Source organism: Acipenser ruthenus, chromosome 50, assembly GCF_902713425.1.
Source record: "Acipenser ruthenus chromosome 50, fAciRut3.2 maternal haplotype, whole genome shotgun sequence".
Classification (NCBI taxonomy): domain Eukaryota; kingdom Metazoa; phylum Chordata; class Actinopteri; order Acipenseriformes; family Acipenseridae; genus Acipenser; species Acipenser ruthenus.
In genome coordinates, this window is record NC_081238.1 from 2,125,844 (window position 1) to 2,197,932 (window position 72,089).

General features: G+C 40.4%; 2 protein-coding genes across 4 annotated transcripts; one reads left to right on the forward strand and one right to left on the reverse strand.

The window, feature by feature from the left end:
* Positions 1 to 7,950: 7,950 nt before the first annotated feature.
* On the forward strand, positions 7,951 to 39,347 carry LOC117404530 (prostaglandin D2 receptor 2-like). Of its 2 annotated transcripts, none has more exons than XM_034007393.3 (2): positions 7,951 to 8,105; positions 35,818 to 39,347. In XM_034007393.3, exons 1-2 carry the CDS (start codon positions 8,033 to 8,035, stop codon positions 36,972 to 36,974), a joined length of 1,230 nt encoding a protein of 409 aa, XP_033863284.2. In that variant the 5' UTR covers positions 7,951 to 8,032; the 3' UTR covers positions 36,975 to 39,347. The 2 variants fall into 2 exon arrangements, with proteins under 2 accessions (XP_033863284.2, XP_033863285.2); XM_034007394.3 differs by lacking the exon at positions 7,951 to 8,105 and adding an exon at positions 14,503 to 14,802.
* Positions 39,348 to 52,513: 13,166 nt separating this feature from the next.
* On the reverse strand, positions 52,514 to 58,809 carry LOC117404459 (ovarian cancer G-protein coupled receptor 1). Of its 2 annotated transcripts, XM_059015394.1 has the most exons (3): positions 57,778 to 58,809; positions 56,146 to 56,480; positions 52,514 to 53,696 (listed from the first exon to the last, which is right to left on the reverse strand). In XM_059015394.1, exons 1-3 carry the CDS (start codon positions 58,341 to 58,343, stop codon positions 53,683 to 53,685), a joined length of 915 nt encoding a protein of 304 aa, XP_058871377.1. In that variant the 5' UTR covers positions 58,344 to 58,809; the 3' UTR covers positions 52,514 to 53,682. The 2 variants fall into 2 exon arrangements, with proteins under 2 accessions (XP_058871377.1, XP_058871376.1); XM_059015393.1 differs by lacking the exon at positions 52,514 to 53,696 and having other exon boundaries at positions 56,123 to 56,480.
* Between the last annotated feature and the right edge of the window lie 13,280 nt (positions 58,810 to 72,089).

Consider the following 72,089-nt stretch of genomic DNA (forward strand, 5'->3'; position numbering starts at 1 on the left):
TCTCCCCTGGTAAAGGCACGGCCGTGTGGTGTGCAGAGGAAGTCAGACAGTCAAAGGAACGCAGGGGTCCCCGAGGGTTCCCCCTGGTAAAGGCATGGCTGCGTGGTGTGCAGTGGGAGTCACACAGTCAGGGGAGTGCAGGGGTCCCCGAGGGTCTCCCCTGGTAAAGGCACGGCCGTGCGGTGTGCAGGGGAAGTCAGACAGTCAAGGAAACGCAGGGGTCCCTGAGGGTCTCCCCTGGTAAAGGCATGGCCACGTGGTGTGCAGGGGCAGTCATGCAGTCAGGGGAGCGCAGGGGTCCCCGAGTGTCTCCCCTGGTAAAGGCACGGCCATGCGGTGTGCAGGGGAAGTCAGACAGTCAAGGAAACACAGGGGTCCCTGAGGGTCTCCCCTGGTAAAGGCATAGCCACGTGGTGCGCAGGGGCAGTCACACAGTCAGGGGAGCGCAGGGGTCCCCGAGGGTCTCCCCTGGTAGAGGCACGGCCGTGCGGTGTGCAGGGGGAGTCACACAGTCGGAGGAGCATAGGTTCCTGGCTTGCTGAGTCATCGTTCTTCGCTGGGGATTCCACAGAGTATATTGGTGCTGGTGCTGGGTTAGGGAGGTGAAATCATCAGGGACTGTTTCTCCTCATCTTGCTACATCGGCCCCTACTGGCCTTTGTCCACCAGCCGGTAACTCACATCTGCTGTGGAGCTCCGGGGTGTAAAGAGCTGATTGGATTGGGGATCGGAGGACACCCGCTGACCTGCAGTCTTTTACAGTGCCAGTTATTTTACTCCTAATTGTCTCCCTAATTTAGAATGCCCAATCACATTCCCTCACCGCAGCAACTTCCCACAATAGCTCAGGGAATGTGATTGGACATTCTAAATTAGGGAGACAATCAGGAATAAAGTAATTGGACACTGTACAAGATAAATAAATAAATAAATAAATAAATAAATATAAAATGACAGTTCTGGTCCTAAGTTAATATTCATATGGATCTGTATATAGATTCCCTGCTTGTTAGATCAATTGAACTAATGAAGTCCTAAAATTCTTAACCCAAACCCCAAGATGCTGTATTCTAGCTGTTTCAACACTTTCCTTGCTTGTCTGCACAGTGCAGGTGGCAGCTATTGAAACCTCTGCTGCAGAGACAGTTTTGAAAGACGAGACCACAGACCTGTTGTGAAAGAAAATGATGGAACAAGAACTGTTTGTTCTAGTACAACTTTTCCCATGAATAAATAAACATCTGTCTGGTCCACCCTATAACTCATTCTACAAGTTTGTTTTTCTTTAGTATGTGCTTAGAAAGTCAAATTTAGTTCCCTCGGGAACAGCAGGTCAGGGGGCATCCTCTGATCCTCAAGCCAAACGCCTCTTTACACCAGTCGCCCTTATCCAGGGCGACTTACAATTGTTACAAGATATAACATTATACATTATTTCACATTATACAGATATCACATTATTTTACATACAATTACCCATTTATACAGTTGTGTTTTTATTGGCGCAATCTAGGTAAAGTACCTTGCTCAAGGGTACAACAGCAGTGTCTCCCACTGGGGATTGAACCCACAACCCTCCGGTCAAGAGTCCAGAGCCCTAACCACTACTCCACACTGCTGCATTTTATGCATTATTACATGCATAAAATGAAAAATGACTAATTTCATACTTTGACAAAAGTATTTGGGCAATCAACATATTTTGTATGAAACCCATTTGTTAATTATTGACAGTTATCATGATTGAAAACCAACACCTGATGATAATTATAGAATAAATAAATAAATACATAATCAAGTGCTGAAAAACAAATCACAAATGTGTGATTCAAAAAAGAAACAAAAATGGTTAAAACTAAAGAGTACAGCAACAATCTCAAAATGGCAGTGATACAACTAAACGAAAAAGGAGAAACTACCAGAAAAACAGCAGAAAGACGGTTTACCGAAAAGCACTGTGTGGGCTGTTATTGACAAACACAGGAGAACAGGAAATACTGCAACTGATAAGTCAGCTGTAACATTTGTAAGTTACTTGAACTCTGCAACTGTTTAAGAGCTGAAAACAATTAAAAAGGTCTAATTAAGTAAATTATAATTTTAAATAAGGGTCTAGTAAGTAATTGTATGCCTAGTTGGAGTGGGAACCATTGATTTAGTGAGCCAACATTTCAGAAGATACAGGGCCTCATGAAATTATTATTTATTTCTTAGCAGACGCCCAGAGAGACAATTATTTCAAGATATCACATTATACAGATATCACATTATTTTTACATACAATTACCCATTTATACAGTTGGGTTTTTACTGGAGCAATCTAGGTAAAGTACCTTGCTCAAGGGTACAGCAGCAGTGTCCCCCACCTGGGATTGAACCCACAACCCTCCAGTCAAAAGTCCAGAGCCCGAACCACTACTCCACACTGCTGCCCTATAAAAATGCCTGCGATTCAACTGGTTCAGAGATACATAAGACTTTAAGCAATTCAAATTGTTCGGTGTTTGACTCAAGCTTCAGGTGTTCCAGTGGGAAATACATGAATTCTGCATTTGTCAATTTATTATGATGACATTATTACACTGAAATATACCTACAAACTGAACATCTATATAGTGTTTTTTTTGTGAAGCAATGATTCAAAGGGCTCAGTGATTCACGAGGCTTCACGTTTCCCACTAGCAATCTGTAATTCACCTCAAACTTAAGACTTGAATTTACCAACATTAGCTCTGCGCTACACAGGACGAGTCGTATACGATTAGTCACGTGACTCTTGTGGTTCACTGATGTTCACCTGGCGAGGCTTTGTCATGTTTGCTTCATATGAAGCATCAAACATTAACCATTTGAATCACCTGAAGCTCCAATCACACACTGAAGCATTTGAATTGACTGAAGCATTTCCTGAGGCACTGTATCTTCTGAAATGCTGGTTCATTAAACGGTAAGGCATCTTGAACCCTTTGTAGTGCTTCATAATAAATTGGTAGTAATTAAAAAATGTAAAATTAATATATAAAAGACATGCACACCCTCTTGGATTTGAACCAGAATGTAGCCCAATAATATTTGCACTGACGTGCAACAAGCAATCACTCGACCATAAAGAAGTCATGCTACCAGGATCCCAATACCCTGCATAGTTTTTTTTCCTTCGTGCATTTGCACATCAAACAGTTCATATAACATTGTACAGCCTTCAGAGGTTACTGTTTTGATTTGAAGTTAAATAGAACTTAGTAGAACTCCTGTTTGTATCCTGGGACACTATCACCCTTCATGTAAATGTGCTTTATTTTGCTCTTATCTGCCCCCTATTTTACTGCATTTAATCCTGTACTTCAGAATACTGTAATCTGCCAAGTGTTTAACCTGTAGTACTTTGTATTTAATCATATCCTGATGTAACTATCACTTTTTAATCATATCCTGATGTAACTATCACTATTATCTGCTGTATTATTGAATTGTGGTTTGTCACACTTGTACCTTGCTTGAACAAAAGTTATTGTATTTCTTGCTCTTATTGTATTACTTGTATTGTAACACTTGAAATGTATTTGCTTACGATTGTAAGTCGCCCTGGATAAGGGCGTCTGCTAAGAAATAAATAATAATAATAATAATAATAATAAATATTAGAATCAAGATATTTTTACTGTGAGAACTTATACAAATATTTGTCTGTGCCGGCAGGGAATTGAACCCTATTGGCACATTTAACAGCGCTGTCTCTAACGCGTGTTACAACTAACTGGGCAGATAGGCAATGCTTCCTTATAGGAGCACGCGTCAGGTTCATATTAATTGAGAGGGGACAATTTCAGACTGGAGATATCATTTTGTGTATAAAAATATTGCAGAAAACGGTTCTTTTCGGCTTGCCTGAAACATCGCACAGTGAGCACTGTGCTAGAAACTGGACAGTCGGTAAGATCATTACGTTTCGTTGCCATCAATGGCTGAAACATCAAAGGATTCCTGAAAGGAACACTTACTTAATGACCGCTTGCTTCATTTGGCTCAGCTGAAGCTTCATTCTCATCATTAGTCTCCCATTGAGGATGAAAAAGCCTTAACTAGTCTTGTAATGGTCTTAAATTCAAACCAAGCTCAAACTTTTAAATAAATGTCAAGTATGTGATCAAAAACAAAATAAACATTGGAAATCTAACCGAATGAATGATACGTAGGTGAGAGAATGATTTAATTTTGTTACTAAGTAACCTCACTCTTTATCCAGCCTGCCAGGAAATGATTGGAAATCGGTGTGGTTAACCCCACTGTAGAACTCAGTTCTGAGAAAAAATGGTACAGGAAATAACCCCACCTAGGACTGCCTAGTGCAATCAATACACTAAACCTAATCGCTGCACTCTTACATACTGAGATTAAATTCCAAAAGTCATTGCCATATTTAGCCCACACCTTCAACATTGAAGACATTGTTTCACTTGAAGTAGCTAACAATATAATTCCTTAAATCATAGGTCTCAAATGTGCAGTTTTGAAAGAAACACATGTTACAAGGTAGCAGTGTGGCATAGAGGTTAAGACTCTGGACTCTTGACCGGAGGGTTGTGGATTCAATCCCAGGTGGGGGATACTGCTGCTGTACCCTTGAGCAAGGTACTTTACCTAGATTGCTCCAGTAAAAACCCAACTGTATAAATGGGTAATTGTGTGTAAAAAATAATGTGATATCTTGTAACAATTGTAAGTTGCCTTGGATAAGGGCGTCTGCTAAGAAATAAATAATAATACCGCACACAGTAGGTTAAAAGAAGTTTAAATTTTATCTGTGCTTTTTTTTTTGTTTTACAGGAAATATGTTTCACTTCCTGGGTCATTTCACCTCAGCAGTGTCTTGAGGGTCATGCTACTGGCGGAACAGCGACAGTTATCAACGAAAATGCATGTGTAATAGGGTGTGATTATCCACTAAGAGAGACATCACATACAGGAGGGACATTGTGGCCCTGAAGAGACTCCAGAGAAGAACAACCAGACAATCCCAGGGCTTTGTACTTCAGTGTAATTATTTCATCATTGTGATCTGTATTCTAGAGTATCTGGGCTTCATTTCATTATACAATGGTATCACTGGTTGGTTCTGATATATAAATGTTTAAAATGAAAAAGGTAAACAGAAAGCTTGGGATTATAGCCATACATGTACAAATCTAAGGTGGATGAGGTTGTATAATGTTCTGGTGAGACCACAAGAAGATGAATACATTAGTTAAGATAACTTCCTAAACATTGAACATCCAGTTCTGGTCACTACACTACCAAAGTGACATTGTGGCCCTTGAGAGAGTTCAACAAAGAGCAACCGGACTAATCCCAGGGTTTAAAGGACTGAGCTATGAAGAGAGGCTGGAAGAACTGAATCTATTTAGCCTGGAACTAAGAAGAATTAGCAGGGCATGACTGAAGTCTTTAAAATCTTCAAAGGAGTTGACATAACCCTAACCAATACTTTAAGCACAGCACAGAAACCAGGACCAGAGAACACTGTTGGAAATCAATGGAGACAGACGTAGGACAGAGGGAAGGATACACTTCTTCACACAGAGTGGTGAGGGGATGGAATGGGCTACCTAGTCATGTTGTTGAGGCAGAATCACTTGGATCCTGCCGCCTTGGGGAGAGTCCTGCAAATTGCAATGCCATTCACATCAGCCTTCAGTCACAGCTGTGAATAGTATTGAAGCCAGGTCAATGTAACCCTCTTGACAGTCTGTGCTGTGCTTTGAGTTTTCCTCCTCCTCTCCAGCAGTCGCAGTACCAAGGAAGCAGTTGGCAGAAACAAGTGTCCCATTAGGTGAGGCCAAGCACCAAAACCAAACAAGTCAAAATCCTGAGATACAGCTGTCTTTATTCTCTAAAACAATGTTACTTTTTTGACTGTTCAATTTTAGAACATTGATAGCTCAAATTTTGTATTTACAGTCCTGGTGTCAAGAACTGTATTTCCTGAAATAGGCTCCGAGATAAAAAGAGACTATCTCGACAGGGTCAGTAGGCAATAAACACAGTAATGTGAACCGTGGAATCTGTAGCAGTAGTACTGTGTTTAGAAATATCTGAGTAGAACAGTATCACTTTTAACCTCAAGTATGTATTACGAGTAAGAATATTAATTTTTTTTCTGTCTAGGAATATATTAAAGGAATACTTGTTACCACCTGAATTTGCTTAACATTTTGCATCTTTTTAGTTTGTGTTCTTAATCTTCATGTATTTGTGTTTCTGCTCTTGAATAGTTAGCATGTTTAATAAAGTACTTACCTTTGGGGCACAGCGTTTGAGCCATTGCAATCTACACACTTCAAATAAAAAGGGAATGGATTTTATAACAAACAGGTAAACAAAGGAAAACATAATCGCAGATAAAATGTGAGTGGTTTTATAGCCAGCTCACATGCTATAGCTCATAATACTGCAAAGAACACAGATATTTAATGACCTGTTTCAACCATAAGGGGTCAAGATTCTTTCCCATAGGGCTCCGCTGTAATGAATTGGCATCACAACCCATCCAATTGAATGGAAAATGGACCCTACAGTTCAAAGACAAACATCTTGCCATTCAACTGAAGAGCAAGCTCTGAAGTGGAGAGGCAAGTCTTCTGCCGATGTCGGTCTTGTTAACTCATCAGCCGTTAGGAGGAGATCCGTTACAGGTTCTGAAGAGTGATTATATACTTTTATATTAGTAATTATTATTATTTGTTTCTTAGCAGACACCCTTATCCAGAGCAACTTACAATTGTTCCAAGATATCACATTATTTTCACATACAATTACCCATTTATACAGTTGGGTTTTTACTGGAGCAATCTAGGTAAAGTACCTTGCTCAAGGGTACAGCAGCAGTGTTCCCCCACCTGGGACTGAACCCACAACTCTCCGGGCAAGAGTCCAGATCCCTATCCACTACTCCACACTGCTGCCTCACTACCAGTTCCCACTGCCAGAAGACACTGTAATGTATAGATTGCAAATGAATCTGCAACATCATGTTTAACAAGACTTGTAAACAATGTCACTGCACTCTTATCGCTGGCTGTTTAGCAATATGCAGCTTATGGGATCTGTTCAAACAAGCACGTGCTCTGGAAAGAGCATCAAGTTTAGAATGGGTTCTTGAAGTCATGGTATTGATATGTTCCCCAAGTTTTAAACTGGAGTCAGCCCACAGCCTCAGCAAAGTCCCATCTTCAGTATGGTAACGGATCTCCTTCTAGCAGTGATGAGTTAATACGTACTTGCCTCTTGACTACCCAGGTTGTTCTGTATTTGAATGATAAGACATTGTTATTTAAACCGTGTGTTTTGTGGTTTGCGTCCAGACTTCACCTTTCCATTTAATTCATTCGACTGAAATACCAATTCATTTATAACTGGATGGAAAGGGACCACAGTGTACGAAAGGGCAGAAATGGAAGGAGACACATAGGCAAAATATAAAATGCTTTATTTGATTGGAAGGCTAAACCATTTTTTTAAATAAAATATTTGTCTAAAAAAGTATACTCTCTTGGACTATAGTTTTGTAGACCCACCCCCCCTTAATTAATTCTAGGCCAAATCTTCAAATCTTCAAAACACCTGGAAACATGCTACAAAATAATAACACACCTGTAGGCCGTCTATGAAGCCCTGGACTTGAGTTATATGCAGGCTTCAGTGGTGGAGAGAACCAATGGTATTTGTAGAAAATTCTAGCTTTAAAGGTTAAGCTTCTTTGTTTTCCTATCTAGGGAGATAAAGAAAATGAAAGCGTAATTCATTGTGATTCCTATTTAAAAAAAAAAAAAAAAAAAAACAGGCCTGTGGTAGCAGGAATGAATTTGCATATAAATTTGGTTATCTGATCCTCTCTGCCAGTGACATGTACTGCTGCACTCAAGGACAGAGGCTCACATGAGTCTGTTAACCCAAAAGAAGGGACAGCTTTCTGGCAGGGTTTGTAAGACGGAGTCCTGTCCACTTTGTATTACAATTGAGTCTATTTGGTGCCATGCAGGGAATTTCTCTTAGAAACCTACCATATGAAAACAAAGGGCGGATTGAGGAAATGGAAGGAATGCCAGGTATGTTGAAGTTTTCTGTCTCACGTGGTTTGATTGGATGAGGCAGGCTTTCCAGTCCTGGCAGTGGAATTCTTCAGACAAGCTCAAAGCAACTCCAAGCCAGATCAGAACTGGAGGAATGAAACCCAGGACCACTCCGAATTATTGCGTTTATTACATCCACTAGGAGCAGAGTATCACCGGGGGTTACACTGGTGCAGAAGATGCATTTAGGAATTAGACCTATCTGAGTGCTCTATTGATTAACCTCGACAGACAGCTCTATTGAGGCAGTCGGATGCTTTAGTCCATATAGCTAACAAATACAATTCCAGTAAATCTAATATGAATTACCATCACTTTGTAGCTCTCACATTATCCTGTATGAAAGATGCACGCGTTATGTTAAATGTGTGTTTAATTTTTCATGTTATTTTTCGTCTCTTGCACTCTTTTCATGCTGCACGCTGAATGGGAAAGAATGGAGAAAACACAGTCGGTTAATAATTGTATTAAAACACTTATGATTGCAAATACAGTCTCATAAAAGGTAAGGGGATAGATAAAGAAAAAGGAAAAAATGTTATTTGAAGCAATTAGCTTTTAAATATTCCTATTTATATTTGAACTGCACATTGTACACCTCGCTATTGTACCACTCCAATTGTTTTAACAGTATTTTCTGTTCTTGGTGTCACTTTCCTGCTTGTAATACACACGGTGCTCATGCTCAGCTCTGACGTCTGCTGCCCAGCGCCCGATTGCAGAGTTTACCGCCGTTACCACTTCTGCTTCTTGTTTCGTCATTTAAAAACGCATCTGAGCTAGTTTACAGACCTGATCAGTAAGTAATTTCTGCATTGGACAAAGCCTGCAGGGCATTTTATTGATTCAATTAAAGTCATTGTAGACAACAGAATCTTTCTATGCAGTTTTTGCATGCATTGTCAGTTTCAGAAACAGCTCCATCAAATGCAACTTGCTTAAACACCTGTATGTTTATATACAGGTATATTTAATGGTTATTTTATATATAGGGTCATTTGGGAATATTAATTATTTTAAAATAGTCAATATTAATTCCTCGCCTGCTTTAGGGTAATACAGATTAAAATGAACCCCAGACCCTATCTTCAAACTCACACTAGCCCTGATGCACCGTCCTGGCTTTAAGAACTACCTTCAATTTAGTATGTTGAAAAGATCAGGAGCCATGAGTTTGCTGTAAATACAGTACAACTTCGCATATCCGACCCCCTGTGGACGGGTATAGGTGGATCTGTGAAAAAGTTGGATTTGCGAACATCTACAGAAAAAGCATTTACACATCCATAAATAGATTAGTGAACAAAAACAACACGCAAACTGCTTTAAACATAGGGAAATGTTTTGCTTTAAAAGTAAGCATACGTAAACAAGATTAATTAGGCTACAAATACACAGTGTTGCTATGCGGTTTGCTATAAGCCATCTCCATGCAAAACGTCATTTATAAAGCTTGATTTGTTTAATTCAAATGCATTTAAAATATACAAGAACTCGCTGCCAATATCTATAAGCGTGCGTGCCATCATATAAACACATTGCACAAAAAAAAAGCTATCTCGACTGGTGTATTGAAACGTCACTGCTACATGCAGCTGACTGACACACGCACACAGCCTGCCTTTCTTAAAGGGGAACGCACTAAAAGGCTGATTGCTATAACGCTTTCTTTCTGAGCTGCATTTGCTGCCAATGCCATTACTCTCCTAGCCTACCTTTAATATTTATTTGCGGAGCCGGTTATGATCAGGGCGGTTATGTGACGGTCCGATATGCTTCGCTCCACTGTAAATGCAATTCCTGTTAGTAAACCTACAGACTCACAGATTAGATGTATTCATGCTGTAATGAGTATGGTCAGTTCTGAGCAGGTGCCTGATTGTAAAAGATCTGGCACCTGGTCATTTTAAATAATATACGTAACAAGGGGAGTTATGAATCCCACCTGTATGTGGGGCTAGTTCCTAGAAACTAGAGTTCCAAGTTTCAAAGCAGTTTCTGGAAAGTTGTTTATAACTGTTGCTAAATCTCTGCATATAAAGCCGGGTGTGCAGTATAACAGCTGGCATGCTTACAAGTCCCGGTAGAGGGTATAATTCACTGGGATTACTCTTCCTTGGAAACTAAAGAATGTCCCTTTGCCTTAATGGATTATTCTGCATGACCTGTGAGGCACTGCAGATGTTTAAATAACCTGTCCAGGTAGTCAAGCATGTTCTTGGGCTATAGATATATGGGTTCAGGGGGTCCCCGATGTCTTAGCTATTTATATTTGTAATCCCCAGTGCAGGGGGTACAGTGGAGGTGCTTGTACGCATGTCACACATTTCTCCACATATCTGGAGAACCAATTGTCATGGAACTTTGTATTATTGAGAGTTAGATTCTGGGGAATATATGGAGGGGTCTGCCTGTCCGTACGTTATGTCATCTGTATGTCACACTTACAACAGCATGACTAGGTAGCCCATTTCATCCCCTCCCCACTCTCTGTGTGAAGAAGTGTCTCCTTCCCTCTGTCCTAAGTCTATCTCCATTGATTTCCATTGAGGTCATGGTTTATGTGCTGTGCTTAAAGTATTGGTTTGGGTTAACTTTAAGATTTTGAACACTTCAGTCATGCTCCCCCTAATTCAGTTCTTCCAGCCTATCTTCACAACTCATTCCTTTAAACCTTGGGATTAGTCTGGTTGCTCTTTGTTGAACTCTCTCAAGGGCCACAATGTCACTTTGGTACTGTAATGACCAGAACTGGATGTTCAATGTTTAGGAAGTTATCTTAACTAATGTATTCATCTTCTTGTGGTCTCACCAGAACATTATACAACCTCATCCACCTTAGATTTGTACACGTATGGTTATAATCCCAAGCTTTCTGTTTGCCTTTTTCATTTTAAACATTTATATATCAGAACCAACCAGTGATACCATTTTATAATGAAATGAAGCCCAGATACTCTAGAATACAGATCACAATGATGAAATAATTACACTGAAGCATGAATCTGCAACATCACGTATAACAAGACTTGTAAACAATGTCACTGCACTCTTATCGCTGGCTGTTTAGCAATATGCAGCTTATTGGATCGGTTCAAACAAGCATGTGCGCTGGAAAGAGCATCAAGTTTAGAATGGGTTCTTGAAGTCATGCTATTGATATGTTCCCCAAGTTTTAAACTGGAGTCAGCCCACAGCCTCAGCAAAGTCCCATCTTCAGTATGTGTAACGGATCTCCTTTTAGCAGCTGATGAGTTAATAGTACTGCCGCCTACTTGCCTCTCATCTACACAGCTTTCTGTTTAGTTGAATGGTAAGACATTCTTCTTTAAACCTCCTGCAACAGTGCTGGTTCTCTGTTCCCACAACACGCCACTCATTTCAATCTCTGCACCAGCATTGTTGCAGGAGGGAGCATGAACTGGTGGCACTGCGATGTTCAGAAGAAAAAAAATCTCCTGGCGCATGTTCCAGTGTAAAAGGTGAATCCTATGATGTGTAACTAAATGTTAGAAACATATTTCTGCAATATGGACAACACAGGATACAGAACAGGCATGTGTTTGTTGGAAACACTGCAGAGGAGTGTGTTACACTTTAAACAAACAAATTAAGTGATCGATAAATTACACATCAAATGCAACACAAGAAACATGGGAAGAGAAGGGAGTAGCAGCTCCTGTAATAATAATAAGAAGCTATATTAAACTCTAATACAGTTTTTATACATTAAAGGTGCTCCACGTGGAGTGCAGGATGTGCCCTATAGTCTAGACGTCGTCGGTTCGAGTCCAGGCTATTCCTTTGCCGACAGAGGACAGGAGCTTCCAGGGGGGCAGTGATCAATTGGCCGAACGCCACCCGGGGGGAGGGAGGGTTAGGCCGGACCAGGGTGTCCTTGGCTCACCGCACACCAGCGACCCCTGTAGTCTGGCTGGGCGACTGCAGGCTTGCCTGTAAGCTGCCCGAGAGCTGCGTTGTCCTCAAACGCTTCGGAGGACAGCGTGTGTTCGTCTTCGCCCTCCCGAGTCAGCGCAGGGGTGGTTGCAGTGAGCTGAGCAAAATAAAATAATTGGACATTCCAAATTGGGAGAAAATAATAAAACAATTATTGGCAATGACTGAATTAAAAAAAAAAAAGAAACCTGTTAAGATTTAAAAACCTTCTCACATGCTGTGGTGTGCTCTCCAACTTAGACAACCATGTAGCCAAACCCTACAAGTCAGGGTTGGCACCTGCTACCAATAAACAATGCAGTGCTAATTCATGCCTTATTAAGCCATTATTTCACCTGGCTACAGGTACATACAGGTAAAGGCAGTGTAGTGCAGGGAGAGTCATGCGAGCAGGAGCTTGCTGGTTTGAATCCTGGTCACGCTGAGTTGCTGATCTCGAGCTGGTTTACCTCGCAGCACTACACTGACCCCTACGGGTCAGGGGTCAATATTGTTGGCAAACGTTTTGAAAATCCATAAACTCTTAACTAACAGTAAGCTGCAGACACGTCTATCGTTTTATCCCTCGTTTTTTTGTATTACTTTGCAATCGCATGCACTGAATGGCCTGTTTGTTATTTTATTGTTTCATTGCCAAAAGTTTATTTTTATTTTTAGTTTGCTTGTGTAAGGTCCTGTAGATTTGCAGAATGAAACTTGGTGTGTGACAGGGTAGCCGAGGGGTGAATTTCCCAGACCAGACAGCCAAGTACTCGGGTGAAAAAGCGCACTGCAGCGCCGTTTTTATCAAAACAAAAATAAAATAAATATTTCAACAAAAACAACGCTCACAGAGCAAGGAAAGCTGCAGGCTTTTATACCATGTCACAATAATTATAAACATTCAAACAATAATTCAGTAAACTGCTCCAGCCACATTCTCACATGCTATCTGGCAGAGGCGGTGCCGGCAGCGCGTCCTCTGCCAGACAGCTCAAAACAATACATTAAATCACCCTGTGACAGGAATGGCTGAGGGTCTGACGTCATGGCCGAAGAAGGCACAACAAAACAAAAAGGTATGGTGCAGTGGCGCGGCCGCCGTTTTATTTAAAGCAAACAAAAATAAATATTTAAACAAAAATAAACACTGTGCTCACCGAGCAAAACAAAAGAGTAAACAAAAACAAATCACGCACACAAAATCAACAATAAATAATAAATAAACCATACAGGTCAGACTGGGCAGTCGCTGTCACTGTCCCTGTATGTTACAAATTTAGTTTCGTTTTCACGCTTTCAATCTCCGTCTCGCTCTCTCCATCCAACACCCCACCCAGAGTGCCGAGAGCTGCAGGCTTTTATTAACAGGTGACCATCTCCCGATTAGCAACAAATTAAACCACTTAATTCATTCGGGAGATGGCCACCTTCTGCACGAGTTTTAATTAATTACTCCTGGCAGAGGACGAGCACCGATCTCGCCTCTGCCAGGACACGTTTTTAAAAATAAACAAAACAATAACACGGCGTTACGCCGTCATAAATATAACACAATAAAACTAAATAAATAATACAAAACACTCTGCACAGAGGCGGAGGGGGAGACCCCGATCTAAAAATAAATAAACAATGTACAGGGCTGCTCGCCCTGTTACACACCCGTTCTTAAACACCAAACAATACATTTCCTTTTTAAATAATAATACAGTACAGTATAGCTAAAAGTCACATTGCATAGGATTTGAATGGCATGAGGAAGGATGTCAGAAGTTTGTATCTCTAGCCTAAAGTCAAAGCAGCTCCAAGCCCAGTATGGCAGATTTAGAGGAAAACGGTCTCAAGTGTGGAGTTATGAAAGAAACACATGTTATACCACAGATGTATTTTAATTTGAAAGCATGATATCTGGGACTAGTTTAGGTTAAAGGAAGCTCTCCGTTTCTATGCCTTATTCTCTGGATATCTGTTACACTTTCTGGCTCATTTCATCTCAGCAGTGTCATCTGTTACTGGCTCAAAGCATGTCAGTCAACAGAGGATGTCGATGGTTGGTTAATGACAAGAAATAAGCCAATTGGTCAATATCACCCTCCAGGGGGCCAAGGAAGTGCAACACTATCGAAAAGCATGGCTTGCCAACAGAGATAACTTTGTGTAGTACCAAATATTATGTTGTGGCATGATACAAGGTCTATAACATGTGTTTCTTTCAAAACTGCACATTTGAGACTGATGTCATGAATAGAACTGCTCACCAGATTTAAGGAATTATTTTGTTAGCTACAGTCACTTGAACGGTAAAAAAAAGCCAGTATTTAAACTATTCAGAAATGCATTGGCAGTTAGACATAGTTTTGCCTTTTCAAGTACAAGCATATGCGTGCAATATTTAAACCACTGATCATATCAAACAGGCAAAACAAGCTATCACAGCCTTTATCTGGCACCGCAGCTATTTTTTCCTCATAATACCCATTTGCAAATCTCTTGAAGGTGCATTTGTACTCATCTTTTGAAAGAAGAAGAATTTTGCACAAATAAAATAGAATTGTCTGCAATGTTTGCTTCATCTTGTGAGGCCATCTACAGTGACTGACAAAGGTCCTGACCACAAAACCAGAAAGAAGTCACTTCTCTCTCTTCTGTTTCTCTCTTGTTCTCCCTCTCTCCACTCTCAGCTCTGTTTTGTTAAAGGCAGTCCAGTTTGAAGAAGTCATTTTCAGCTCTGCTACAGGTAACCTATACTTTTATATTATCACAAAGTCGATTTTTTTTAAATGTTGTATTATAAAGTTTCACTGCTTAGGGAAAATGTATTGTATTGCAAGTTGTGTATGGTTATCTTGAAATCGTTGCTACATTTTGCTGTGTTTAAATACCAAAGCAGTAAACTTCGAGAAGGGGCTGGCTCAGTATCGCCTCTGTGCTTTCCTACTCATTTTTAGAAGTGTTCTTTATATCTCTGCATACAGAAGAGAAGCTATGATCTGGAAGTGTGTAGTTCATTCTTACCCTCCAGGTAGCCAAGAAAGTGCAACACAATCTAAAAGCATGGATTGCAAACAGAGATGAACTTGTTTTATCATGTTTTAAAACAAAACTGTTCGCTATAACATGTGTTTCTTTCAAAACTGCACATTTGAGACCTATAGAAGGGATGTGCACCCCCCTGCTCGGTGTTTGACCAGTGTGTGTGTTTTACATGGGCTCTTCATATCAAATCAATATGTATACAATGGCTGCCCAAACAATAACTAATCCCTAACTAATATGTTGATGCTTATGGTTGAGACTTGGTTGAGGAGTCAACTAACCACCAACTAAAGATGAGCAGCACCTACTTAACCATTAATAACTGTCTGGCCAGGTTAGAGTTGAGAAATGAAACTGAAGTCGTATGTTACTTTTTCGCTTTCTTAATACTGGTACACAATGCTCAGTCTTATTATCTACTGCTAGTTCCCCACCTTAAAAAAACAAGCGTTCTCTTTATACAACCACGTCAAGATATTTCTGTAAGATATGGTGGGTAAGATACACATTTCTTTCTGCACTTAAATGGCCATTTTTTATCTTTAAATTCCATGTATTTCTATTATCACCTTTTATGATGTTTGTATTCTCGTTGGTTTTGCAACCATGCAAATCCTTCTTAAGTCTTGTTACAGTGCTTTGACCTGAGTTTAGGAACTGCTCTTCAGTTCTGCTAACCTTGTTCAGTTCCCAGATATTTATTATTGTGTGTGGGCGTTGTTTGGAAAGCCTGTTGAAATCTCTGGATGCGTGCAAGGAAATTTTTAATCTATGAATTGTTTCCAGTCTAATTTTAACCACAATATAGAAATTAAGTTTAATCAGTTTTATCTTACTTCTGTTTTTAAAACAAAGCAGCACAATGTTTCACAGTCCACTAAAGATGTGTAAACAAGGAAGTAAAAAACATTTTCTCCTGCTTTGTTTAGTTGTTAGATCCTTTGCTTGTACTTTGTACTGGTATATAAACATTTACATTTTTACATACACTGCTTAGACATGTTGCATTTTTCTATTCTGATGCATTATGAGCATCAACAATTTATTCAAAGCCTCCACTAGTGTTTTCTACTATTATAACAACCTTGACTTGCACAAAGAAGGAAAAACATTGAGTGAAATAGCTTGCATCACTCGATTTTCAAGGTGTGGTATCCGAAGCGTAATCAGCAAGTACAGAGATCTGTAATTGACAAACCCAGGACTGGAAGACCCAAAAAGCTGTCTAACAAGGATGAGCAATACTTGAAGATAATATCCTTAAGGAATAGAAAGAAGACAAGCACTGAATTGACAACAGAACTGTCAGAAGGCACAGGTGTCATTGGCCATCCATCAACAGTACGAAGGTCAGGACTTAAAGGATGTGTTACAGAAAGAATACCTCTGTTAAGAAAGGGGAACAAGACTGAAAGGCTAAAGTAGTATACACAAGAGCACAGAATTTGGACTGTGGAACAATGGTCAAAGGTGCTTTGGACTGTTGATGGATGGCCAATGACATCTGTGCCTTCTGCCAGTTCTGTTGTCAATTCATCGCTTGTATCCGCATGTATCCCATGAAGGAGAATACTGTGTGCTACCTCACCACGTGACCCAGTACAGGATAGCCGAGGCCTGACGATCACACCCAACAGGTGGATTGCTTAACCAGCTTGATCTTGCTGGTCACCCAGCACCATGGCCAGCATTCAGAACATACCAGCAGAGGTATGTGTTGGTTCTGGGATCCCACAGGGTACCTTCACACCTTGTGCAGTCCCTGTTTCACCCATCTGGTGAGGTGGAGGTGGAGAACTCCTTCTATAAGGCAGTGCAGCTGGCTACTGTACCATTGCAGCTCAGTGACCAAGACAATTGCCATTTAACAGCCTCTTTATCATAGACAGGAGACTTGTTTAAGAGGCCCACTCTAATACAAGTGGAAAATGTGAGAGACCACTCCTAGCCTATTGTCTACACACCCTTCAGCTCCTGGGTAACATTTGTTTGTAGGGTTTTTTTTCAGGAGTGTTCGCATTGCATTGCCCATCTCTGCCTTCTGTATGGCTGCTCCTGTGGCACAACTTATAGGTTGACGGTTAACAGAAGACAGTTTCTGATGCAGCATATCCTGACTTCTTAGAAATATAACGTTCTTTCTTGTAGCACTTCCTTTTTTTGAGGGTATGTCACAAATTGGCTTGGTGGGTGATGTCAGACCAGGGAGGAGACAGACACAGACAACACTGGGGTATGAATGTGCTGCTTGCATGTTTTAATAATAAATAAACAAGAAACTAGAAGAGACTGAGTCAAGCAGACCAGCGTTTGGGCTCTAGTGCTTTCATCAGTGTTATTGAAACTAGAAGAAACTGAGTCAGGCAGACAAACGTTTCAGCTAGTGCCTTTATCAGTGTGTGCAGGACAGACGCCCTTCTTTCTCAGCTGTGTTTGGTGCTGATGTCACAACAGATCAGGAAATAGTTAGGTCATCTATCACACAGCCAAATGCAGAAAGATTGTTTGTATAGATAACAAAGTAAAAATAGCACTGGACAGCTGGAGGTAAGATGAATAGGAAGATATGTTCTCAGTTTTTAGAAAACGTTGCTGAAGGTTTTAGCTGGCTAATTCATTTGAAGGCAGGAGATCATTTTCTGAGCAGGTCATCCACCTACAAAACTGTATTTGTGCACAAACACAGTGCTACATGATACGCAGCACCCCAGGTTCTCTCGTTCATGAGAATATTCCTCATGGCTCCTGAATAACCATTAAAAAAAATAGCTTTGTATTGAGGTGGATTCTCCCATCTCAAACCTAAGCCTAATCCAACTTGCCAGACGCATCAAATAAAGAAGCACTGAAAGGAAGTGAAGAAAGCTTAAGATACACTGTCATTACTTTTATAAAGCCTGGCAGTGAAGCGTCATTTTTATACAGATTTAAACTTCAGATAGCATTATTATAATTATAATGCTGCCTAATAAAAGCTGCAGCAGGTTATCATCTTATTCATAGCTCTACTAAATGTAATCATTTATTTTAATTTTGCGTGATCAGTATTTTGATATTGAGTTTGGATGAAACTGTAAGTGACACTCAATAACAACAGATACAAGTGTCGGCAGCAGGATAGCCCAGTTATTTACAGTTTTCAAAACGTTTTAAGTGGAGAAATGTTGTTTTGTACAAACTCTAGAAGTGTGCTAATCATTTATTTGTAACGTTCCAAACTTGTGCACAGTCATGACAAACATCCAATAACCGACCTCTTAGTGTTAAAATGTCTTTTTTTATGTGTTTTTTGCGATACGTATTTTAGCCAAAAATAAATATTCCCCAAAATATTTTTTTCAGTTCAGTCTCTCCCGGAGAATCCTAAAAAGAAATAATTAAGGAGAGTTATCTGGAAACGCCATTTTCAAAGTTTGTTTTATGCCTTGAAATATTCAATTCAAATATTGCTTCACTTCTGTGTATTATAAATATCATATGGGAGATACTGAAATTGAAGAAGCAATCTATGAAAAAGACCTAAGAGTTTATGTTGACTCAGAAATGTCTTCATCTAGACAATGTGGGGAAGCTATAGAAAAGGCCAACAAGATGCTCAGATATATTGTGAAATTTTTTAAATTTAAATCAAGGGAAGTAATGTTAAAATTTTACAATGCATTAGTAAGACCTCATCTAGAATATTGTGTTCAGTTCTGGTCACCTCGTTACAAAAAGGATATTGCTGCTCTAGAAAGAGTGCAAAGAAGAGCGACCACAATTATCCCGGGTTTAAAAAGCATGTCGTATGCAGACAGGCTAAAAGAATTGAATCTATTCAGTCTTGAACAAAGAAGACTACGCGGCGATCTGATTCAAGCATTCAAAATTCTAAAAGGTATAGACAATGTCGACCCAGGGAACTTTTTCGACCAGAAAAAAGAAACAAGGACCAGGGGTCACAAATGGAGATTAGATAAAGGGGCATTCAGAACAGAAAATAGGAGGCACTTTTTTACACAGAGAATTGTGAGGATCTGGAACCAACTCCACAGTAATGTTGTTGAAGCTGACACCCTGGGATCCTTCAAGAAGCTGCTTGATGAGATTCTGGGATCAATAAGCTACTAACAACCAAACAAGCAAGATGGGCCGAATGGCCTCCTCTTGTTTGTAAACTTTCTTATATTCTTATGTTCTTCTGGAAGCAGCAGTTCAAATGTTGAATTTATAAAAGGCACTACAGTGCACTCTGTTTATAAGAATCACATCCGTCCCGGATGATCTGATTCTTATAAGCGGTTGATTCTTAAAAGCGGACCGATATTACTGTGGTTGAGAATGAAAGCTTTGTTCCCTGCAGTGTAATGGCTTGACCACTAGATGTCGTGAGTTTCTGTATTTATGCACAGGGACCCCACAAATTATTGTTTGGTTAGTTCTCCAACTGAAAGCAAAGTTTATTTTGTTTGTTTTATTAGCGGTTGTTTCCCCACCGCACTGTAAGAAAAATAAAACCCACACCGGTTTAAAACTGTAAATCAAGACTCCAGCCTGATCATTTACACTGCCCTCGGCCACTCTGTCACATTACAATTAGCAAAAGAACCTCTGCGCATCAGCACTTTAAATACAGTATACAAATGTCAATGGTGCTCATTCACTGAGGACAATCCATCAAAACAAGTCCTCGTGGGTAAGCAGCTTGTTATATGATCACGATTATGTTTACTCAAGGCTGCAGAATCCTATTTTACTTCAGTATACTTGCGAAGCAATCGTCTCATGAGGGTGCCTAGTTTAACTGCCCTGCGGTGTTACGTGTAATGGCTTTTGAATTAAAATGACCTTACAGTATTTTACTGTCAGGACTACCACTGCATTTAAGCATCTGTGGCTGACTTATTTTCTGTTGCGATGCAAATCTCACAGTTTTTCATGGATTGCCTTGTCATGGATGGTTCAGAAATGACATTTCTGTGTAAAAATCCAACCTCAACTGCACTTCCGTCCACCTGAAACCACACACTTCACAAATGAATTACTTTCTGTTTCGCTTCAATTAAAATATTGGCCTTGCTTGTTTATTATTATTATTATTTATTTCTTAGCAGACGCCCTTATCCAGGGCGACTTACAATTGTTACAAGATATCACATTATTTTACATACAATTACCCATTTATACAGTTGGGTTTTTACTGTAGCAATTTAGGTAAAGTACCTTGCTCAAGGGTACAACAGCAATGTCCCCACCGGGGATTGAACCCACAACCCTCTGGTCAAGTGTCCAGAGCCCTAACCACTACTCCACACTGCTGCCACACACTCTTGTTTGCAACTAGTATACTCTTTAAAAACACGCTAACATTATTATTTGCTACCAACAGGACTGGTTTTTGTTGTGTGTCTTCGCTTCCTGGTTCTCGAGAAATCATGCGACAGCCAACCTTTCAACTCTGTGTAGGGAAGGGATGACAATGGCAGAACAACACAGTACAAGTAGCTAAGGAATGCAAACAGTTATGGTTTCTTTAACAGAGTATGGTAACAGATATAATTTTAAAATTAAAATACAGGTTTGCTATAATATGTGCTTCTTTCAAAACTGCACATTTGAGACCTATACAGTGAATGGACTGGTAAGATGGAACATAATTGTTTCATTTGATAGAACAGCTACAGCAAATACAGAGTGTGTATTTCCCTATGTGCTACAGTAAAAGTGTTACAATGTTAGTATTGTTGGAGATGCGGAACTAGCATGCAAATGTTTCTTATTTAACTTAAACCTGGAATTCAAATCCATTTCATATCAGCTTTTCATAATCATTTGCATTAGGGATCAACTAACAGCAAAAACAGTTCTACAGCGTGACTTCCACCTGACAGTGCTACGGGTGCAACATCATCATCTATCAGTGAATCGTGAGCCATTCTTTAAGTGATATATCATATCGTAATAGAGTTATGTATCACCTGATGCAAGAATGAAAGCACAGCAGCCCAGCTCATTGTAGTTCACCAAGTAGTTCTTGAATGAAGAATGTGTGTGTTTTAAAGTTGATATGAATGCATACTCTCCCTTGTTCATTTAATGATTGTCCTTTAACAAAATAGTTTGTCATTAATTAGCAAAGTAAGAATAAAGGATGGAGGGAAGACTACCTATACAGGATCCAAGAGTCTAGAGATACTGACACAGCTACCCCAGTTGTTTCATTGTCCATTTTTTTCTGGACAGCTCTAAACACTCTAAAGGCCTGTGAACGCAGGGTCACTTTGTGGCTTGGTTCTTGGTTCAGGAGGCTAACATGGCACACCAGCAGAGACTTGAGCAGACATGCAGTGCCACTTCAGCCAAGCTTGCTGCAAAATATTTCTTATTGTACAGTGAAGAAGAATTGAAGTTACTGCACCTTACATAGTTTCATGTTGGATCCAGGTGCACAAGTCTCAAAGAATAGATGGAGAGCTAGAAACAGACCCGCTCGGCTGTGATTGAAACCACTTAGTTACACTTTAATTAGAACTTGCACCTTGTCCTGAACATTCGATTTATAAATAAAAATAACTTCTATTGTATAGAGCCACGTGGCATTTAAAAAGAGTTTTTACACACTGTGTATTATTGTTCTCTTAATCCCTGTTATGAGCACAAGAGACTAAACATAGAGAAGAATGACAAAATAGTCTAATCTAACATAGGCTACTTATGGGAGACTGCAGCGGAAAATATTATTTTTCAGACTCAATCAAAATATAACTGCCAATGGGATTCTGTTCCTTTTGTCAATCACAGGAAGTCGATTTACATTACATCATTTACATTTCCTCACACACAGAATACCTACTCATCAAGATTATTATTATTATTTATTTCTTAGCAGACGCCCTTATCCAGGGTGACTTACAATTGTTACAAGATATCACATTATACATTATTTCAGATTATACAGATATCATATTATTTTACATACAATTACCCATTTATACAGTTGGGTTTTTACTGGAGCAATCTAGGTAAAGTACCTTGCTCAAGGGTACAACAGCAGTGTCCCCCCCACCTGGGATTGAACCCACAACCCTCCGGTCAAGAGTCCAGAGCCCTAACCACTACTCCACACTGCTGCCCTAAAATGCTGCTCTTTGCTGAAATATGAAAATGCCTTGTTATGGATTAAACAGTATAATAATAATAATAATAATAATAATAATAATAATAATAATAATAATAATAATAATAATTTTAATAATAATAATAATAATAATAATAATAATAATAATAATAATAATACAAGAAACGTCAAATCAGTTATGTAATTGCCAAAAAATAGCAAAATAAACAAAACTTAAATAATAAAATAAATATTGACAGTTTCTGAAACCAATCTTTTTAAACATCTTTCCAAAATAAATACAAAAACATTAACCCATTGTAATACAAGATACAGAGTACAGGTGACATTCGTTTCATGAAGCAGTTTTAATTGTGGTTTGAAACTTACAAACTGTTAAAGACTGCAGTAAAACTAAAATGAATCAGAGAAGTTATGACAGTCATATGGCACAGCTAGCCTACTAGAAATACAATGCAGAGTAATCTGCTGCACACAGACAGGATTTTAACATGTTCCTTTTTAAGTCATGCAGTTCAATCGGTCACTACTTTGCAGTTACTAGCTTTATTAATTTACAAATCGACTGCAAATCCAACCAATGTGTTATTTCATTGTAAGGTCATACTTTTGATTGGTTGATAGTTGGGAAATGCATCACAAGATTTTAGTTCATGTATAAAAATACCGTATATGCGTCCTTTAAATGTTGCAAGACAGGAACGTCTTTGATTTGATTTTAACAAACAAACCGAAAACGATGAAAGTATTTAGCGTAAATGTAAAACAAATAAATACAATTAAAATACTGATTGAAATAAAGCCAATCAACTCCTCATTTAGAAAATGCCAGTAATAAACTGAAATAGCCACATTTACTCTCGCAGCTACCATATGTTTTCCAGAAACCATTTTAAAGGGGATTGGAATGTAATACTGTATGCAGGTGATTAGTTCCAGCTAGACTCGTTAGAGGTCTTGTCTACCCGATGCAACACTTGGGTCGGGTCGGGTTTATTCACTTACATTTATCAGTGTAGCACACCTCGGTAATACACAAACAAGATTTTGCTATCAAAGAAAGATGAGCTTTGGTACTGTGGCAGGGCAGTAGATAATTAGAGGGCGCTGGGCAATGCCCTGCATGTAAATTAAATGTGTTGTGTTTGTTTGGCACGGGTGAATGTGTTGTAAATGCTGTATTGTTTTTGGTTTTAGAACATGTGTTGTTGTATTATGATTTAAAAATGCATTTTGTGTTTATAAAAATACGATGTTTTTCATTGTTATTGTTTGGCAGCGTGGATGGGGTTAAATGCCCCATCCCTGTAAACTCGTGTAGAATGTGAATAATTTAGTGTTAATTCGGAAATGGTCACAGGAATAATAATAATAATTAAAAAACACAAAAAACGCAGCACTATACAAATGTATGTATCGCAAAAAAACAACACACAATACATTTGTATAGCATGTCACACGTACAACTGCCACAGTCAGACCATTTAAATAACAGTATATACATAATACAAAAGCAGCAATTTTAAAGTTACATTTAAACCCATTAAGTTAAGAAAGCCATTTTATAAAAGTGCGTTTTTAGTCTTGACTTGAAAACCACCTCGCATGTTGCTTTAGTTGACACGTTCAAAATTTGACTTTAGTGTTGTAATTCTAAATAGTACTAAATTTGGCCAATCAGATCACTAAAAATAAAACGAGAACCAATGAATTTCAAGAAAGTAGTATGTGTATTAAATTATCCAATTAAAAGTCACCTACATCTGCCGTTCCCGCCCAATTTGTGGCGGTATATGGACGTTGCATTGGGTGAAGTTTAGTGAAAGAAGGATAGACTCGGAACCTCGCTTTAATTCAGGGGTAACGCCGCTGTCTAATGTGTAATTTTAAACAAGTGTTGAAATGTCAGACATTGAATCTAGTAATAGTATTAACCCTATTTTAGTGTACAACTTAAATAAATATAATTAGAAAAAAATCTATATTTGCACCGTAGAAGTAAATCTCTCGCCGCCACCATTTGCAATTTTATGACCAGTGATACATTCCAGGGCATGTACTAGCTATACGCAGTCCTTGTCAGAGTTTAATAAACCTTAAATTCAAAGCTTACAGACTTTACGTTTCCTTGAACAGTGTAGGCAACAAATAGTCAAAGCTGAAGAAAGCAGAGGAAGCTGTGTGTTGCTAATATAGTGGGTGCGTTCACGGAGATCATTCTGTGCAGAATCTGACCAGTTTAGCTAATGGCTGCGTTCACGGAGATCATTCTCAGAAGACCATTGGCTAAACTGGTCAGGTTCTGCAACGATGTAATCTGATGTTTAGAAGTTTTTAAATTTTTAGATGCCTATGCGGCTCCGCTCGAATGCATCTGGACAGCCAGATGCTGTGTGAGGAATTCTAGTCAATAGTTACATGAGTTAGAAGAAATGTGTGGACTGTGACACGGGTAACATGTTGGCTTGGGATGGATGCATTAGCAGATATTTTGCTGCCAAAAAATGTTACAGACCGTGCTGCCAATAAGGGAGAACCTGGATGTGGTTCAGTGCCAACACGGCTTTATGTTACGAGTGATGCCAGACTGGAAGGAACCTTAAGAATTGCTTTCATCTCTTTTGGATGAATATCTTTGGAATTTATGTTTTGATTTGCATGATTTCGAATGTTGTTTTCGTGTTGCTGGTTAAAGAGGATAAGGTCTCAGTTGTAAATGGGAAATAGTTTGTACTGTGAGAAATATTACAGCAGATGGCCTGTCTCTGGATATTTTGTCATGGTTCTTCACAGAGATTTGATACTGGAACAAATTAGCGAACAAGTTGGGACTTTCATAACCTTTTAAAATTCATTATAAGTCATGTCTCCATTCTTAGCATCAACTCAATTTCACAGAGAGTGCAAATCTTGCACTCAAAATGCATTTAAAACATTTCTTTGATGTCACTCTCTGATCTTTTGATTAATTTATTCTACAAATCTTCTTACTAAAAGTGGCTGTGTGGCTTTTAAGAGAAGGGGAGCGTGGGGTAGTATATATATATATATATTTTTTTTTACTAATCTACAGTTTGTGCTACGAATCCGCAGAGCTGTTGAGTCGTCAACAAAACCACAGTCTGAACAATTCAACAGAAAAGAAAATACTTAGAAATGGGCCTGCGATTTCAATTTAGCATTTATTGTTAAAGAAAAGTAATATAATTATACATTTAATATCACTTAAAAAAAAATCAGAATTACAAATTAAATTCCACATAAACATCTCATTTTAGTTTCACATTTCTTCTGGACAGAAAAAAAAAAACCGAATAACTTTATTAAACAAATAACCTTTTACTTGTCAGAGTTGTTTATAGTTTATCTGGCCAGTGCCAGATATCTGAATGAAGCTGTATTACTGAGCTGTCCGTGTCTCGGTTTGTTGTTGTTGAGAGATGCTGAGATGACAGGCTGTGATTGGCCGATTCGGCAGTTGCAGATAATGCTTTCATCAGTGCAAAGTATTGATTGGCTGGTTTCGGGAGATAATAAAATAAATTTGGACCAATTGTGTCTTTATTTAATATTTGCTGTCCAATAGATGTGAACTGAGATTTCATTATGGCAAGTCAAAATGAAAAAGCCGGTATGCTCACGGATTGATTATAAATTTGATTCACAGCTGGTGCCGTGACGTGGCAGCGGGCCTTTCCCGTTTCACAGAAGCCCGCTAGCATGGGAAGCTGATTGGCTGATGGTCCTGATTATACAGCCACGTTTTCTTTAATGACATTCTTAGAACCTTGCCTGTTATGTCACGGTGGAATAGCCTTATGACTCAATTTTGTGGGAAAAGGGGTTAAAAACTCCCAGAAAAACAATCAAAGGTTTTTTGACCAGCATGTGATTTGATGGGAGTCTCTGGCGTTGCTCTTTTAATCCAGGACTCAGCACTTTCTATTATTTAGCCCATTGGTTAACACAGCTCTCTGCCCTGCTAGCAACAGTATCTCTCGTTTTGAGGGCTCTAGTTCTAAACCCTTCACTACTGTCTAGTTGCCGTTGTGATATAAAATTATGGATGCAGCAACATTTCCTGCAGCTTAACTCAGTAAAAAAATGATGTTGTTTGGCTCTAAGATGCTATTAGCGAAGTCCCCACTTGATTGTGTGTTTCTAAGCGATACTGCACATGTGTTACAACCAGCCATTACAAATCCTGCAGCTTAACTTTAGCCAGCACATCACAATGGTTTGCTGGTGTGTATGTGTGTGTACAGCTCTTTGGGTGCTTTATAAATCCCTATTGTATTGTATTGTATTGTACTGTTTAGCAACTGAGAGATATTCAACAAAAGACCTATATATTAGTTAAGGATCATTACAAGGTGTCCAGTTCTGGTCACCACAGTACCAAAGGGACATTTTGGCCCTGGAGAGAGTTCAACAAAGAGCAACCAGACTAATCCCAGGGCTTAAGGACTGAGCTGTGAAGATGAAAGAACTGAATCTATTTAGCCTATAAAAAAAGAAGAATTGAGGGGGACATAAGTGAAGTCTTTAAAATCCTAAAAGGAGATGATGAACCCTAACCAATACTTTAAGTGCACCACAGAAACCAGGACCAGAGGAGAGAAAGTAGAATTAGAGGGAAGGAGACACTTCTTCACACAAAGAGTGTGAGGGGATGGGATGGGCTGCCCGATGTTAATGCTGAATCACTTGGATCCTTTCAGATCCAACACACATGTTACCAGGGGGTTACTGTACAGGGAGCAGCATGTTACCAGGGGGTTACTGTACAGGGAGCAGCATGTTACCAGGGGGTTACTGTACAGGGAGCAGCATGTTACCTGGGGGTTACTGTACAGGGAGCAGCATGTTACCAGGGGGTTACTGTACAGGGAGCAGCATGTTACCAGGGGGTTACTGTACAGGGAGCAGCATGTTAGCAGGGGGTTACTGTACAGGGAGCAGCATGTTACCAGGGGGTTACTGTACAGGGAGCAGCATGTTACCAGGGGGTTACTGTACAGGGAGCAGCATGTTACCAGAGGGTTACTGTACAGGGAGCAGCATGTTACCTGGGGGTTACTGTACAGGGAGCAGCATGTTACCAGGAGGTTACTGTACAGGGAGCAGCATGTTAGCAGGGGGTTACTGTACAGGGAGCAGCATGTTACCAGGAGGTTACAGTACAGGGAGCAGCATGTTACCAGGGGGTTACTGTACAGGGAGCAGGCTCGCTTTGATTAAAATATCACAGAGCATTCATTCAGAACAACTGCTTGGAATGCTGTTGATTTGTTGGTTGTTGTTGTGAGCTTTTTGTTATCAAATAAAATAACAATTGTTCTGCTTTTAAATGACACAGCTTCGTTGGCATGGCATGGCATGGCATGGTGGTTTGCCTAGATGGTTTTGGATCAAATAAGGAAACTGTTTATGCATCTTGTCCCTGTATAATAATAATAACTATATAATGCTGAGACACACAAACTGCCTATCTTGTTCAATATGAGATCGAACAGAACAGAAACCTCTGATGTTATTCAATTGCTTGATTCAGGCATTCCTGATATATAATATAATAAAGTGTTCCAGAACCCACTGCAGTGTTTACAGAAACACATATCCCGTGTTTTTACTGGGGAACGTTTGCCAGGATAAAGAACATTTTCCTTCTATACATCACAGCATATCTGGTTAGTGCTCCCTCCTGCAGAATTTGCATGCAGTTCTTCAGACTGATGTGCAAAATATTATTATTATTTATTTCTTAGCAGACGCCCTTATCCAGGGTGACTTACAATTGTTACAAGATATCACATTATTTTTACATACAATTACATTATTTGTTACATACAGTTACCCATTTATACAGTTGGGTTTTTACTGGAGCAATCTAGGTAAAGTACCTTGCTCAAAGGTACAGCAGCAGTGTCACCCACCTGGGATTGAACCCACAACCCTCCGGTCAAGAGTCCAGAGCCCTAACCACTACTCCACACTGCTGCCCCAAATACAAAAATACAAGCAAAATATCTTCAACAGAAGAAAAAAGGGCCCAGTGATAATGCTAGTTCTAATAAAAAAAAATATATGGATTTTTATAAAACTTGGTTAACGCTCCTTTAAGAACTTTTTAATAATTGTTATCAATTATTATTGTTATTAATTAGTCATTTAGCAGACGCTTTTATCCAAAACGACTTACAGAGACTAGTGTGTGAACTATGCATCATCAACAACTGCGGCTGCAGTCACTTACAATAGGACCTTGGTGTTATGTCTCAGCCTAAGGATGGAGCACAAGCAGGTTAACTGACTTGTTTAGGGTCACACACAGTGAGTCAATGGATGAGCCAGGATTTGAACCTGGAACCTTCAAGCCCCTTTCTTTAACCACTAGACCACCAAACCTCCTAGTAGTAGTACTAGTACGGGGCAGCAGTGTGGAGTAGTGGATAGGGCTCTGGACCGGAGGGTCGTGGGTTCAAATCCCGGTGGGGACACTGCTGCTGTACCCTTGAGCAAGGTACTTTACCTAAATTGCTCCAGTAAAACTCAACTGTATAAATGGGTAATTGTATGTAAAAATAATGTGATATCTTGTAACAATTGTAAGTCGCCCTGGATAAGGGCGTCAGCTAAGAAATAAATAATAATAATAATAATACTGGCAGTAAAATGATCTTGTCTCATATGACACTGAAAAGCGATGCTGTTTGGTTTTTAAAAAATGTAAATAAGGCAAGCCTTATCCATAAATGTGTAAAACTGAACATTACTGAGGTACAGCACGTTACAAATCTCAGTCTAGATCTAGCAGAACCACAACTTAAAACCACTGCTAGGTTGTCTTGAAACTTTTCATACTTCTTTTGACTGTCTTAGGGACATTTATTGCTGTACATATCCTGTTTTGAGCAGCTTACTTTATCAGATTTAGTCTTCTTACACCACATCCTTGATCACTGCATCTTCTCATACGGCATTGATAATATTTCACATCTTTTAAAGGTATTAAACAAGGTCTGAAACCTGAAGACATGCTGACACTGTATTGCTTCCTAGCTCACTGTCCTTTTATATATTTGTGAATTTAGTCATCATCACAAATGAGGGGATAAAGTCAGCCAGGCAGGAAGCATAAGAGCTTCCCCTCACAGCCCTGCAAGGGAGAGAGAACGTCCAGAACTACTGAACACACACTCATGCTGAATTAAGAAATACTAAAAGGAACAAACATTTTATGAACAAATGTCTTCAAAAGAGTTCTAGTGTGGCGGGAGAAGGTTTGCATGCATGGCACTGAACGAGAGATTGTAGGTAGGGTCAGGACTCTCAGACTAGAGGGTTTGGCTCTACAGCAAGCTTACGTTTCCTTTCTGTAAATATATTATTATTATTATTATTATTTATTTCTTAGCAGACGCCCTTATCCAGGGCGACTTACAATTGTTACAAGATATCACATTATACATTATTTCACATTATACAGATATCACATTATTTTTACATACAATTCCCCGTTTATACAGTTGGGTTTTTACTGGAGCAATCTAGGTAAAGTACCTTGCTCAAGGGTACAACAGCAGTGTCCCCCACTGGGGATTGAACCCACAACCCTCCGGTCAAGAGTCCAGAGCACTAACCACTACTCCACACTGCTGCCCAAATATACCCAATGGTAGTTCTATTAAAGTTGAAACAACGTCCATAGTAAATATTTACCTATCTTATACACCCTTGTCTACAACACTGGTCTTTCATTTGTTTTTTTAAGGCTGTCAAGCGATTAAAAAAATCTCACTTAATCTTGGTTTTAATCACATATTTAATTGATGCATCCATCTAATTCAATTTTACTACTGACATTATTAATACTATTATTATTATCATTCAAAAAACAGTTTTCTTATTTCTGGATTAATTTTGTTGGCCCCCCTTTATGGTTTTTTTTATTTATTTACACAGAATTATACAGAACAATTATAGCATTTGCGGTTAAATTGTTTGAACCAACTGCTCAATCTGACCCAATTACAGTTTAAACTGTATATTTTCTTATCAGTTTCCTTTCGAAGGGTTTCTGTTATATCTACCATCACAAACTGTTTTCATTGCCCTTTTAAAATATAAATATTATAGCGTGGGTGTTTTGGTGGTGGTTGGCAGGGAGGGGGATAATTCTTCTCCCTGCCAAAAAAACATGTGAGAATGTGGCTGCTCCTAAATGGAACAACTGGTGCTAAGTGGAGCAGCCACATCATATAAAAAGGGAGCTGGAAGCTCCATTAGGAAGAGCACCAAGGAGCTGGTAAGAGAGTGTGCAGTGTGCAGTGTGCAGTGTGCAGTGTGCAGTGTGCAGAACAGAAAAGGAATCAGTGAAGGCTTTTGCCCAACCTGGTTAAAAAATAGAGCAGTTTTGTTGGGAAAATGGCTTAGCCGTCCCAACCCTTTAGCTAGAAAACGTACAGTTTAGTTAGCAGTCCGTGGGGAGTTTTTGAGAGGGCTTTGTCACAATATTTTGAAATAAATGTAGTAATTGAAATACAATTAAAGGTCGGTAGCTATGCAGTTTGCAACAGCATTGGTTATTATTATTATTATTTCTTAGCAGACGCCCTTATCCATGGCGACTTACAATTGTTACAAGATATCACATTATACATTATTTCACATACAATTCCCCATTTATACAGTTGGGTTTTTACTGGAGCAATCTAGGTAAAGTACCTTGCTCAAGGGTACAACAGCAGTGTCCCCCACTGGGGATTGAACCCACGACCCTCCGGTCAAGAGTCCAGAGCCCTAACCACTACTCCACACTGCTGCTGCACATTGGTTATACTGGGTGTCCCACTGAAAGCAGCCCAGTAAGCATTACAACATACAAATACATAATTAATAATCCCATGATGGAGCAGCATAGAAATGTACAGGAATCCTCATTATTACAAACTCGCTTTATACAGGAACGTCACTCCAAGCGTGGACATGGACTGAATGCCAGCATTTAACTGAAACACTTACAGGGCTGCTTTCAAGCGGGGCACCCTGTATCGTACTGTCATGATGTAGCTTGATACACAGGCTTGCAAAGAATTACAAAAAAGTGCTTTGTCGAAAGTGACGGGTTTCATTTGTTGTTCTGTTGTTGCTGCCTGTAGCAGAATAACTACTAGAAAGTGTATTTTGAGAAGTGAAGGCGTGTTTATAGCACGCAGGTGGTACAGCAGACTAGATGCAATCTGTGAGGCTGGAACTAACAGATAAATGAACTGCCAGAAAGTTTTTTTTTTAAATAAACCTTCCATTCAAAAGTCCTTAACTTTTATTGCTTTGCTTCATATGCAGTTCTGTGACTAACTTTTTCTATTCAAACCACTCAAGTATATTAAAATAGTGCCACAGGGAATGAATTATGGTATGCCGAGAGGGTCAAGACAGAGGGTGATTAATGTACCTAAAAAAATGAACGTGTTAATCGTAGAAGTTCACTGCGATTGACAGCCCTATTTTTTTTGAAAGTATGAAAAATGCTAAGAGGATCCACTGTCTATTACCTATATGAATAACAGTGTCTAAGGAAGTTAGCAAAAAATAAAAAGAGATTTAAGCAGCATTTAATACCAAAACATTATATTTACACTCAAAATACTGACAGACAAAATATCCATAAACTACAATGATTCTTTATCAACTATATGGCAACAAAATATTGCAAAATAATGACGCTAGCACTGAATTCTTTCTCAAATACATTTATTTTGTTGAACTTCCTTATGATAGACTGGTCATTATTACAAAATAGTCCTGCAAGAAAACAACATGACTGCACTATATTGAAACATTACTTCACCAGGTGATTCAGGTTTGCAGTCTGCTATAATAAAGTACTGCACTGTGGTAACAAATTATTCCAGTGAATCGTAGCAAATGTATTTTGCCATCACTTCGTAGGTGTCAGATTTTTCTATATGAGAAACGCACACATTATGATGAAGGTGAATTAGATTTTTTAATGTTAATTTATTTCAAGCTGTTAGTGAAGAATACTTATCGATCGCTCCTTGCAGATACTTCAAGGCTACACTTCAACTTCGAGGGATCGCATGCTAACATTGAAAACACATCAGTCACAGGAAGAGCAGTGATTGGTGCTCCAATGTGAGCCAATCATCTGGGAGTTCTTTTAAAGAAAAGGCAAACATTTACAATGTTTCAGGTTTAAAAAAAAAAAAGAAAAACATTCAAAATAGTTTTTTTCTTATAAGGACTAGAAATCCCAGGAGCCACTCACGTTTGCCGGCTGCGTTCCTTCAACAGGAAGAGCAGCCTGGAAAATAGAGTGAGAGACCTTCACCAGTTTTATTAATTACAAATACTATGAAAAAATACCATTACAAATCAAATACATGTTTATCTAGGAAGTGATGGTAATACATATTAGTTAAGATCTGCTGCAATTATTGTGTTAGTTCTGTATACTTTAAGGTAGATGCCTTGTTTTTTAGGGCCTTCTTAAAATGTGTAACCTTACGTGATCCTGTCTGTCGACACAGTAACCCTTGATTACTCGAACCCCCTCTGTTATCCGAACAGCACCCCTGGTGCCTGTCTTGAGTGCTGTGCTTTTCTGTCCTGTTGTCATAGACAATGTGCCAATAATATACATTCAGCCTCAATCTCAGTATTTACAGAACAAGACTGGATCTAAAGGAGTTGAATGATCTTTTAGGAGTTTTCTTGATTGGGAAAGTCAATTTCACAGTTCGATTATCCGAACAATTCGCTTATCCGAACAATTCAATTATCCAAACAATTTGCTTATCCGAAGATCCACTGGTTCCAGTTAATTTGGCAAATAGAGTTTTTACAGAAACTGCCTTGCATTATTACACATTTTCAACCAAATTAAAATCCATCTATTAAACCTGGTAGGTTATTCCATGCATTCCTACCTTCCATTCTAAACTTACTTTTACTCTCGTTCTACTCTGTACTAAATTTGAAGTCTGGGTTACCATTTAGGAATTTTATACATTTCAATGAAGTCGCCTCTTTCCTTTTTTTTTTCTAGGAAGAGGGGTTTAAATTCTTTTAGCCTTTCCTCATAGCTCATGCCATTAAGTCCTGGGATCAGCCCAATTCTAAAACTGGACACGATATTCTATGCAAGGTCTAACTAGAGCAGTAGTACTCAACTCTGGCCCTCGAGATCCAATCCAGTCCAGGTTTTTACTCCAAGTATGTTCTAATGTAGTTAATTGAAGCTGTTAAGAGGCAGTTAACTCATTTATGACCTGGTTGGAATAAAGACCAGGACTGGAATGGATGTTGAGGGCCAGAGTTGAGCACCACTGAACTAGAGCATTGTATTATCTCAGCATAAATTCTCTTCTATTCAAATCCCTTAGAATTAACTGGGCTGCAGTTTCTGAGTCCACTACTCCCCCAAGTTTGGCAGACTGTGTTTGCTTTGCTCATCTTTTTAAATATATATTTTGACACACATTCATTTCAAATGTCTGTTTTAATGATCTTGTCATATAAAGAGTTTGAAGTTAAGGTGTCATGCAACCACCCTGTAAAACCAGGTTAGGTTATCTCTTATCTTAGCACTTATCTCTAAACTCACAGAAAACAAAGAGCACAGCGGTCAGGCTTGTGAAAAACAGGAACTCATTTGTGATTAGTCATAGATTCCTTTCAAGCAAGATGGGGCCTGGCTAGTACAATACATAGATAGGGGACCTACTGCAGTGTGTTAACTCCATATGTCCCAGCAAGAGCTCTTCCTCCAAATCCTCACGTTCCTTTACATTTTTCTAGTATTCATTTTTTTCTGTAGTATACAGTCACCTCACTAGTCAAACTAGCTGGGTATTACATGTTAAATTAGCTTAACTTAATGGGTAAAAAGGTATACAGCTGGATTCAGACACTGATTACCACTAATCTTTGACTACCTTACCTATGATATCATCAGTTAGTCCTGGATTAGTGGTAATTGGGGTATTTGATGATAAGAAATGAATATAAGACTGCCTAACTTAGGGCTTGATGTGATCAAGATATATCCCATTGGAATAAGTCACAGCTGGATTCTGTTGTATTTCTGCTTGTACAGTGTGCCTCATACTGGGTGGTCTGGCAGTTCATTCCAGGGTGAGTCAGAAGCCAGCCATCCAGGAAGGGGGCAGAGTCACAATGCCCAAAGTCATCGCCCTAATGTGGTACGTGATTGAACTAGCTATCGGAGGGGGCGTGACTAAGGGTATAAACATTCCACTTTATTCATTTCTGAGTGGGCTGTCTCCATGTAATTGGGGCAGCAGTGTGGAGTAGTGGTTAGGGCTCTGGACTCTTGAGCAGAGGGTCGTGGGTTCAATCCCAGGTGGGGGACACTGCTGCTGTACCCAACTGTATAAATGGGTAATTGTATGTAAAAATAATGTGATATCCTATAACAATTGTAAGTCGCCCTGGATAAGAGTGTCTGCTAAGAAATAAATAATAATAATAATAATAATAATAACAACAGGGGGTGTGACGATGTAATCTGTTCCTTCGTTATGGTTATGAAAGGACCTGTTTGGGAAACTGAAGTAATTAATTACCGTGAGTGTTAAGTGTTTTGTTTGCTTGTAACTGTCTGTGCTTGTCATTATAGAAGACTAACCTCTGGGAGCTGTAGCTAAATCGCCAGCAATTAAACCCAGACTCCACTTCACCATTGCACACAAATAAACCTGTAAATCACCACTTTCACTAACAGCACTCACTCTGGACTTGTGACCGTATTGTGTTTGTGTGTGTCTTGTTTAGTGTATTATTATTTCAGGACTGAACCCTGTGGTTTGCCTGAGCGATACACATCGTTGTGTAGAGCCAGGTATTATTATTTGTCAGCAGATAAAGAGCTGCTTTTTCACCGTGAACTGTGTTGTGTCTCTCATTCCTAAGCACCACATCACCACTGCACCTGTGCACTACAAACCACTTTGCCACATACCCCTAAAAATACATTCATGGGGATTTCAAGAAATTGTAATTTCTCCACCATGCATATCCATTCATTATGTAGGTCTCAAATGAGCAGTTTTAAAAGAAACATGTGTTTTAATTTCAAAACATGTTCTCTAGAATTACACTAGGTTAAAGAATTCTCTGTTTGCAAGTCATTCTTTTCGTTAGTGTTGCACTTCCTTGGCCACCTGGAGGGTGAATTTGTCCCCACCCTTTCACTGCCTTCTTTCCTGTCAATAACCAATCAGCTGCTTCCCCTATTGACTGACATGCTTTCAGCCAATAACATGACCCAAGAAGTAAAGCAGTAACAGACCAAGCTAGTGCCCTTTCTTTAACCTAGTGTAATACCAGAAGTATGTTTTAAAATGAAAATACACATTTGCTATAAAGTCTTTCCATCAAAATTGCACATTTAAGACCTATGTAACTAATGCAAGTGCAAAATGGGTTTGATTTATGGAACTAACATTAGTATAAAATGTTCTAATTAATAAAATCCCATCAGGGTACACATTGATAACCTTGAATTTCCTATCAGTTAGATTTACAGTATGTTTAATTCTCTTTTTGCAGGGAATTTCCAGAGCACAACCGTCACCCAGTTCCAACCCAAGATGAAGACCAAGTACTGCCCCCTCATCCAGGTTATGATAAATATCTCACACAATTACACACACATTGACTACACATCGGTGTCCCTGCACGGGATCATCGCAGTATTCGGGATCCTGGAGAACTTGCTCATCCTGTGGGTCATCGGCTTCCGAGTACGCCGGACGGTGGTCAGCGTCTGGATCCTCAATCTCGCCGCTTCTGATTTCCTGGCCTCCCTCTCGCTACCCTTCTTCGCCTACTTCCTGGCCAAAGGACACACCTGGACCCTGGGGAACACCTTCTGCAAGATCCACTCCTCCATGTTCTTCCTCAACATGTTTGTCAGCGGGTTACTTCTGGCCACCGTCAGTGTAGATCGCTGCCTGGTAGTGCTTTATCCAGTCTGGTCCCAAAACCACCGCGATGTCCGTCTGGCAACCCGGGTCTGCCTGGGAATCTGGGTCTTGGCTATCATCAACACTATCCCCTTCTACATCTTCAGAGACACCATTGAGCGTGTTGATGGCGGTATAATGTGTTACTACAACTACGCTCTTTACAGCTCCCCGGATGATGATATTGAGTCCCTTTGCGCAGTGAGGCAGGACTTTCTGGCTGCCAGCAAGTTCATTTTGTCCTTCCTCATCCCACTGCTGGTGATCATAAGCAGCTACACAGCCGTGAGCCTCCGGATCAAGAGACGCAACAAGCGCCGTTCCAACCGCTTCTTCAAGCTGATCGCGGCGGTCATTGTCACGTTCATCCTCTGCTGGATTCCCTACCACATCTTCAGCCTTCTCGAAGTGACTTCACGAAACCAGCCTAATCTGAAAGTCATAGTTGGGAAATATCTCCCCCTGGTGGCCAGCCTGACTTTCATCAACTGCGTGATTAACCCTTTCCTCTACGTGTTCAGCTGCCCCGATTTTACCGCCAAGATCCGCCAGTCACTGACCGTGGTTATGGAGAGCGTTCTGGTGGAAGATGTTGACCTTAATCGCAGGCGTAGCACCACGCGCTCTTCAGCCAGCACCAGCGAGTTTCTGACTCAGGGGTATAAGTTCCGCTGGCACCGGGAAAAGCGTGGAAGCTGTGGGGAAGGCAAAGAAGATGAGGAACATCCAGCAGTGTTTTAAAAGACTGGATTTCAAGGGCTGAGGGGATGAATATTGCGCAGTGGAGATCACAATAAGTTTAGATGAGCGCAAACACTGTGATTTGCAACCCTTGTCCTCAAATACCCTTATAAAGGTTTCCCATAGTAAACACATAGCAAAGTGTAAAAGCATAGCGAAAACACGGTAAAGTATAAGCAAGCAGGTAATTAGACAGGTATGGTAAAATACATTAGCAATAGCAAACCATGGTAAGCTATGGTAAATGCTTAGTAAAACCATGAGGAAAGCATGGCAAAATTGTATTGCAGTTTGGTGATTCAATATCCAGAGAAATCACTGTAGCTACACAGAGCTTAAAGTCTTGGAGTCCTGCAGTGCTGTCTTATGTGCACTAGAAAACAATGCATGTTTAAAACACATTTTGGAAATAAAAACCTGGACGGTTGGGGGAACGCTGTTAAAAATGAAGGGTTTAAACAAGTAAATGGTTCTTAAGACAAGCTATTTTTTTATTCATGTGTAATTACTGGATATAGTTTTTTCTATGTTTTTTTAAAGGGGATAAAATAACCAAGGCTTTATTCGCAAGACTGTTGTGCTGGTCACTTCATTTCAGTTCCTAGTTGAAGCCCATTTGCCTTTCCAAAACACAGTTCATTTCCTCCCTGTGTTACAGGTAACAGGACCCCACCTGAGCCACACGTTTTAATTCTGTGCTGCCCACAGGAACCTATATGGAGACAGATAATAAGGGCCGGAATTAAGTTTAATGGGGGTCCAGGGGCTGTTATTGTTTTGGGAGTCCCTCTTTGTATATTAATTTGCTTCCCTTTACTGTTTTACTACCACCACGCTCAATTAACTTTAATGTCAAATTATTCAGTCTTAGCTGATCCACATTTGACTCAATTCGATGTTTGAATTAGCGCCAGTTTTGAAAATGAGCAATGGCCACAGTGCTAGTTACTGGCAGTTTGAAATACAAAATGGGAAGTGCAAACTGCAGACTCTTTTGTCGTAAAGCCAAGTTATCTGGAAATGTGTCGTCCTTATCTCTTACGAATATGTACGTGTATAATAGGTTTAAATATATAAGCAGTCAAAAAATGTTTAGCAAATAATACAGGATAGTACACAGCGCTTTCTTATGGAATGTTGTTTTTTTGTTGTTATTTGTGTAAAGCTACAGTTTGTCTGTTTTTTTGTTTTGTTTTGTTTTGTTTTTTGGGGGACAAATGAGGCAGGCTGTGTTTTAAGACAACCTAAAAACTTCATGGGAACCCGGTTTAAGAAAGCGGTACATGGAGACTGCCCCACTGTAATCCATATAAACCTAGGTTGTTTCCTCATGTTGATTTCTCTCCAATGTATTTTCCGAAGTACTGGTACCTTCGCATATATTAGTTGGTATTGTATTAAAACAGCGTGTCGTCGTTGGTGTTTTATTCTAAAATATCTTAATCTTGATGGCACTACTTGTTGTGTTTCACGTGGCACGTGACTTGATCGCAGGTCAAGTCATATGATCAGGCAGTCTCTGCTCCTCTATCGCAATACGACGTGCTTAAACAGACGTGGTGCTCCGATCCATACAGCCACACGCTAATATATATATGGGAGGCTGTTTGGTCCAGTGGTTAAAGAAAAGGGCTTGTAACCAGGAGGTCCCCGGTTCAAATCCCACCTCAGCCACTGACTCATTGTGTGACCCTGAGCAAGTCACTTAACCTCCTTGTGCTCCGTCTTTCGGGTGAGACGTAATTGTAAGTGACTCTGCAGCTGATGCATAGTTCACACACCCTAGTCTCTGTAAGTCGCCTTGGATAAAGGCGTCTGCTAAATAATAAAAAAATAAATAAATAAATAAATAAATAAATATATATAATAGGCAGATAATTCTCTCTCTCTCTCTCTCTCTAAATATAAATTCTGCCTATTATCTGTAACACAGGAAGGAAATCTAGCACTGCTAAGGCCTTATTTCCATAAAGACCAAAGAAGGTACTCGATGGCTCTAATAATCAGTGAGCGAGGAAAGACTTAAACCTCAGGGGACGAAAGGACGGGAGTCATCTTTAGTCAAAAATTGATTATTTTTGCGTTACCCATCGTGTTTTTGTGTTTATACGACACGCAATTAGCCATTTACTTATAATGATACAATCACCCACTTTAGACCGCCAGCGAAGAGCCATGGGCGAAAAACGGGCAATAAGCGAGGGTGGTAGTGAGGGTCAAAAAAAACAAAACAAAAACACACACACGCACACACACACACACACACAACCTTATATGTTTGCAATAAATTCAAACGTTTTATTTTTTTTAGTTATACAATTCCAGTATCTCCAGGCCATTTAAATAAAATATTAAAAAAAAAAAAAAAAAAAAGTTGAATATGTACAGGCAAGCACTTTTTAAAAACAAAAAAAAAATATTCTGCTGTTTACAAAACTGATGCTAGTTTAAGTCAGCCTTCATTTGTGCAAAACTTGGACGTAAACAAACAAACCTCTTCCAGTACTTTTTTTTTTTGACATTTACTGTGGTTTATAAAAGTCACTTATTTTTGACTGTGTCAAGCCTTTTTCAGGTTAAGCAAATCGACCCTTTCCATCAAGGTAAGCCATTTGTTTTATCCATCAGAATGTCTCTGATTTTCCTTTGATTTACAGTATATGCCTCACTTAGGCGAGAAAACGTATGCGATGTCTTGCTGACTTGCTTTCTTATTTTCAGACGCATGCATGCAGATTTTGTTCTTTTGCTCTGGTGTTAAATGTAGGGTCGACTCGCCATGTTGTACTTTCTGTTTTGCTTTGCGAGGGTGAGTGTTGTACTTGTGGCTGTACTTCACAGCTGCCGGTGGAGCCTGCAGCACGCATGGTGTGGGCTGCTGTAAACTGCAGGTGTTGATAATGGTTTTGAATACCAGGCTTCTGTTCAGCCTATCAGTATCTATCCAATAGAAGTGATTTGTTTGTACAGCCCTCCACTGCTCCTCCGTGGCCACATCACCAGGGTGGAGATTATTCACCTGGTAGCTGTTTCATGCATTTATCCTAGAAGGCCGGTGTCCCTCCTGGTTTTTATTCCAACTGTACCCTAAATTAATTAATTGGACCAATTAAACTTCTTCTAATAAGCACTTAATTGGTCCAATTAAGTCATTTAGGGTACAATTGGAATAAAAACCAGGACAGTGGTCCTCCACGACCAGGATTGGAGACCCCTGATTTAGACCTCTCTGTGTAAAAGGGGCTTCCTTGCTTCTGTTCTAAACTTTTACTCTGCTTCCAATTATGAGCTCTTTTTCTACTCCCTGAGCTAAATTTGAAGTAGTGACTTTGGTTTAATTATTTTATTCCTTATAGCTTATACCAGGGGTGGCCAATCCTAGTCCTGGAGAGCCGCAGGGTCTAATGGTTTTCATTCCACCCGAGTTCTCAATTACTAAATTGAACCAATTATTTTCTTAACTGAACCAATTGTTTTCTTAACTGGTCAACACGAACATGTTTCCAAGGTCTTTGGCCATTGATGATTTAAAGAGACCCAGAAAACCTGCAGGATTGTGGCGCTCTAGGACCACGATTGGCCACCCCTGGCTTATACCACTGGGATAGGCCTGGTTGCCCTTCCTTGTACCCTCTCAAGTGTAATAATGTATTTTTTATAGTGGGCTTTTTCTTTTGTTGTTGTAAAAAGCAATTATTTTCTATTTTGTACATTTTTTTTCAAATTTCACTGTTATTTGCTTTATTCATCTCTAATTAGTAGGTGTGTAGAATTAATTGTGTATCAATGATAGCGGTATATATGTATGTGTATCCTGATACAAGACTGAAAGCACAGCACAGCTCGCTGCAGCTCAACCGAATGTTTCTTGAATGAAGAATAACTGTGTTTTATAATTGGTATGGATACATACTTTTAGCTATTTATATATTTTGATATGAAAATATGGCTGTAAACAAAGCTATGTTAGTTCTCGGGTTATATACCAGTAATGCTAGTTCTGTAGAAATTGTTCATTTTTTACCAGCATGTTGATACACACCCACTGACCAAGTGAAAAATAATTTCATATGAAATATAACACGCATGTGACCTGTCCTTACAAAATCAATAGGTTTAGGAGGAGGCTGTGTGGTCCAGTGGTTAAAGAAAAGGGCTTCTATCCAGGAGGTTCCCAGTTCAAATCCCACCTCAGCCACTGACTCATTGTGTGACCGTGAGCAAGTCACTTAACCTCCTTGTGCTCCGTCTTTCGGGTGAGACGTAATTGTAAGTGACTCTGCAGCTGATGCATAGTTCACACACCCTAGTCTCTGTAAGTCGCCTTGGATAAAGGCATCTGCTAAATAAACAAATAATAATAACCCAAAAATATGTATCATTGCCCATTTTTAATGGTTTGTAAACATCAGAGAATGCATATTTAAACTGGCGAACAGAAACCAATTTCCTAAAATCATACCCACTATAATCGATGCTTCGACACTTTACTTTTTAAAAACATGAAGCAAATATAAAATTCATGTGAATAGTATTATACATAGTAGCATATGCATTGAGGAAATGTTATTATTAAAAAGCAACAAGACCAGCTATTTCTGATCACAACACAAATACAGACATAACTCTAGTGCAGCAACACGCACAGGAAGAGCAGCTCACTCTGTGAGGCCCCCAGTAGGGACACCAGGGCGATTCATCAAGTAATACATGCTTAACTAATGTTCACATAACACAATAATACAATAATAATTCATCGATCGATTCACTGTTGCATCTTAGATACCAGATCTAGGTATTATAAGCCACTTGTTTAAGATGTTTTTTGGAAGTGAGAATGAAAGGAAAGGACTGGGAGTCTGCTAATTATCCATGAAAGAGACACTGAGCTTGCAGAGGTGTGAGTGGATAGTCACATAGGCAAAAATGGAAAAACAAATACAAATGAGTGTAAAATGTATAACATAAATAAAGACTTGACCATTAGAAAAGTTAAGACGTAAATCAAAACAAAAAGTGATGTAAGACATGGAACTAACTGTATGGTAAAACACTGTAATAACCCAGTAACGCAAGACATGGAACGAACTGTATTGTAATTACACTGTAATAATAACACAGTAATGCAAGACATGGAACTAACTGTATAGTAAAACATTGTAATAACACAGTAACGCAAGACATGGAATGAACTGTATGCTAATTACACTGCAATGACACATTGCTGCAAGACATTGAGCTAACTATATGGTTATTACACTGTAATAATAACACAGTAACGTAAGACATGGAACTAACTGTATGGTAATTACACCAAAAACACAGTGGTGTAAGACATGGAACTAACTGCATTGTAATTACACTGTAAAAACACAGTAATGTAAGACATGGCATTGTCTTTGGTCACGCTTTATTTTAAGGGCTGTTTTTTAGTTTATTAACTGTTAACAAATATTGTTCATTTTCAGCTAAGGGTTAGGGTTAGGGTTAAGGTTAGGGTTAGGGTTAATATAAACCTGATTTCAAGAATATGATCGACTGGGTATTGAGCTCTGGTGTTTGATTGATCATCCATAGAGCTCTGGTAACAAAAAAAATTGTAATAAATAATGTACATTAACATGTTTATTGGCTGTTTGTTAACAGTTAATAAACAACAAAAACAGTCCTTAAAGTAAAGCGTGACCCCGTCTTTAATCTAATGTAGTACCAGACATCATGTTTTAAAATGAAATATATATGTTCTGCAGCAATCAGCTGCTTCTCCTGTTGACTGACTGACAGTAACATGACTCTCAAGACACTGGGGTGAATTGATACAGGAAGTGAAACATATTTCCTGAAAAAAAAACACAGATACAATTGAAAAATCATTTAACTTACAGTTGTAGCAGATGTCATGTTTTAAAATGAAAATACAAGTCTGCTAAAAACATGTGTTTCTTTCAAAACTGCACATTTGAGATCTATGTAGCTCACCAGAGCTCACCAGAAAACCTTTGTTAGCTGCACTCTCTTTCATTAGCTAGTGACAATACATTCACACAGTTATAATGATTGATTAGGTGAAACCACGGTCATCTGGGTTCAATTATATTTTGGAGACAAATGTCTGATATTCTGCACACTTTTGTTGGCATATCCTTTGACCCTGAATTATTGTTTTAATAAAGCTGTTCAACCAGAAATTCTGTGCTGTCGGTTGCTGCCAACTTAATACAATGGGGTGCTTATTGTACCGTCAGTGCACGTCCGTTAGTAACAGCATGTTAAAACAATGAGGTGCTTATTGTACCTGTAGTGCATGTTATTATTATTATTTATTATTATTGAATTATTTAGCGGACGCTTTTATCCAAAGCGATTTACAGAAATTAAACAAAATATAAAAGTGTATGTTACAGGCAATAAAATGCAAAACACACACACACACACACATATATACAGTATATATATATATATATATATATATATATATATATATATATATATATATATATATATATATATATATATATATATATATACAATATAAATAAAGGAAAATACAAAATGATATATAAATAGGAATTTATATATCATTTATTTAATTAATTTATTGTAACTTCACTACATGTCCTTCAGTAACAGCCCATTAATACAATAAGGTGCTTATTGTAACTTCAGTACATGTCCTTCAGTAACAGCTCATTTCACTCCAGGGAAGCAGGGGTTTTATTAATTGCAATAATATTTAGACCCTCAAAAGTTAAGATCCTTTGTTGAAAGTAGCTTCCTACAGTGCCACACATATTAACACATCCCTTCTGTCTGTCGACACATGTACACGGTGCTTTATTACCCCCTGGTGGTGTAACATTGTAATAACACAGCTGTTCTACAACTTTGGACAGTAAACCTGAAAAAAAAATGTTTTACAAGTCTCACACAGGCAGACAGACCCCAGAACTGTTTTAGACCTGTTTAAATACACCTGCCTGATCGCAGGCAGGTGTGTCTCATTAGCTTATTGCCAGGCGATTCTCATCCTGGCTCCCATTACAGCCCCAGAGGCATTCTGGGGAATGTAGTCCTGTATCCTACCTAGACTACATTTCCATTTTCCTCCCTCTACTCTGCTACAACATCCTAACACTGACTTATCAAAAACAACCCAACAATATTTCACGCATTTTAAAAAGAACCACACAGAATGATAAAAAAAGAAAAAAAAGAAACAATCATTTGAAACAAGTTATTTTTTAATAATTTAAAAAGCTTCACTTCTGAAGTGGCTTGATAAGTCAGCTGTCAGTTTAAATTGCAGGTGCATGACCCTAGTGATCATTGCTTAAATCACCTCACATCAAAACAGCTGCTTTCAGAGGTCTTTTCAGAAGCCATCCCTTGTTTGAAAAAACACTAGCTAGTTCCTGATAAATGATGATTTCAGCAGAAACAACAGTATACAATTATACAAAACACACATTATAGATATTAAACAGGTAATTAATGAAATATTAGCAACTGCAATAAACTAATGAAATGTATGAAGTGCAACTTTGGTGACACTAAATTTAAATGTGCGTAATTGTGTGTACGCTTATTTGTGTGTGCTTATTCACACAGCGCACACAGTTAAAATGTGTGCTATCTTGTTTATCGTGTGGTGTGCAGGGGGGAGTCACACAGTCAGGGGAGCGCTGGGGTCCCCGAGGGTCTCCCCTGGTAAAGGCACACCCGCGTGGTGTGCAGGGGGAGTCACACAGTCAGGGGAGCGCAGGGGTCCCCGAGGGTCTCCCCTGGTAAAGGCACGATCGCGTGGTGTGCAGGGGGAGTCACACAGTCAGGGAAGCGCAGGGGTCCCCGAGAGTCTCCCCTGGTAAAGGCACGATCGCGTGGTGTGCAGGGGGAGTCACACAGTCAGGGAAGCGCAGGGGTCCTGTCGTGGAAATTCTAATAAAGGAAGCGAGACTGCGAATTCCAAACACACAGGCCTTTATTTCTTAAGTTTGCAAACTGAGAACACTCTCAGCACACAGGGTGCTAGATAATCATCGAGCAGTGTTCCAACATACAGAGTTGGATCAGTTTCTTATATACCTTAAAATTGTCAGCAAGGCAGAGGGTTAGCCAATGATGATTCAGGTATTAGCATATAAGAGAAAACTTATAACTATGCATACTTGGCATAAAACTAAGCAAGCAGATAAAAAGGATGGGTGGTTTGGGTATACGTGCAAAAAGACACGTCTGGCTCATCCTTTTTTCTCACAGCCGCAGCTGCAGTGTAGGCATCTTGCGGTTCCTTATCTTTAGCAAGGCATGCAAGGTTATGGGAGAACAAAATGCCAGTACATTATGTCGAGTCAGTTCTATTTTCTGTAACATTTCTATAACATTCCCTCCCTTTTGAGACTTTGTCTCAACCTTATTCAGAAAATGGATTCAAACACACACACAATAGTACAAGTTAAAGCGAGATTTACAAAGTTTAACATGTAGTGTAATATGAACAAAGTGACGACCCAACGTATCCCGCTTGCAGATTTTCCCCACTATCTTAACTCATCAGGTCATCTGCCATTTTGTTGAAAGGGTCATCATTTGAATCATTACACTGGTCATCATTAGTAAGCAGGGGCATGTTTAAAACAGTGTCAACAGTTTTAGTACATAACTTTTTCACACAAGTTATGATAAGCAAAAACAACAACAATATCACTACATCATATATAAACCAGTGTCAGTAATGTTCAAAGTGTTCCGTACAGTATGGTTGAGCATTTCCCACCAACCATTGTCCGCATGTTTTCAATCATGTTCTACACTCCATGTGTGCAATGTTGTTTTTGTTCTGAGTTCTGTGCGATTTTCAGCGTAGCTGTGGTTTGTAGTATCTGGCTCTTTTTTATTATCTTTTAGTTCAGTTAAGAGCCAGATGAGAAACACAGTTAATATGCTGCCAAGAAAAATAAGTCAGGACTCTGGGGGTCCAAAGCTGACTGTCCCCAAGGCCATCCGAGCCGTCTACGTTGTTCCAGGGGGCGATACATCTTCCTTCGGGCTATAGGGCACTTTTCCGCAATGGCTTGCGTGGATACAGGTTGATCGTTCAGCGACTTTCACCGCTGTCTGCGTTGTCAGGAGCACCTGGAACGGACCTGTCCAGCGTTGTTGATGCCAATGCTTCCGGAGGTCTTTGATGATCACCCAGTCCCCTGGCAGGAGCTTGTGGAGCCTTCGGTTCCTTCGGTTCGGTTAGAGCAGCTTTTACCCTGGGAAAAATAAACTTCAGAACATTGTTAAGAGCAGCACAATATTTTACCATTTCATCCTCACATCCCATTAGGGTGAGCCTATTTTGAGGAAAAGGTGTGTTCAGCATCCGCATTGGGCGTCCCGTTAACACTTCATGAGGTGCTAGCCCTGTAGTACTGTGCGTGCGTCCACGCATGTACATCAGGGCCAATGGCAATACTGTAACCCAGGAGAGCCCTGTTTCAGCCATGAGCTTAGTTAGTTTAGTTTTTATTGTTTGGTTCGCTCTCTCCACCAAGCCTCCGCTTGCGGGGTGGTAGCTACAGTGTGTGCGTAAATCAATTTGTAGGCTTTCAGAAATGTTCTGTACCACACTGTTCGCAAAATGAGAACCATTGTCAGATGTCAATTTAGGTGGCAGACCCCATCGGGGTATAATCTCTCTCATCAGGCTTTTTACTACTGCCATAGCTGTGGCATGTCTGCAGGGGAATGCTTCAATCCATTTAGAAAAAGCATCAATTATCACAAGGCAGTACTTGTAACCTTGGCAAGGTGTTAATTCATTAAAATCCATCATGACATGTTCAAGGGGCCCTCCGGCCTCGGATGAGCTGATACGGACATGGGCGTGCTGCGGCCTACATTATTGGTCATACAAATCACACATTTAGCACAAAATTGGTTAGCATATGTAGAAAAACCTGGAGCAAACCAAAAATTGTTAACAACATTCACCACCCCTCCCTTTGACACATGGTCTTGGCCGTGTGCCAACTTAGCTACATAAGGGAAACATGAACGGGGAAGGGCAGGCAACCCAGTGGGTCCTCGCCAAATCTTATGAGTAGAATCATAAGAGCATTTGTTTTTCCACAGAGCTATCTCGGCAGGTCCCACACTGTGTTGTAAGTCAGCTACATCCTGTAAAGAAAATACATATTCAGTTAAGGCAGGTAATGACACCATTTGGAGCACAGGGGCCTGAGTTGATGCGGCCACTGCTTTAGCAGCAGCATCTGCAACAGTATTCCCTTGAGAGACAGAATCAGAAGCGTTAGTGTGTGCCTGGCATTTACATACAGCAGCGTTCAATAGGGGCACATCAGTAAGATTGGGTCGTGGCTTGCAGACCTGTTCTACTAAGGTGGTGCAATCGTGAGGCTCTCCATCGTGAGGCTCTCGGCTTCTGTAGGAAGAAGTGTAGAAGGGTTAAGCACAGTACAGCGTTTTACCACAACATGTGACATGGTCATTAATACATTCTGGTAATGTAATAGACGAGCTGGAGTCAGATGTGCTGTCTTGGCCTGTGAAATGAGAGCATGTACTGCATGAGGAACATGTACAGTTAGAGGGCACATTGCAACTAGGTCAGCACTAGCCAGCACAGCTTCAGTGGCGGCGGCCACCGCTCTCAAGCAACAGACTAGCCCTCAGGCTACGTTACCAAGGCGCTTAGAGTAAAAAGCCACAGGACGTTGTTTTCCCCCATGCTCTTGTGTCAGTACTGCTGACATGAATCCTCCCTTTTTACAAACAAACAGGTTAAAAGGTTTAGAGTGATCGGGTAACCCAAGACAGGGCGGAGAGGACAAGAGTTGTTTAAGTTTTTTGAGGGCAGTTAGTCCGTCAGGAGTCCAGTCAATTGTGTCTTTCATAGTCATCTTATGGCCATGTATCAAGTCAGCTAGGGGCTGAGTTACTGCAGCATAATCTGGAATCCAAGCTCTACAGTAGCCAGCCATACCTAGCAACGTCATCATGTGTTTTATTTTTTTTTATTTTTTTTTGTGGCAGGCTGGGGCAGTGTCAGAATTGCAGTGACATGCTCCAGGCCCAATTTCCTGCCTTCCGGTGTAATATCGTGTCCCAAGTATTTTATAGATGGTGACACGAGCTGCAGCTTTTTTTTTATACCTTATGGCCATTACAAGCTAGGTACTCTAAAAGAGCTCTTGCATCAGTTTCGCATGCGTGCTGAGTTATAGAACACAAAAGCAAATCATCCACATACTGTATGAGTTTGCTTCCACCAGGGGGAACAGCTGACAAAACAGTAACTGGGTTTGGCACAATAGGGGCCCTTGCATGTATCGCGTCATTTACTAACCTGAGGTCTGGACAAATCGCCATTCTCCCGAGGCTTTGCGGACCGGGAGAATCGGGGTGTTGCAAGGCGAGTCTGGGCAGGGCACGATAGCTCCTCTAGAGACCAAAGATGCATGCACAGGAGCAATGCCTTCCTGTGCTTCCTTGCTGAGAGGATACTGGGCACGGCTAGGCCGGTGTGTGCTTTTTGGTGTGACTGTTAGGGGCTCTGCCCCTTTCATAAGGCCAATATCATACTTATCTTTTGCCCATAGAGAATCGGGGAGGCCGATCAGCAAGGGTGAAAACGTGCCTCCCAGTGCTTCCTCAGGGGGCGCATCTCGGTTCTCTGCCCCATGGATTCCCCGTTGGACAGGCGTGACCCAAAAGAAAGGAGCGCAAACAGCGCGAGCACTGGGGGAGAATTTGAACCCGTCTTCACTTTGCCAGTCAGTCACCTGCAACACAGACTTAAGCCAGACACCAGTATCTTTCCACTCTACATCATCGGTTTTTGCTATGCTTATATGTGGCACAGAGTCAGTTGTGTGGTAAAATAAAAACTGACCGCTATTTAGTTTAATGGCTGCAACACAAAAGCGTAAACCTATATACAAGGCGCTGCACGTAATTGTTTCGTTAGATGGAGGTTGTGCTAACCACTTTCTCTCAAATTCATAATCTCTTGATAAAGGTGAGTACAGGGCAGTGCAATGTAAGGCATAAGGTGATATAAACCCAGTTTCATGACCCCAATGTTGTCGAGCCAATTTAAATAATTCCTCAATTTATTCACCTCCGTTTTGTATATCCCACGAATAGAACCAACTACGGGTCTCAATCATTTGGGCCATCATCAAGGGACACGAGATGGTAACTCCGCTTTATTCACATTTAATTTCACAATTGAATTTACATAGTAGATCTCGTCCCGCTAGGTTGCAAGGGCAGCATTCTGAGAAAATAAACCGATGCATAAACGTTTTCCCTTCATATGTACGGGTAAAGGCATCATAATTTTCTCCCTCAATACTACTCCCGAGGCTCCCACTGTTTTTACTGATTCATTTGATATCATTGGGTTATGCATAGTTCTAGCATTTATGACAAACATTGCAGCACCAGTATCAATTAAGAATTCAAATGACTCACCATTCACGAAGAGATCAACGGTGGGGGCTTCTTGTGGTTTAGAAAAAGTTAGCACGTACTGCTTGTTCGCTGTTTTGGTGCCAGCTGTCCCTGCCTCGTTTCATTCTGGTTTCGGTTTGTATAGTGTTACTTGCGGTGGGGGAGCGCTCTGCCAGTTACTCCCGTTGGTTTGTTGTTGTTGCTGCTGCTGTCTCCGACACTCTCTAGCAAAATGTCCTTCCTGGCCATAATTATAGCAACTAGTGTCTTTATCCTGGTTGTGGAAGTTTCTGTTGCCACCGCCTCCGCTTCCCCCTACCCCCCGTCCCACGTCCGCCCCGTCCGCGTTGGTATCCGCCTCGGGTTGGTCCTTTGCCCTGATAATAAGCCAGCTGAGCTGCTTGCAGTTTAACTCCTTTTTCAGCTTTTGTCTTTTGATTGCTCTCTTGCTTCTGTTGTTGTCTTTCAGCGTGCTTGCAATGTAATGAGGGGAGCCGTCTCCCATCCAATGCATGTCATCCGTACCTGTTTATTGAGGGCAGGTACGAGTCCGTTTATTATGGCTGCTTTTAAAAGACTGTTGTATTCATCGGTGCCTGGTCGGAGTCCGCTGTGTTTGCGAAAGCACGTCTCCAATCTTTGTCTATATTCCTCTAGAGACTCTTTGGAGTGCTGTGTGCTCTATGTATAGCATCCCAATCGGTTTTAGTAGGGTATTGTCATTTCAATCTGTCCAGCAACTGTTCAAACTGCGGTTGATATTCTCCATCCCCTGCCGGTTTCCACGTCAGATTTTTGTCAAAAGTATCTTCGATGTCCTCCCAGCGAAGCTTTAATTTGCATCGCATAATGTGCCCTATTTCAGCGGCAGAGGGTTTGTATTGACGCACAAGACGGGTCATCTGCTCGCTGAACTGAACTGCATCCTTAGTTGGGTCGGGCAAGTCTTTAGCAATGTCTTTAATCTCATCTTGTCTCCAGGTGCGCTGAATCAGGACCTCTGGCAGCCAGTACGCTGTCAGGGGGGCCATGATAATGGCGTTGTTCAGATTGCCTTTTGGTCCCAACCGTGTAGTGAGCGTGCTGGAAGATCCTGATGTCTCAGGGGATTCTGGCGATGATAAGAAGCTCAGTCCAGGGGGCGACCAAGGGGACCAAGTCCACCGGGAACCGCCTTGGAAACCTGTCGGGTTGCTTGGGGTGGATATCAGAGGCGGAGGTGCGGGCAGCGGACTCTCTGCTGTGGGCGGAGGCTGTTGATGGACCTGGACGGGCCGGTCGGGCCGAGGAGCAGGAGCAGGGGCTGTGGAAACAGGAACACAATACGGGGGGGGGGAGCAGTCCCTTTCCTCATCGTAATCTCTGTTTCTCTGTCTTTTTTTTCTTTTTTTCACTTCCTCAGTACTATCTTTCTGACTTGCTTTTACCATTATGCTTTTAGCCTGCAATGCTGTTTGTCTTTCTGCTTCTCGTTCTCATTTCCTATAACCATCCCAGTCTTTTTCTCTTTCTTTGTCTTCTCAAACTCTAACTTTTCTCTACATTCTTGTAACTTCCTTTCACTCTGGGTTGCTTTTAGTGGAAAATCAGCTATTTTATGCCACAGAACAACCTGGTCTACAACACCGCGACCCCATTTATCAGCCATCGTTCGTCCCGGTCCAACCAGCGCGTCCGGGAGACAGACCTCCTTTTTACTATTACTTGACCTCATTGTAATCAAACCCACACGCGCACACACACACAATTATCAGATAACACTCATTCACTCACTCATTCACACGGTTATCTGTCGTCCACACTATATCACTGTCTATTTTTATTTGCACCACCTGCACAGAAAAATTACTTTTCTTAATTGACCATCCAACAGTGCACTTGGTATATTGATCAACTACACTAGTAGTATGACTTTTTTTTTTTTTTTTTTTAAACTGTGCATTTAATTTTTTCAATTGTTATTTTTAGTTCAATATTTGGTATTTCATACGATATCTTTTTAACTAGTTTAATTTGTAATTACTTATTAGTATTATTCATAGATCAGTCGAATCACTTAATTTACCTGTTTCCGGATCAGGATTTCTATGTCTTAGACAACAAAGTTCCCAGAACTCTTTCTGCGCAGCCCGTTCCCAGAACGGGTTTTATCAGGTTCCCAGAACCTGAACCACGTGGTCTCTTTTTTGTCCTCTAGACAATAGAGTTCCCAGAACTCTTTCTGCGCAGCCCGTTCCCAGAACGGGTTTTATCAGGTTCCCAGAACCTGAACCACGTGGTCTATCTTTTTGTCCTCTAGACAATAGAGTTCCCAGAACTCTTTCTGCGCAGCCCGTTCCCAGAACGGGTTTTATCAGGTTCCCAGAACCTGAACCAATTGGTCTATTTTATGTATGAGGAAAACCAGTCTCACCCTTTGTCTTTGTTCGGTACGGCGTATCCGTCCACCGATGCTCCCAGCCGGGTTCAAGGCGGGTCCTTCACCTCCGAAACTATTTCAGAGTGTGGTTCCCTGAGCCACTCCTAAGCAGCCCCCGTGCACGGTTAACCTCAAAGTCCCCGGGAGCAATCGGAAAACGGAGCTAGCCGTCCCATCTGGGTCGCCAAGAATTGTCGTGGAAATTCTAATAAAGGAAGCGAGACTGCGAATTCCAAACACACAGGCCTTTATTTCTTAAGTTTGCAAACTGAGAACACTCTCAGCACACAGGGTGCTAGATAATCATCGAGCAGTGTTCCAACATACAGAGTTGGATCAGTTTCTTATATACCTTAAAATTGTCAGCAAGGCAGAGGGTTAGCCAATGATGATTCAGGTATTAGCATATAAGAGAAAACTTATAACTATGCATACTTGGCATAAAACTAAGCAAGCAGATAAAAAGGATGGGTGGTTTGGGTATACGTGCAAAAAGACACGTCTGGCTCATCCTTTTTTCTCACAGCCGCAGCTGCAGTGTAGGCATCTTGCGGTTCCTTATCTTTAGCAAGGCATGCAAGGTTATGGGAGAACAAAATGCCAGTACATTATGTCGAGTCAGTTCTATTTTCTGTAACATTTCTATAACAGTCCCCGAGAGTCTCCCCTGGTAAAGGCACGGCCGCGTGGTGTGCAGGGGGGAGTCACACAGTCAGGGGAGCGCAGGGGTCCCCGAGAGTCTCCCCTGGTAAAGGCACGGCCGCGTGGTGTGCAGGGGGAGTCACACAGGCAGGGGTCCTGAGTTGACTTGTGTGACCTTTTCCATAATGTGCCACTCCCCACCCCACAGAGCACTCTCCGCTGTAAATATCTGCTTGACCTTCGGTGATAGTTGCTGAGATTTTTCTTTCATTGACACACATTCTACAATACAGATGTGGGATTCCACTTGTGGTGCACTGAACAGACTTCCTTGTTCCATTTAGAACATTTCACAATGTGGTTTGCAACTCTGCTAACTGGCTGTGAACGTGGGGAAAAGCTTTTAATGAAGAACTTTTCATCCTTCAGCTACAATATCGTGCCACTAGGTGGCGATATACAGTATAACTCAATGTGGAAACTCAAAGGCTGATTCACCTACATTTCATATGACTGGCTGCACTAAGAGAAGCTCCTGGTTTCATAGTCACATTGACACAGACTTACACAAAAATACAAAACACAGCATTCCTGTATTTTTGTTTGTTGCTATTTAATTATGGCTCGTATATCACAATTATTGTTTAAAGATTCAAATGAACGAGATTCATGTACATTTTTTACATAAAAAAATGATGACACTTTTTTAGAGCATGAAATGTTCACATGCCTTCCTGAAATAGTACTACAGCCACCAGAGATGTCACTTTTATCAAAGATATTTTGTATTTTGTTCAGAAAAGGCATTCTGTTGCGACACTTCATTCATACGACCCACAGGAAGGAAAACTATTTCAAAAGCAACAGAGTCATCAAGCTCTGGCTATTTTGCCCAGTGTATAGGTTTAAAACTTTTCTTGGGCCTATCAAGATCCTTTCTGATGAAATGTGTTTATCAATAAAACATACTTTTGTGTGTCATGAGTGATCATTTTTATAATAATCTTTATAGTTCATTTGCCTTGTTTTCTGCCCAGTCCTGTGTGCAGTCAAAATCTTTTTGGAATCCCTGGGTGTCGAAGTCATGTCTGCAAATCTAACAAGTTTGCTAATTATCCTCCAATCTAAGTTGTTGATGTAGCTAAGAAACACGAGTGGTCCAAGCACAGAGCACATGGCATGCTGTCATTCTGTGAAGTCTGAAAAAGAAAGATACACTGTCAAATGTGGATTAATGTGAATATAGCAGTTGCAAAACAGTATATTGTAGATTTTCATGAAAAACAAGAAAACAACACAATCACTAACAAGAAAAATAAACTGTAAACTCAAATGAGAAAACTATGGCTACATAGGAAGAAAGTATAAGGGAAGAAAGAGAAGGTTTAACCAGACTACACTACACTGAGATAAACACGTTGCATGTTTAAACATCAGCTTTGTTGCATTTTGACTATATTTGCTTCCACCAAAGTTACAGTCTATTCAAACCCATTAACAAACCTCAAAGAGTACCTGTACCCAAAAACAACAAGCTATTTTTGTGATCTGCATGTTCAATAAATCCTGCTTGCTGCACCGATTTGGCCAACAAGTCACGTGTTTAGCGCTGTCTTCAATTTCTTTGTCCAGTTTACGGATCAAACAACACTAGAAGGAGCTGACGTATTGGAGCCTTTCAGGCAGCGACCTGACGTCAAGTTGTTGATTTCCCTGATAGGACAAAAGTTGCATGCATGGGTTTATGGGATACAGTGGTGAAAACCCATAGCTTGCGACATGGGGAGTGCTAATCAAGCCGATAGTTTTTTTGTGTGCCAAAGCCTATTAATTCAGAACGGGCGATCATAGCAAAAAAAAATAAAAAAATAAAAAAATTAATTCCTATAAATCTGAGAATAGGGCATCACTGAAATCACATTTCAGTCGATTTTTTTTCGTGTGTGTGAGGACCATCTGAATGCTAGGAAAGGAACATGCAGGCAGAGCTTCTGGGTATGAATGCAAGACGAAGCTAAAACCCGATGCGATGCCAACAATATCTGACCACAAAAAGAAGAAACGTCACACAGCAAAGGCCGGCATCATCATTTAGCACGACGAAATCATCAAAAGGTAGGTCCTTGCATATAACTCAGTTGTATTTATTAACAATAAGGAAGAAACTACATCAAAGTGGGCAAAATAAATGAAGAGACTGAAGGTCAACGTCACCGGAAGCCGGAGATATTACAGGCTTTTGTAGCACACTTTATTTATTATCAGTTGTAGCCATTTACAAAAGCTTGAAAAAGTAGAACACGGGTATGAATTATAGAAAAAAAGAGAAGCATTCTGCTTTCTCTAGTACGTGTGTGTGTGTTTCTCTGTTTTCACGCTCCTGTCTAGAAATTATAATTATTTCTGCTGCAATTTTACTCTGGCTAGAGTGATATTATTGCTCGTTAGTATCTGTTGTACTGAAACAAGTGTTTTTTTTGTAATTACAATTATGTTATTTTTAGGTTGAAACTGGCTGTTTGTGTGTTTTCTCCTTTCTCTTTCTGGACGGTACCTCTCCCTTTCTCTTAGTTTCAGGATAAGCCTTATAATCTTACTAGGTAGCCTACATAAGGCTGTAAACTGGGAGTTCTTAGAGAATGTATAGGGCTGTAAACAGCTACAACTAATTACAACTCTTCATATCAGTATCTATTTTTTCTGTCACACCATAATAATATTTATCCCCCTCAAAAATGCAGTAGTTTAGTTTCGTTGCTGTTACTATCTGGTCTGCTATTTGGAGGTTCTTACATGGGAGACACAGCAGCAATGCCGTGAACACAATAAAAACTCCAGCCATCTTCACGTGCCTGTGCTGGAGAGAGAGGAGCAGCACAGCAGGCCTGCCCGGGGTTTCATTGCAAAGATACAGGAAGTGACATCACAGCAGAAGGTGAAGCAAATGAATGATGAGTTAAAATATCCCTTGGGGGCCTCTGCATAAAAATAATAATAATAATAATAATAATAATAATAATAATAATAATAATAATAATAATAAATGTGTCTCGACCAGTTTTGTGTAGGCTATGTACCTTGAAGCACAAATCTAGTTTTTTGCATTAAATATGCATGGTATGGAGGTTTTGTATAAAAATAATTGACACATAGACAAGTTATTGCAGCAGGGTTTCCATAAAACACATTTACTACAAGTGCACCAAGTATTTGGAGCCTTCTTGGTTCAGTGCTGAGATTAGGCTGGTTGCAGACTCCTCTTATCCTCATCTGAATATTCACTAGTGCTGCCTGACAAAGCTAACCTGGTTCATATAAGTACCCTTCTATTTGACTATTTTCATAATAAATCGGATAAATGCTGTCGCAAATAGTTTTGTTAGCTGCAGCTATAGACTAGTAGTGTTCGGAAATAGGGACATCAACGACCCGACATCATATCCTCTGCGCTATACGAGACACCCAATACATAGAAGCTTAAAGTTGTTTTAATGCTTTTATATCTTACATTGGACGAGTTGTGTAAATTGTGTAAAAAGTTTTCAGCCACATGTTTTCTATTGAAATGATTCTATATTCACTACAGGTACTCTTTCAGTGCTATACTTCAGCCATACTGCAGAGATCAGAGATGCGTAGCTGTCTCACTTTCCCAAGATCTCCCCCAGCAACGCAGGGACCTCCTGAGCTGCTTGCGAATGTCGTCACAGATGAAGATGTAAAAGAGGGGGTCCAGGATGTTGTTGAAGCTCGTCAGCCCGTAGCAGAATCGGTAACAGAGGAAGAGGGTTTTCTCCAATTCGCAGGTGTCAGAGGTAACGAAGAAGGCCAGGAACTTATAGGCCCCCACCAAGTGGTACGGTCCGAACACCCCCACGAAGATGACGGTGATGGTGCAGAGAATGCCCACAATTCGCCTCCGCTCGTCCTGAGTCACGGAGGGAGAGGAGCGCAGAGCAGAGCGGATCCTAATCGCTGTGAAGCTGAAAGGAAAAGATAGATCACAGTTTAGGGGTAGATCGACTACTGATTTCAGTTGAATAGTTAAGGTGAATATTGTGAAATAGGTCGACTAGTACTGTAAGCACTTTAAAAAGTGTTTTATGTCTTGTGCTCTGTTTGTGAACTTACTGTTTCTTAAAACTTAAACTATATTTTTAAAAAATGCTCTGAACTTTTTAAAACAGCTTATTAATGTTCTAAAATATCATTGTTATGATATTTTAGAACATTGCACTAATAATAATAATAAAGACAAGCCTTCAAACATATTTAAATAAGGATTACATTAATAAATAGAGATTATGTTTTCAAGGTCCAGTGAATTAGAAACAGTAAACAGCAGCGGTATTGAATTATGTATGTATATATGTGTATATATTGTGATGACGTGTATGTCCCGGACCATAATTTGGAGGCATTAGGACCCTGGGGTTAGGAACATATACTCCATCTTGGTAAATGTTCCTGTCTCTAAGGAGTCCATCTTGGTGAAGGACTCTTAAGTGCTTGATTGTTTTGGTAATTGTTTTATTGATTGTTTATTGTTTAAGTGTTTTTCAGTTGGGCTAATTGGGGTAATTAGAGCCCCTTTAAAAGGGACAGGGAGAACCTGTTAAAAGAGAGAGATAAGAGAGCACATGCCAGAGTGGGTTTGGGTTTGGGTTTGGGTTTGGGTTTGGGTTTGGGTTTGGAGTTTTGAGTTTTGAGTTTGGAGTTTTGAGTTTGTTTGGTTGCTTTGTTTAATAAACGCACGCTACGGCGTTTTCATTACACCCTGGTTTCCTGGTTGGTGTTTTGAAGAGAAGACAAGGTACTGCACCCCCTGATTTCATTACAATATATATTGGCATTCATGTATGAGGATACTAGATTAATATGTGAACCACACTTGAACGTGTTCATGCTAACACACAACTTATTTATTAAATTGACTACCCATTAGGTCATGTTACATCGAGGTTTTAAAAATGTATTTGTCATTTTTTGCAATTTTGCACTAGATATTTAGACCTTTCTAATGGTGTGCCCAATTATCTCCCCCTATGTTCGCTCCAATTTAGAAAGGCCAAATACGTTCTCTCACCACCGCACTCAGATGTGACAGACAGAAGACAGAGGGCAGCCCTGAGCTCACTTGACACCTGACCATTAGTGATGAGGAGAAACAGTCCCTGATGGTTTGGTCTCCCTCTTACCCTGCTTCTACCAGGGGAGCCTCTCGGGGACCCCAATGGGAATGGAAAAATCACATATAAGAAATAATAAGATCTTACAAACCCCAATATGAAGCATGGCAGCAGAAACCCAAACACAATGGTCCCAATCTTGAATACAGCGTAGCGATGGCCCACAGGATACACCTCCATACACATTTGTCTCTCATAGTACACTGAGGGTAACAGCCCAAACAGACAATACAGGAAGGAGACTAGCCACACCCCGAAGCTTGCTGCTACAGCAGATTTAGCAGTCCGGAATCTTCGACAGGTCAGAGGGTGGACAATGCCGATGTAGCGGTCAATCGCCACAAGGCACATGAACACCACACTGGCATAGAGGTTGACGTAGAAGATAAACCCCACAATATTGCACGCCGCTTCTCCAAAATCCCACCTGTGTTCTTTCTGCAGATAGCTGACCCAGAAAGGCAAGGTGACGAGCTGAATCAGATCAGACACCAGGAGGTTCAAGATGAAGATGGGCAGAACATTACTGTGACAGAGAAGCTGGAAGAGCCCCCACAGAGAGAGCAGGTTAGCAGGAAGACCCACGACAAACACACAGCCGTAAATGACCGTCAGACCAGTGATATCCTCTGTTAAATTCATGGAACAGTTTGCCATTCTGATGCTGTCCTCCTAGGTAAGTAGATACCTACTTCCAAGTAATTCTTCTATGTCTGTCAGACCAGCGCTTCCACAGGTCTCTTTTGCAACGGAACTCTCAAGCTTAACACAATGCAATCTCTCTGATAACTAATTTAAAACAGATATGAAAAATGTCTTTCAAATATTACATATGGGCATTCTTTAGAGCTATTTCGTTGACTGCAATAAGGACTGAAGTGTTGAGTGGAATTCTCTTTACTATAGACTTCTGTACAGGTCTACAGTGTTGAGTAGAGGCCTCTTTCCTAAACCTCTCTACTTTTTCCTAAAGCCCACTATACAGGTCAGCAGTGCTGAGTGGAGTTCTCTTTCCTAGACCTCTGCAATATTGAGTGGAGTTCTCTTTCCTAGACCTCTGTATAGAGGTCTGCAATATTGAGTGGAGTTCTCTTTCCTAAAGACCTCTATACAGGTCAGCAGTGCTGAGTGGAGTTCTCTTTCCTAGACCTCTGTATAGAGGTCTGCAATACTGAGTGGAGTTCTCTTTCCTAAAGACCTCTATACAGGTCAGCAGGACTGGGTGGATTTCTCTTTCCTAGACGTCTAGAGTGTTGAGTCGAGTTATCTTTCCGAGACCACTAGACAGGTCTTCGTGTTAAGAGGTATAGCTTAGGCAGCCACATTGAAATGGAGTTCTGCCTCCGATCACTGCTTGTTCAAAGCTTTTAAACTGACATCTTCTCTCAAAATAAATTGTAAAATAACACGATGTTCTTGTCCTGGTTTCACTGTCAGTTCCCTTCTTCTGCAGTACCCTCCAGGATCCTGTAGTTGTCTCTGAAAGTAAGGAGATCATTTCAATGGTTAGACAGATTGCCATACTATGAAGGATGTCCCTATATTCTATATTGTACAATGGCAAGGATCATCCTCCTATTCATGTCAATACATTATGTGATGTTATGGCAATGGCAATATCTCAGGACATCGCATTTAATTTGTTAGTTGGTTTTCATTTCCAATGACCTCACAGGTCTTGTGCAATCACATACATGTGTGTTGTGGGACATTGGCACTTGACGACTGTCTTGTGCTTCACAACGCACCAGAGGCATGGTGATATTCCACAACCACACACCCTGGAGTGCCATACATTCCATTTATTGCAGACCGCCTCAGTTAATAATCTTAAAAACACACTTTCAGAAAAGAGATTTTAGTTCTATAGACAAATGTCTCAACAAGGCCGTGTTGGTCAACACTCAAACATTTTTAAACACAGTGGACTGCCATTAAAATCTATAAGGCATATATCAGGTCCCAGAATTGTGAACAAGTCAACATCCAGTGGTCAAATGCTTTACACCCTTATTGCATAGGGGACAGTAACACAGTTCTTAAACCTACTACTAAGACATTGTTAGGAATCAGTTTTGTGTATAGGCTCCTCTTAATTGAGAAGTGGAGATCATTTCAGATATAGTGCAATCCTGACTATGTCCTCTCAATCTCCTATGTCCCATTCTAGCCTTAATACGAAAACCTCAGAGAACAGAACCAGCCACTCCCAGTCACGTTACCAGGATACATATGAATGTGCATGTGTTCATTATTACATGCAGCGCTCCGGACAAGCTGTGCACAGGGTGTTAGACGCATTGAAATAATATGAATTATACATGATATTAAAATCTAATGCGTATATTTAACATGACAGTATTTCATCGGGTGATGCATAAACGCCATTTACCGTCAAACAACATCACCTATTGCAATGTCTGAATAACGTGCCCTTAGAGACCAATTTTCTCATTAGCATATTATTTATCTGTTAATTGACCCTGGCGTCATAATTAACAAGTGCCTTCTACTTTCTTATTCATTTTTTTGCAACATATAGGATTTTCAGTTTGTTATATTGTTTTAGTAAACTGGGGAGGCGCAGTTAATTTTTTCGTAACTCAGGGAGGCGCACTGTGACAAAGTTTGAGAACCATGACTAGGCTAATTAGAACATAAGAAAGTTTACAAACGAGAGGAGGCCATTCAGCCCATCTTGCTTGTTTGGTTGTTAGTAGCTTATTGATCCCAGAATCTCATCAAGCAGCTTCTCAAAGGATCCCAGGGTGTCAGCTTCAACAACATTACTGGGGAGTTGGTTTCAGACCCTCACACTTCTCTGTGTAAAAAAGTGCCTCCTATTTCAGTTCTGAATGCCCCTTTATCTAATCTCCATTTGTGACTCCTGGTCCTTGTTTCTTTTTTCAGGTCAAAGAAGTCCCCTGGGTCGACATTGTCTATACCTTTTAGGATTTTGAATGTTTGAATCAGATCGCCGCTTAGTCTTCTTTGTTAAAGACTGAATAGATTCAATTATTTTAGCCTGTCTGCATACGACATGCCTTTTAAATCCGGGATAATTCTGGTTGCTCTTCTTTGCACTCTTTCTAGAGCAGCAATATCCTTTTTGTAACGAGGTGACCAGAACTGAACACAATATTCTAGGTGAGATCTTACTAATGCATTGTAAAGTTTTAACATTACTTCCCTTGATTTAAATTCAACACTTCTCACAATATATCCGAGCATCTTGTTGGCCTTTTTTATAGCTTCCCAACATTGTCTAGATGAAGACATTTCTGAGTCAACATAAACTCCTAGGTCTTTTTCATAGTCCCCTTTTTCAATTTCAGTATCTCCCATATGATATTTATAATGCACATTTTTATTGCCTGCATACAATACTTTACACTTTTCTATATTAAATGTCATTTGCCATGTGTCTGCCCAGTTCTGAATGCTGTCTAGATCATTTTGAATGACCTTTGCTGCTGCAACAGTTTTTGCCACTTCTCCTGTTTTTGTGTCGTCTACAAATGTAACAAGTTTGCTTACTATATCAGAATCTAAATCATTAATGTAGATTAGGAATAGCAAAGGACCTAATACTGATCCCTGTGGTACACCACTGGTTACCTCGCTCCATTTTGAGGCTTCTCCTCTAATCAGTACTTTCGTTTTTCTACATGTTAACCACTCCCTAATCCATGTGCATGCATTTCCTTGAATCCCTACTGCGTTCAGTTTTTATTATTATTATTATTATTATTATTAGTTTATTTAACAGATGCCTTTATCCAAGGCGACTTACAGAGACTAGGGTGTGTGAACTATGCATCAGCTGCAGAGTCACTTACAACTACGTCTCACCCGAAAGACGGAGCACAAGGAGGTTAAGCGACTTGCTCAAGGTCACACAATGAGTCAGTGGCTGAGGTGGGATTTGAACCAGGGACCTCCTGGTTACAAGCCCTTTTCTTTAACCACTGGATCACACAGCCTCAGTTTGAGAATTAATCTTTTATGCCGGACTTTGTCAAAAGCTTTCTGGAAATCTAAATAAACCATGTTGTATGCTTTGCAATTATCCAGGGCTTGGTAATATAGTCAAAAATACAGAGTGAGAATGATGAGCTTGTATAAGGCACTTGTAAGATCGTACTTGTAATAATGCCTTCAGTTCTAGTGAAAACACTACGACAAAAAACAGGAAACAGCTTTGGAGTCAAGGTAAGATGCAAGTGCTTGAAATCGAGCAGACAGGATAACAACAGATAACAACCCTGCGTCTGCACTGTCCTGTAGTATCTGGTAACAGGATCTTGCTAGTTGCAGTCCTGAACATCCTGTTTTAGCTGCTATCTACGTTCTGTCATCTGTACATTTTGTGGGGAAGTTTATTGCAGACCAGGTTTGACGACATAGTTTGAGCACAAATATAACTGACAAGGCACACTTAAATAGCAGTGATAAAGAATATACTTCTCTTACCTTATTTCTTCTACTCATAAAAAGAAAACGCTATTAAATTCAGTTTTGTTAAGTGCGATTAGCGGGTTGTCAAAGTTCTAATTTGGTCTGGGCCCAAGTTTCTCTCTGAGTAATATCTGCCATGAACGGAAGTGTCAAAATATGGTAGACAGGAAGCACACGAGTAAATGAGTACTGCACCACATCCTGAAATACCCGCTTGACAATTTCCAAAACTTCCACTTGAGATCATTATTTCTAAATCTAATATAAACTGTATTTGTAGCCTAATGAACTTGAGTCTTCAATGAAAAAAAACATGTCCTGTCACAGGAGAACTTTATAAACCAGCCAACAAACACTCCATGTAACAGTGGCTCTCAAACTTCGCGGTACTGCAACCCCCTTCTAGCAATAAAAATGACTTTGCGACCTCACTGCCCTGTATTACTGCAGAATAGTTTGTATTGATAAGTAAAACATGCATTAGAAGGCAATAGCAACAAAACTAATATAGCATTGCTTATTTTTATCGCCAATAGTATAAAAAAAAAAAAATACTGTAGCGATCTCGGTTCCCGCAGGCAGGCGCATCACACAGGGCGAGGCAATCCACACACAGGCGGAGGGCGGGCGCAAACCCGGGTCCTCTCGCACTGAAGCATAGCGCCGATACCGCTGTACAAAAGAGCCGACTCCTTTGCAAGGAGCGTATATCGGGCTTATGTCTCTGTGTGTGATTACGTCACCTACCAGCCCTGTTGCTGCCTTCCCCCGTGCACGCTACAATACATTTAAAAAAAATGACATTACTTACCAAACGGGAGGGGCGGGCTTGCAAGGGTGAACGCAAATGCTTCAATTTAGGACATGATAAAAAGTTTACAAAAACAATAATTGTACTGAACTAGATTTTATTTTATAAAACAAATGACTTCTCTACTAAGAAAAGTGCGCAATGTGTCATTGATATCTGTGTTAAGACTTGATACACCAAGGCTTGTGGGATCAGTAATATCTGGGCTTGCTACTATTTTATTTTTATTTTTTTTTGTCAAATCGATGACTAATATTTATGTTTATTTTACCGTTATCTTTATTTTTCAATTCAACCCGAGAATGGGTGAAATCGACCTTTATTCTATTTAAAAAAATACTTTTTATGCCATTGCAAACCGCCTCATTTAGTGAAACCCCTTTATCATATTCAACATGCATCAAAACATGGTTACCAACATTCTAACTGAAATAACATTTGGTCGCAGCTGAGCTATACATTTACAAATTGTCTCAAATTTTGCTGTAGTAAATGCAGCATATAAAAATGTTTTACACAGACCTTTAAAGCATACATTTACGAGTAAAAAAACAAAACATTAGATAGTTGAACAGAACTAACTTGCACTTGTATAATTCAGTCTGAGCTCCCCCTCTCCTGCTTCAGCACAGCCGGACTCAGTCACTAGAAAGAAAGGTAGACGGGCTCTCTTCATCCTGCCGCGGAGACTTCAGGGTATTGTGCACAATATTCATTAAGTGTTTTCCTCTTGCGCCCCATTTCCAAATCAAACTAGTAACTGTCACCGTATACCTATAGCAAAAGCTTACGTACATATTATCCTGCTAATTTCAAAGTAGGCGCTTTGAATGACAGGCGCTGTAGCTGGCAAATGAGAGCATTCTAGCACTGCTTCAGTCAACGAGATCTGTCAGAACAGGGTGAAAGTACAGTACTAACGGACCAGATGACTGAACGACCCCCAGCTGTTCAGAGCGGAACAGAGACGGGACAGACAGCAGGTATAAAAACTACACAAACTAGAGGCGATTTCTAAATGATTCTTTTTGGTAAGAAAATAAAAAATCGAGAGTGGTTTTACCACCATTTATCGTATATAAATTGATTTCAGTCTAACTCATATTTTTGGGGAATTCGATGTTTATCAAAGTAGCAAGCCTAGTCATATCTTATATTATCTACTATTGCATAGCTTTAAAAGTTGCCTGTTTGTCCATGTGTTGGTAATTGTGTTATCGTATGATTTACAAAAAATATAGTTAATAATCACAGAAAATGCTCCAGTAATGAACTGATTTTTAAGTTTTTATCTGCAAAGCGGTCCCTGGACCCCCCCCCCCCCCCTTACTGAAATCTGAAATGGCGCCCCTGCAGAAGAGTCTTGCGCGTAGTTCAAGTTCAAATAGTGCGATTTATTGAACAGAGTCTCAATTTAAACTAAGTGAGTCTGCAGCAGCGTATGAAGCATTCAGAATGGTAAGTACTGTTTTATTACTTTTATTTGAATACTCTGCATTTTGATACATATTGTTAATTCCATGTGCTGTTGTCATTGTATTGCATTTTTAGCTGTGTTGTGTTCATGAATAATTGAATTAATATGTTCTTTACAGTGAACTATCTGCATTTATTTTACAGGTGCCTTAGATTGTGACCCTCCGAAAACTTTGCACCTCCTGGTACAAGGTGCAAACCATTATTGTAGAAGCAAGTAATTAAGAGCTTACCCATTCTGCATTATCTAAAGCAGTGGTTCCCAACCCCCTGTGTCTGCTGGTTTTCATTACAACTGAGCTCTCAATTACTTAACTAGACCCTTAATTGAACTGATCATTTGCTTAATTATACCTTTTTCAGTTGTTTCCAGCTCTTAAACAGTTGCACATTTCAAGTTAGCTATAACATTGTATATGTTACTTGAACTCTGATTATGAAAAGCTTTTTGGGGGTGAAGGTGCAGGTCCCACTATAGTATCTGACGGGATTGAACTGACTTTCATTTATATTATTATTATTATTATTATTTATTTCTTAGCAGACGCCCTTATCCAGGGCGACTTACAATTGTTACAAGATATCACATTATACATTATTTCACATTATACAGATATCACATTATTTTACATACAATTACCCATTTATACAGTTGGGTTTTTACTGGAGCAATCTAGGTAAAGTACCTTGCTCAAGGGTACAACAGCAGTGTCCCACACTGGGGATTGAACCCACAACCCTCCGGTCAAGAGTCCAGAGCCCTAACTACTACTCCACACTGCTGCAGTATATATATATATATACTGTTTATACACACAGTATTAAAATAGTTGAAAGAAGAAACAGAATGCATTGTACAGATGATGTTTACATTTATCAATATTATTTTGATTCTTGCATGTATATACGTTATCATTCGGGCACCTTCTGCTGCAGTAAACCACAACGCAACTCCGGCTATTTATTTGAACAATGTCGCACGACTCTCGCCATGTATAATGCTTGAGATCTCACTAAGAAGATGCAATAAACATTTAAATTAGCATATCGTGGCTCTTTTCATTAACATATTTTCTCTCAGCACATACGACAAAATGTATACTTTGCGAATTGTCACAACAAAAATACAAATTGCCGTATGTTTACGATGCGACTGGCCCATCTTAGTACATCTACCCCTTAATATACTGGTCTCTAACTTGTATCTACTTTTTCTTTTTTAAATGTCTTCTAATTTGACAAGTAAGTAAGTCCCACCCCTCCATCATTATTATTTGAGTAGTTTTATATTTGATCACAAAACCCTTTCATGTTCTGCACCAACGTGAAAAATAACTATATGAATTGTATATAATACTGCCCCCAAGATGTTACTTACCTGCTTAAAATATCCATTGATTTCTGTCGCCCGACACACTCTTTGTGGTAGAAAGGCAATGCAATGTTAGCTTGCTTCCTTATTCACGTCACTCCCTTACTTCCCCTCTCTCTCAATAGCTCTGAAAGCACAAAGCCTGCATTGCCTCACAGATACCCTGTGGTCTCAGAGACATTAGCAGAGGGTGTTGCTAAACAACTGTCATTGAGAAGTAAAGACATTGAAATTGACCACCGTTTTCAAATGCTGTAATCGTTTGAGATTAATATACAGTAGATACACAATATTATTGATAAAAGCCAGATGGATTGAGACAACGTGAATGGCAATGTGAATTGTCTCTGATTGGTCACATTAAGAGGCGTGGGTGTGTGCTAATTATCTATGAAAGGCACATTAAGCTTGCATAGGTGTGAGTGGCTAGTTAGTCACATAGGCAAGAATGGAAAAGAGAAGAAAATAAGTAAGTAAAAAAAATAAGACATGAGAATTTAAAAAGTCAGTAGAATAAAATAACAATAAAAGATGAGAGGGTGTGAGGTGGGAATAGTGTGTGGTACAGGGGGATAGTGTGAGGTGGGGTTAATGTGTGGTACAGGGGGATAGTGTGAGGTGGGGTTAATGTGTGGTACAGGGGGATAGTGTGAGGTGGGGTTAATGTGTGGTACAGGGGGATAGTGTGAGGTGGGGTTAATGTGTGGTACAGGGGGATAGTGTGAGGTGGGGTTAATGTGTGGTACAGGGGGATAGTGTGAGGTGGGGTTAATGTGTGGTACAGGGGGGATAGTGTGAGGTGGGGTTAATGTGTGGTACAGGGGGATAGTGTGAGGTGGGAATAGTGTGTGCTACAGGAGGATAGTGTGAGGTGGGGATAGTGTGTGGTACAGGGAGATAGTGTGAGGTGGGAATAGTGTGTGGTACAGGGGGATAGTGTGAGGTGGGAATAGTGTGTGGTACAGGGGGATAGTGTGAGGTGGGAATAGTGTGTGCTACAGGGGGATAGTGTGAGGAGGGGATAGTGTGTGGTACAGGTGGATAGTGTGAGGTGGGAATAGTGTGTGGTACAGGGGGATAGTGTGAGGAGGGGATAGTGTGTGGTACAGAGGGGATAGTGTGAGGTGGGGATAGTGTGTGGTACAGGGGGGATAGTGTGAGGTGGGGATAGTGTGTGGTACAGGGGGATAGTGTGAGGTGGGAATAGTGTGTGGTACAGGGGGATAGTGTGAGGTGGGAATAGTGTGTGGTACAGGTGGATAGTGTGAGGTGGGAATAGTGTGTGCTACAGGAGGATAGTGTGAGGTGGGGATAGTGTGTGGTACAGGGGGATAGTGTGAGGTTGGAATAGTGTGTGGTACAGGGGATAGTGTGAGGTGGGGATAGTGTGTGGTACAGGGGGGATAGTATGAGGTGGGAATAGTGTGTGCTACAGGTGGATAGTGTGAGGTGGGAATAGTGTGTGGTACAGGGGGATAGTGTGAGGTGGGGTTAATGTGTGGTACAGTGGGGATAGTATGAGGTGGGAATAGTGTGTGGTACAGGGGGATAGTGTGAGGTGGGAATAGTGTGTGGTACAGGTTGGAATAGTATGGTACAGGGGGATAGTGTGAGGTGGGAATAGTGTGTGTTACAGGGGGATAGTGTGAGGTGGGAATAGTGTGTGGTACAGAGGGGATAGTGTGTGGTACAGGTGGATAGTGTGAGGTGGGAATAGTGTGTGGTACAGGTGGGAATAGTGTGGTACAGGGGGATAGTGTGAGGTGGGAATATTGTGTGGTACAGGGGGATAGTGTGAGGTGGGGATAGTGTGTGGTACAGGGGGGATAGTATGAGGTGGGAATAGTGTGTGGTACAGGGGGGATAGTATGAGGTGGGAATAGTGTGTGCTACAGGTGGATAGTGTGAGGTGGGAATAGTGTGTGTTACGGGGGGGGCAGTTTGTGTTTGGAATAGTGTGTGGTACAGGAGGATAGTGTGAGGTGGGAATAGTGTGTGGTACAGGGGGGATAGTGTGAGGTGGGAATAGTGTGGTACAGGGGGATAGTGTGAGGTGGGAATAGTGTGTGCTACAGGTGGATAGTGTGAGGTGGGGATAGTGTGTGGTACAAGGGGGATAGTGTGAGGTGGGGATAATGTGTGGTACAGGGGGATAGTGTGAGGTGGGGATAGTGTGTGGTACAGGGGGATAGTGTGAGGTGGGGATAATGTGTGGTACAGGGGGGATAGTATGAGGTGGGAATAGTGTGTGGTACAGGGGGATAGTGTGAGGTGGGAATAGTGTGTGGTACAGGGGGATAGTTTGAGGTGAGAATAGTGTGTGGTACAGGGGGATAGTGTGAGGTGAGAATAGTGTGTGGTACAGGGGGGATAGTATGAGGTGGGAATAGTGTGTGGTACAGGGGGATAGTGTGAGGTGGGAATAGTGTGTGGTACAGGGGGATAGTGTGAGGTGGGAATAGTGTGTGGTACAGGGGGATAGTGTGAGGTGGGGATAGTGTGTGGTACAGGGGGATAGTGTGAGGTGGGAATAGTGTGTGGTACAGGGGGATGGTGTGAGGTGGGAATAGTGTGTGGTACAGGCGGATAGTGTGAGGTGGGAATAGTTTGTGGTACAGGGGGATAGTGTGAGGTGAGAATAGTGTGTGGTACAGGGGGATAGTGTGAGGTGAGAATAGTGTGTTGTACAGGGGGATAGTGTGAGGTGAGAATAGTGTGTGGTACAGGGGAAATAATATTGGAAAATCATGTGAAGTTATATAAATACTATAACAGCGAGTGCAGACGGTGCGCTGTGTGTCTGTGTTGTGTTGCCGGACCTGTTTGACAGAGCTGAAAGCGTTGAAATCCCTGTGGACTGCCCTGTGACTGTACCCATGTACAGCATGCGGGATCCAGGGGCTTGCAACAGTCGCAGAGACTGGATACAGAGAAGTACAAACATGGTAAACTGCAGAATTACTGTGCAAATTTAGCACGGTAAACTTCCGTATATAGAAACAAGCTTAGTTTTATTTATGCTTTCCGTTTTTGTGGAAACATTTTAGTTTCTTTTCTCTGTGCCCAGGGTCTGTTTGCGTTACGTTTTTTGCGTTACATTGTAATGTTTCTGTATTATATTTTTCTTTGCATTTTAAATGTCAAGTGTCTGTCACTTACAGTGTCCCAGTGAATTTATTTAGTTAATTATTTCTTCCTATATTTATTTTCTTAATGTTTTTTTTGGCCCTGCGAAGTGTTAATATCCCTGATTTTTTTTTTTTCCATTTCACTAACTAACGGGTCAATTTCGTCTTTTCGTGGAAATTTGTCTTTTCTTTTTGGCCAGTGCCATAGTTGCATCAATGTCGGAATCTGCAGAAGCCATAGCTCGATTCTATTATATATACTTCTTTCTGTTCACTATACCGCTCATTTGTCTTTGCCGGAAGAAATCTTGACTTGGCGTTGCAAATCTATTTATAATGAGATGCAAATTCCAATCTCTCCTGTGTAATGAGCAGTAAGTTATGCTGTCCGTAAGCTTGCGGTGATATTATGGTAGTTCAATATTATGGATTGTATGTGACATTGGGTTTGAAGGTGTCCAACATTCACTGCTAAAATCAATATGCTGTGTAGTGTCTGTTTGTTTGTTTTAATAGCTTTGCATTCTATTGACACGTTGTTGTTTTGTCTCCGTAAGAGCTTTGAGGCAATTTATCAATATATAAAAATAGATTGAAGAGGATACAAAATTATTAGGTTGTTGCTGAGTATTGTGTAATCAATACAAACCAAATAATCAATTAGCTCTTGTTCAGATGATATGGAAAAAATGATATGATTTGGCTCATATTTAATTTAATTAAAATAGATGGAACTTCTTAATTTCTACTACAATCCTTGCATGTATTTCAGCAAAACACTAAACACTAATATTATTTCTTCTACAGTTTCTTTCTATAACCTTCCCATGAGGTGTTTAGGATTTGCATCAAGATGGAGTACACAGCCACTTGTCCTGGCAGTGCCCGAATCACTTTGTAGAGGACCGGACTCAAAAACATCTTATTGGATCTTATTACAACATCTCAACCCATGGTTTTTCAGATTGACCAGATGACCCTGCTGTTCTTGGATCCAGTCCTCTACTGTGCCTCCGGCTGGCTCCACTTCTCCAACCACCGGCAGCTGGGGCTTCCGTCCAAACAGGAGATAGTAGGGAGACTGGTTGGTGGTCTGATGCACAGAGGTATTATATGCGAACAGCACTTGGGGAAGGTGCATAGCCCAGTGATGCTTCTGATCCGAAGGAAGGGTCCACAAGGAGTCATGTAAAGTATGGTTAAACCTCTCACATTGGCCGTTCCCTTAAGGATGGTAGGGAGTCGTCCGGTTCCTCTGAATTCCGTACAGTTGGCAAAGCTGAATCACGTTGCTTTCAAAGTTGATCAGAGTGGATTTGTTCTGGCATACCAACACCTTGGCCACAGTACTGACACATTGATCCCGGGTTAGCACGGCATGTGTGTATTGGCGAAAACTTCCGTCATCTCCAGGATATTTTCCCTTCCGTCACTCTACGGCTCCAAGGCAGTGAAATCGATGGCAAGGATCTCCAAGGGCCTAGAAGCAAGCACACTCCTTATAAATGTTTGGACTTTAGGTTGCAGTGTCTTGGAGAGCATATACCATTCACACTGCATGCACCACTGCTTGATGTCTTTTCCCATGCCGGTCCAGAACACCCTCTGGCGACCAGCTGCATCGTCCTTTCCACACCTTGATGGCCATGGTCATCATGCAGGCTGGTGAGGACTTCCTGGTGGAGGATATTGGGAAGAGTTGTAGAAACTTCCTACCTCCTCCAGTGGGATACACCATCTGATTCAAAATGTCCTCCTTCTGTTCGATACAATCCCACTGTCGCACGAGCTCGGCCACTGGTTTGGACAACTGCATCCTCTCGTTCTGGTTCTGTCTATACCCCCTTCTCCAAAATTCTCAAACACGCCCAATGACTGGGTCCCGGGCCTGTAAGATGGCTGTCAGCCCTCTGCCTACCTGGCTTTGCTGTGATGGTGCAATGAAATACGTCCCCCTGCCCAGTATCCATTCCTAGTCGTTCCAACGAGTCTTCTTGTAATGCGATGGGCACATGGACTCCTCGTCATACTGAAGAGACCAAGCGTCTGCATTACCATTCATGCAACCAGGTTGGTACCTTATCTCATAAGAGAATGATGCCAGGTGCGGCACCCATCACTTCTTTAAAGCTCCCAACAAACGCAGAAACGGTGGCTGACGCCGCTTTCATTTCTGAAATACAAAAAGGATAATATTAAGCCATACAGCCACAAAACAAAACATCTAAATGGGTATGTGACAGAGACAGAATGATTCTTGGTGATAAATCTCGCTCTCGACCTGTGAGGGCGCTGTGTGACGCCTGTCACACAAAAGTAAATATTATATAAGTGGTTCATTTAAGCACACCACTTTTTAGCTTGGCCAGGTATTCAAAGTGTGTTGTTTAAAGTCAGAATATATGATACTTCAATGCATGCTTACTGTTACCCTTTTAAGAGTGGGTTTTAGGAAACGTTGCCCCTTTAAATATGTTGGAGGACCTTGACCTTTATAAACCCTGAACTAATGCATTATGGGACAGCACCTTTTCCTGTTGGGAGTTTGTACTCTGCTTAGTTTGCTGCTGAAGATTTGCCGTCGGGTATTTACTTGTGAACAGGTTTGCTAAACTTAAATGTGTTAATGCAAAACTGCATAAAGTTAGATGTATACTATGTTTATCTAGTTTTAGTTTGTCACAGTTTTAGTCAATGTTCTTCGTTTAGCAAACGTTGCTGGCACTTATTTTTTTCTTTACCATTTCCTGGAGGAAAACAAGACATATCCTTGGATTTTGGATTACAGCGGTGTGTTTGGACTTTGTGTCGTCTTTCTGGAGCGCTCATGGATAACCACACAAACCGGTGAGACCGAACTGATTTTTTTTTTTTTTTTTTACGGCGGATATTTGTTTCATTTCCTTTTACTTTATTTTTGTTGGGGGATTTCAAACTGAATTTTGACTTTTTGGGTTTTTCTATTTTTTGTTTGTTTATGATACTGGATTGCTATTTTGGGACATTTCTACTGGACAGTATTTTCTATTTATTTATTGCCTCTGTAGGCTCACTGGTGGATTTACCACCGTCCTATTTCTGTTTCAACTTGGTTTTATGTGCATGGGTCAGCAGCTACCCGAGGTACTGTGGGTCATAAAATTGTCTGGTAATCTATG

Coding starts and splice junctions, on each gene's coding strand:
- LOC117404530 (XM_034007393.3), top strand. CDS start 8,033: ATGCAGGGAATTTCTCTTAGAAACCTACCATATGAAAACAAAGGGCGG. Junction 8,106..35,817: donor GGAAATGGAAGGAATGCCAG/GTATGTTGAAGT, acceptor CTCTTTTTGCAG/GGAATTTCCAGAGCACAACC.
- LOC117404459 (XM_059015393.1), bottom strand. CDS start 58,343: ATGGCAAACTGTTCCATGAATTTAACAGAGGATATCACTGGTCTGACG. Junction 56,481..57,777: donor CTGCCATGCTTCATATTGGG/GTTTGTAAGATC, acceptor TTTTCCTTTCAG/CTTCACAGCGATTAGGATCC.